Here is a 72089-nt window from a genome sequence, read left to right on the forward strand (position 1 = left end):
TGGAGAATGGACCATTTATTTTAAAGGAATAAATAAATGTACGAGTGACATATGAATATGCAAAAAATCTTAATAAAGTCAATGACTAAAATTTGTGCAAATAAGCTTTGATACATTTAAATACATTGCTATATGGGGAATCAATGTATTTAACATTTTCCAGGGTCCTTTGATCTCTGCAGGATGGTATGTTTGTATATCTATCTAATGAGCTATTTGGGTCGCTAGAAATGTTTGTATATGCATAAGCATATGTATGAATATATATGTATATTTATATGCATATACATATATATATATATACATTCACACATATCATAAATCAGCTCTGTAGACAGCCTCATATTTTTGTATACCTAATAATCAAGGTATTTACTTCATAATTCAGGCATTTTAAATAGTGAAATAGTATTTTCAATGTGTATTGCTACTGAAGATTGTACAACAGTCAAATTGACTTAATAAAGATGAAAATCTGGCACACAGCATATTCACAGTTCTTTCTTGTTTGAAGAGTCTGCTAGAAGCAACTCTATAATGAGAGGCTGGCTGCTCCTCAACCTTTCTCAAGTTTGTTTCAGAACTGTGGCTAGTGGTTTGCTTGTTTGTTTGTTGCCTTTTTCGTTTTGATTTTATATACGTGTAGACATTTTCTCTACAATCATCTAAATTTTGGAATGTTGTAAACAAATAATAACGGTACACTGGGAAACAGGTTCCCCTCCTAAGGCTTCATGTATTATGTTGGCCTCTTTTCCACATACATGTGGTCACGTTCCTAGCCCATGTAATTGCTTTCAAACAGAAATGAGATTTTGAGAGTACATAATATTGTGTCTAGACCTTGATAGTCAAACACAGAAAATTGTACTTCCGGGGTCCTAGTGACTCAGGGAGTCAATGATGTTGACAAACATCAGTTTGTTTGCAACTCAAACTTAAGGCAGGAATGTGTTGTCATCAGCTGCTTCTCTGGGTGGAGAAATAAGCAGAGAGGTGCTACCGAAAAAAGCATTGGCACCTCAGAATTTGAGGAAGCCTTGTAAGTCAAATCAGTCTCACAGTTAGCTCATTGTGTGAAGCTGAAAATGGTCCTCCCAGTTTTAAATTAGTAAGAAGACAGCAAGACTTCTATTTGTCAATCTCTTGTACTCCCCTGGATATTTCATGCTCCTCTCCTGTCATTATTTACAGTCAGATAAAGGTATATTAGTTTGGTGTCTTTGTTTCCAGTCTATTTCTCAAATGCTGCTGCTTGTGTATTTCTTTCTGGGCTGGGGTCTTTCAGACAACAGGGTCTTACTACCCTCATTCAATATGTGAGCCAACCCAGTTGTCTGCTGTCACTGCATTCTCATCTGTGACAAGATGATATCTATCTTCAAACAAGGGCATTAATTTTATTACACTATTCCCAAATTGACCTAATTATAGTGGGTATCAGCTGGCATTTATAAAAGCATATTTTTCTAAATATGCTTTGTATACCATATCATTTATTGCTCAGAACAAGCCTAGAAGGTAAAGATAGACAAAACTGAGGTACAAAGACACAAAGTATGTATTTGGCTAGAAGCAGAGTAATTCCAAGAAGCTTCTTCCTAAGGTGTACATTAAATGAAGGTGTCTGGTGGACTCCAGGGTAGGCCCCATGCCCAGGGGCAGTTAGCCAACACAAAACAGACTTTTTCTGTGAGAATTTTTCAATTTGTTTTGCTTTAGTGTGTATTTTTTGTCTTATTATTTTGTTTCTTTTTATTTTTTTGATAGGAAGAAAACATGAAGTCCGGTGACTAAGGAGGTGGGAAGGACCTGGGAAGTGTTGGGAGAAGGGAATGAATATGATCAAAATGTATTGCATGAAAAACATTTTATATAAAGATATACTGTAAACAAAAAGAGTTAAGAACTGTGTGTGGGACCTTGTTTGATGATCCGTGGATGAACTCACTTATTTTAATAGTTGTGGTTATTTTAATTGTATCAAAATCATTATTTAATGGTTATTTCTGTAACCAGATCTTAGAGGATAGAAGTGATTGTAGCTGGAGATATTTATCAGTGGTCCAGTATGTTCTCAGTAGGCATAACTATCTGGGTTTACTTCTCATCACCATATATAGAATAAGTCACTCAATGTGAATTGATTTATAACAGCATATTAAATAAATATGTATCACAAATGATACATAGATAAGGCAAAATTTATGACAAAGTAAATAACTAAAATATAAGATGACTCCTATAAGTTTAAGCACACAGATGCAAACAGAATCATTTCAAATTGGAGTAGTAGCCACAACAGGCAAATCTGCGCTTTTCTATGGTTAAGTGTATGCTGATTTAAAACAGACCCTGTAATTAGGCCTTATGCCCTGCCCTTATATATGCTCTTATAAAACATAATAATAATTTTAGGGCAGGTGTATGATCCCAGAATGTCACATATTTCAAAGGATTCTTTTCCAGTTAGTAGATTTAATTTTCTAATTCTCTAATAGTAGACCATTCATCTTTAGGGTTTTGTTATTTCAAGTCATTTACTGCCAATTAAATTATAGATTACAATAATGAGAAACATCTTGGGGACAGAAGTTGTGTAAGTGTGTGTGTATGTGTGTATATGAGTACACAAACCTTTGTAAGTACACATATTATAAATTTTGCTCCAAACCTAACAGAGTGTTGTTTAAACATAAATGGATCCATGGTTTCCTTTCTAGAGTTTTTCAAGGAAAATACTTTTTTTTCTAATGCACATGTCAGCTCCCATAGAGGATACTAGAACTCAGAAATGTCTCCATCAGGTACTTATTTTTCCACACTCAGCAAACATGGTTTCAGGAATTTCCTGCCATCATAAGAACATAAAAAAGCAACATAAGATTACACCTGGTTTCTAAGATGTGGATGTTTGTTCTGGCTAGCTCATGTGAAGTTCATGAAGAAACTGCATAACTTCTTTATAAATAATTTCTCTCTCTACAAGATTAGATAATTTTACTTTGGATTACTCAGAGAACACAATTAAACAGAAGAAATTTAATTAAAGTCTACTTTCTGTAGTTATTGGAATATGTGTTGCCTGTCCTCAACTTACGTATATATATTTGGTTAATTCTATCTTTTGATAATGCTCTTTGTTCTTGATTTTGTTTTTGAGACAGGACCTTATAGCCTGAAATTTATTAATTTATTAATGATCTCATAAATTGGGACTCTCTTGATTTGGTCTCCTGAGTACTAAGATTCCATGGATCACCATGCTTGGCTTTCTCATGCCTTTTGAACATCTTTCAGTGATGTTGGATATGGCATTATCTGTATTTAAATTTAAAGCATTTTATTTTCTGTGTGTACATGTGTGTGCATGCACACTCATGCACACACATGCATGTATGCTTGTGGAGGCCAGAAGTTGATGTTGCATGTCTTTCTCAATCTCCACCTTATTTTTAAAAATTTACATTTGTCCTTTGAAAAATTTATATATTTATACTATGTATTTTGGTCTTATCTAACTCCCACTGCCCTTCCCAAATTCCACTGGGACTAACCAACTCCATCTGGATTTAATGCCCTTTGTTGTTATTAGACTCCTAAATCAAATTAGTGAAGACCATATACACACAAGTATAAAGCCGCCTACTGAGGTGTGTGCAATCGACTAGTAGCCACATTCCCAAAAGAAGTGACTCTTCCTCCCTCCCTCAGCAGGTGTACACTGCCAGTAGCTCCTTAGGTGAGCATGGGGCCCCTGAAAGTCCCTAAAACCCCTCCCATCTATGGTGAAATTTTAACTGCTTGATCTTGTACAGGTTTTATGCAGGCAACCACAGCTGCTGTGAGTTGATATGTGTATCAACTGTGTCATACCCACAGGACAGCATTTCCTAGTTCTCTTCCCAATTCTCAGGGATATTCCCTGAGTCTTAGAAGAGAATCATTAACCCTAGTGCTAAGCTATAGATGCAACTTCCCTCTTCAATTTTGAGGCAGATTCTCTTAGTGAACCTAGAACTCGCTCATTTGGCTAATCTGGCTGGACAGTGAGATCCAGGGATCTAGTTGTGTCTGTCTGTATCTCTACCTACAAGTACTGGGATTATGAACGTACTTTGCTACACTTGGTTGTCTAGGAGAGTACTAGAGATCCAAATTCAGATCATCAGTCTTACACTTCAAACACTTGTGTTAACTAAGCCCCAGTTCCTACCATTATTTGAACATAGTTTTCTATATTTATTTATTTATTTATTTATTTATCTATTTAGTGTGTGTGTGTGTGTGTGTGTGTCTGTCTGTCTGTCTGTCTGCACATACACTGTCACAACTTATAACAGTTAATTCTCTCCTTCAGCCTTGTGGGACAACAATTGAAATTCAGTCATCAAGTTTGGTAGCTGGCAGCTTGACCAGTTGAGCCATCTTTCTAGCCTTAAATATGTACTACAAAAATTTTAAAAAAAGCATTTTGAAATTTATTCTCAGCTTTAGCTATTGAGAACTGCATTGCTTATTCTTATAATATTACAATTCCTTATAATTAACTGGATATTTTTTATCATTGCATTAGAAAAAGTTAGTATTGATTACCTCTTTCCATCCTCCAAAACGTTGAAAGATCAATGTGAAAGTTTTGAAGTATTGCAGGTCTATCTGGGAGGTCAGATTAAGGGGAGCAATGTGGGAAATGATACCAGTGATAAAATAACCTCTTGGATATGTTTGCCAAAGAATTCCTCAACTTCATAGAGTGAAGCACAGAATAGGAAATCATCTGCTCTAGTTTATGAGGCCTTACTGGCTCTTCTGTTCCCTCCACATACATTGAACCACAATTGGCAGAGACTATTGCTGCCAACTAAAGGCAATACTTTTTAATATGACTTCTTAAATCTTTGCTACACAGTATTTTACTAGGATTCTCAGCTAAACTGTTTCTTTTAATCCAAGATTGCTTTATTTTGATAAAGAATGATTTCTGTATTCAGTTGACCTCAGGCTTTCTTCTGTAGTGTGTTTGAATAATCACTACTGTTTTAAAGGTTGGATAGCTACTATGATAAAAGAGTGCATACACGAATAAGCAGCGTGACTTACATTTCTGAAAAAAGGCCTTTGTTGCAATAAAGATTTCACAAGAAATTGTCACTTGAGTGTATAATATTTGTGAAAAATGATATAAAATCACCAAGAGAACCAAAATTAATAAATTTGCAAGTAGTTCTTGCCTGTATATTAGCATTCACTAAGTGGAGACCTCAAACCAGTTCCCTGACTAGTTGCTTGAAATCAAATTAATCCATTGCATTGCCCATTTTTATACACTTGAAAGGGTCCTCACTACCACATTGTTAGGTCACTTTCTACTCAAGGGCTTTTTAAAATTCCCCAAAGAAAGCTAGATCCTGAGATAGTCACTAAACACCCGCAAATATATGCCACATTCTTTAATCCAATACCAATCCAGCTGGTATTGTCTACCTCTTTTTTTATTTTTGAAAAAAAAAAAGGAGATACTGAGATGTTGGCAACCTAGTCCCAGGGTAGAGACTCAGTTCAATAATTCAAATCTGTGAAAGGAAAGCAGAGCTGTTTCTTGGGGCATTAATTATACTTTACCAAGCCTTTAAAAAATAGAATAGTTATGTAGACTTCTTTCCTTAATTCAACAATTTTCTGAGAGGTCACTGAGAACTTTGTCTTTCCTACAGTATTTTTTGAGGGAAAATGTGTTTTAATAAGTAAAATTATTTCTCAAGAGCTTGAGGACTTGACACTGATAGACCAGAGCTGAAGATGCTCATCTCAGCCGGAACCTTTTGCATTAGTTCATATCCTCAGGAGTTTTGGACTGTCAGTGCTGAAGGGTTTGAAATTGGGAAATATATTACTCAAGTTTGCCCATTAAAATATTGGAGGAAAAAAGTCCCGAAGTTGCAGCTGGCGTGACATGCAGTATGTGACACAGGGAAAAATGCTATGAATTTCAGGGATTGTCTGAGCATAGAAACATGTGACATGACAAGTTAAGATAATGTTGTGTGTGTGAGAGGGGACAGCTGATTTAACTGAAAGAGAAAGGCATCTGGGCCTAAATTCCTCCTTCCCTGAACTCAGTGCTATTAATTCTTTGATGCTAAAAGTCAAATTTTCTCAGAAAGGAATCCTCTTCTGCCATTCTCTGTAGAATGAATAGACACCGAAAAGAGAGATGACATTAAATCATGTCTTTGTCCCTACCAACTACCTAAAGTGGGATGTTCACCCACAATAGGGCCTTCCTGTTTAAAGTTGAACAAACTTCAATGTTAGGTCATTGCAGTTTGCTATTTTGATGATTCATAGTCATTTTCCACTGAACAAATAATTCTAACATATTAATTATCATATTTTATATCACACATATAAAATGGTAACATTCAAGAGAAAATTGACAGCAGTTATTCTGTCTGACCAGAATTAAGTTGAATTCATAACAATAGTAATCCTAAATATACATATCAAGTAACTTTATTGTTTTTTTAATTCATTCCATTTTTGCCAATCTCATTGTTTCAGTTAAAACAAGCTCAGCTTCCTTCTGTGTACCAGCAAAGAATAAGGAGCTGTTCTTTGCCTTTCTCATACTGCCCTTCTATCCAGCTGCTTCCAGCCACCATCAATAACAAGCCTATGCAATTGAGTATGTGTTAACATTTCTTGAATTTGCCTTGGAAGGTCAAACAAAAAGTGGCAGAATAGACCACATTTCACACTACTCAGCCTTCTCAGCTTGTCCAAGCAGTTCCTTTTGCTTTGGTTTCACCTATACTTAAGATACATGTTTTATCTTTCTTGTATATCCCTACAAGAATTTTCAGAATTCTGTGACAACTCTACAGAACTTGCAGATATCCAATATCATTATTTTCATAAGAATCACAAATACATGGAGAAGCCAGATGGCTGTACCTCACCAAGAGTTCCCTTTGATTCCTATGGACTGACTTCCATCTCCCTCCATGATAAAGGCCACTGAATGGGGTAGGACATTTCAAAGGCCATGGTGATGCTTCATAGTGGCACTCACCATATAAATTATGTGCTATCTAGTGTTGTCAACATTCTGACTGATATGGTAAGAGGATGAAGTTTTAGAAAATCAATTTGACAGTATGTGGCAAAAAGTTTAAAATGTTCCAACGTCTTAATATTCACAATTCTACTTTTTGCAATTGTAGTAGTTTAAATGTAATTGGCTCCCATAAGCTCATAGGGAGTGATATTATTAGGAAGTATCCTTTGTTGGAGTAGGTATGACCTTGTTGGAGTAAGTATGCCAGTCTGTAAGTGGGCCTTGAGGTCTCATATATGCTCAAGCCCTGCCTGGTCTCTCAGACCACTTCCTGTTGCCTGCAGGTCAAAATGTAGGAATCTCAGCTCCTTCTTCAACACCGTATTTGCATTCATGCCAACATGTTACACCATGAAGAAAATGGACTAAATCTCTGAAAATATAAGCCACCCCAGTTGAGTGATTTTCTTTATAAAAGTTGCTGTGATCATACTGTCTCTTCACAGTAATAGAAACCCTAACTATGACAGCAATCCATCACATATTTGAGTGCATAATAATGAGCTTTTCATTTACAATAGGAGATAATTTTAATCTTAACTATTTAATTTAAATGGACTGTAGCACTGAGAATATATATATATATATATATATATATATATATATATATGTAGCACTTCATATATATCATCACAACGCAATAAAGACTAAAATGAAAAATTGAGAACTTATTCAATGACTCAGCATATTGTTCCCAACAAATTCCTAAACAAAATTTGGGAAAAAATACATATAGTAGCCTTGCATTTTTGGAAATAAAAATACAAATTTTATGCATGAAAGAATACTATCTAAATACACAGGACAGTATGAAAACTTTTACCTCTGGATGATAGGATTCGAGGTAGTTTATTTTGCTTTTTATTTTGGTTATGTATGGTGTATGATTGTAGGTTCCTGCTTGAAGTTTTACTCCCATTGGATCTGCATTACTTCTGTAATTATTGTTAAAATGTCAACATAAAATAAAGAAAGGTTTTGCTGAGATGTTCACAAAAACTATGCTCTAGAAAACTATCTAGACAGTTTCCATGTCAGTTTAGATTACATAAAGATAACATCAAAATGTGCTAGCATTGCTCCTCTTGATAGTACCTCCACTCTCATAATTTGTGGTGTGTTTTCAAATGAAGTTATGCTGTGGAAGTTGTTATTTTTATGGTTGTCAATGTCATTTTTATATACTCATTCATGAAGAATGATTTTTGGAGCTTAAATTGTTCTAATGCATGATACATAGATGTGTGGAAATACCAAAGGAATGTCTATTAAATATGGGCAACTTATGTGCTAATAAAACAACAAGGAATAAAGAAGCTGTCCCAATTTGTTATGTTTGCATCTTAGCTCTAGGCTATCAGGGGGAATTATGTAAACACATTTGAGTCTCTCTTTTCTTCATAATACCTATGAAATTTAAAATAGATCTCTGTAAATTGGTAACCTCATAGTTACCGTTTTTTACTTCTCTTCCTCACTATGTTGGTTTCATTTTATTTCATTTTATTTCTACTGTTCATTATTAAGTATAATGCTTTCTATGGTGGCTCTCATGGCTTTTTTTAACAGAGTCCTCTTGATTCAAGTTATTAAACAAGTAATATCCCCAAAAGTTAGAGTTCTAAGACCAATCTTCTTATGATATTCCTGAAACCCTTATAAATAATGTTTAATTGTATGTCTTTTATGGAATAATGAAAACATAAAAGATAGTATCAAAAACTTTGATCAAAAATTCTGGGACTTTGTGTGGCCCCTTGGATAGAATGGACAAATCATAGTTTATAATTCTAACCCTGTTAGGTCACATACTATAATAAACATTATTGATTTCAACCCTACTCCTTTCCTCCTTTGTCTTACACTGCTTCCTAGTACAGAGAATATGAAAAAGTTAACCATTCAGTCTTCAAAATACCCATTGTGGTTTGATGTGGCCATGAGTTTGGCACATCTCTAAGTAAGCTTTGCGGAAGATCATTTTCCCCCTTGATAAAACAAAAGGTTTTGCTGGTTTCAGTCCTTTGTGCTTACCACAGTTTCCTGTTTCTGGTGTAGTCTGTGAGAGTGATAAGCTGAACAGTGAATTAGCATGCATCAACGGGTAAATGGAAATGTGGAAGGAGCCTGGGCTCTTGACTACATCACTACATCTCTGATGTGATGCCAGCAAGGAAGCTTTCACAAGTGAAGTGTAGAATCATTATTCCACGCACAGAGTGCATTGTGAGTTAATTGAACAACTGCCATCAGGCTCTGTGTTGCTTGCCATTGTCTGAATGAGCCTAAGAGGCAATGTCACAAACTATTGTAAAAACTGGATAAAATAATGTATGTGCAATTGCTTTATAATTCTGCTGATGTCCCATCACTGAGAGAGGCAGTTCACAGTAGAGGACAAGGTGTTGAAGTTGGATTCCAACACACATGGACTCTGGTCAGCACAGATCTTGTCATAGAAAATGTGAGTATACTGGTCATATCATCTATAAGATAATTCATGTAAGACACGGGAAACTTTTGGCATAAGACTGCTGCAAATGAAGACACTTTCTTTACCTTGGGTCACATTATGCTGTTCCTTAAACCTATTAGACAGTGCAACATTTAAGATCCAGAAGGTATTTCAGAATTCATTAGTAAAAGCAGTAAGGATATTTATGTGACCTTACTAAGTGTGACAGAACTTGGCACTCTTTTCAGGGCATCATATATCCTGACTAACTTAACCACCACACACGTTAATGTAATAGATGTTATCACTCACTCCATTATACGTGTGAGGCCAAGGTAGTGGAGGGAGGTTAAGATATTAACACAGATCATATCCCTAACCCACTCGGCAACCAGGACACAAATGTGTCTAGACTGGTCAAATCCTGTACCCCAGACCTCTACATTAAGTCTTATAATGAGACGTATTAGCACAATGCATGGAAATGAAAAACTCTGAATTGAAACAGGCCCTGCTTGCAGGCCAGAATTATTCATAGAAAGAGAACAGGCCTATTTCCCACAGTTAGCTTTTGAGAAATACACCCCTGCCATTCCATCTAGGGAATAGCAAGGCATTTCAAGTCACAGGGAGCCCAAATGGCAGAAGGATCCCATTTCCCTTGCGGTTCATCACATTAGGCTTCTTTGTGCCTAATGAGATAAAGGCCTTTTGCCCAGCCCTCACTGGGCAGAAGTGCAAGCCCAAACTTTCTTCTTGGGCTTTTAAGTAAAGAGATAAACAACTCCCTAAATAGATGAAGGGGTACTAGAGGGAGCTAAAAGAAGCCCTGAAATTTGTCTAGATCATTTATTCTTCCAAGTGCAGACATGCAGTTACCTTTGGAAAAAAAAAAAAAAAGACTTCTTGGCATTTCAGCCTAATCTCCTAGGGAAGTAATAATATTTATTAATAATCTTTATTCCTATAAAAATGAAATTTCTTTATGGAGGTACTGGTGATATGAGACAAGTTCCCATTAGGATGCTCAGAAAATTCCCCAGAGTAAGCAGACTTCTGAGCTAGGCATAAATCTGTGTAAGGTTATAGGCGTGAAAGAAACCTGGGGCTTACTTTAAATGAAGGCTGAGTCTCATTCTCCTGTGCCTTGTCTTCAGAAGCTAGAAACTCAAAGTGTATTATTTCCATATTCTATTGCAGCTAAATTTCTGGATTTAAATGAGATCCTACCAATTAGATGAATTTCCCTGCCTTTGGGAAGGTGGAAGTAGGGAGGGGAGTAACCGTACAACCAGACCATTCCCACTGGCAGAGAGGTTGTGTGTTCCAGGTAAGCCAGAACCAGAGGTATTATACCTGGAGCCCTTGCTGCTGGTTCTGGGATCTCGTTCTGGGAAGGAGTGGCTCACCAGGTTTTCCTGTACCAACCTGGATTAGAACAAAGATTCAGACAGATGTAACGCCAAATAGAGTTCCCACTTTTTATATGGGAATGATTACACCCAAATATTTGTCTATGAAGACAGAAGATGTCTTTAAAGGCCTTGGACATTGCACTGCCATACACCCAGGCAAGTGGTGAGCAATTTACTAAGAGGCTTTATGGTGAGAATTTTTAGTAAGAAGATGGCTCTGACAGATGGTGCCAACTCTACAGACTCTTCAGGAATCAAGTTTTTAAATAAAAAAGGGACATAAACACATTCTAAAGAACTGGAAGGGCAACACAGACTGCCGACAAATCTTCAGAAGATGAGTGTGCCCAAGAGCAACAGCGGCACTGAATCTTGAGAAGACGAGTGTGCCCAAAAGCAACAGCGGTACAGAATCGACGCTGATCCATTTCAGCCAGCCTTAGGTCCCAAGGCAAATGAGAATGGTGTGTCTTCTGCAGAGTAAGGCTCTAATCCACTGTGAAATCTGTTGCCAAATCTCTTTCCCCGGGGTGACTTAAATAAAGGTATATTCCTTCCTCAAAAGATATCAAAGGCAAAGTAAAGTATGATACCATCAAAGCCCAACTTGGGAAACCACTGACTTTACTGAGCTTACTGTTAGGGAGGGGTGAGTGTTACTTACAGGAACATAGGGACTCCTAAATCGATCATACCATAATAGTGTTACAGCAGTAGGATGGGAATTACCCCACAGCTGCACAGTCCACTCTTCGGGTAGCTTTCCTCATTTACACAGTTTATTCTCCAGCATCTCCCTAGACCACAAGGCCATGAGCAATAAGGACAGAAATACATACAAATGGCTCAAATATCATTGAGGGTCTAATGTTCCTCCCCCTTCTATGAGGGAAGCCCAACACTCAGTAAGCATGGTCTTAAGAGTCTATTGTCAATAGCTACCATTGTTCTGGTGAAGATGATGATTGTTGGGCTTGGAGGATAGCACTATATAATAGACCCTGAGTGACAAGCCATCTGTCCCCTCTATGTGCTGTATAATTCACCTGCAACCCAAAAAGTGAAGGCAGGCACTGGAGAATTAGCAGACCCATATCTTTTAACCTAAAAGTGTAGAGGATCCTCTGAATGGCCTGTTTATGTCACCAGATTGAAGGAAGTTTCCCAGGAAAGTGTGAAGTGTCCATCTCGCCCCCCAACTTGCTTCATTTTGGGTAAATCTGAGAGTGCTGTGATTAGATGAAGAATGTGAAATATTGCTTTTCTTTCTCTGAGCGTAAAAAGAAGTATAAATACCTTTCTGGCTTCATTACAAAAATAAGTTTACTCTTACTACCTGGACTCTTAATTACGTACCAACACCATTCAAGAAATAGTCACTAGTGAATTGGGAAGTTTTCTTGGGGCTTAGGTATAATTAGTTTTTATCAGAACAGAATAGGAAGTTTACTTAGTAGGGGGCACAGTTTTTCACCTTTCTCTGTTAAGATACAATAACACCATTTTATAGATTTATTTTTGTTTCAATTTTGTTGAATATGAGCAATCTAAGATGGAACCAATGTATTCAGGTTTGTGTATACAGACAATAAGGTTTAATCAGCACTGAATTTCTAATAAATGTGTGACATGAGTTTTCTGGGTCACTGTGAGTCTTCAGCTCCTCACTGTATCCTTCTTGCATTCCCTTCTCACTTCCCTCCTCACCATACCCATCCTAATTAGTACAGGTATAAGATACTTATAATGGGCTATCATCAGTAGTTTGCAGTCTTGCCTGAGATGGCAAAACACTAGAACACATACTATGCCAGTCAGCATCACACTTATTTTGTTTTACTTCCTGCACAGCCTCCCAGGCTGGCAGAACCAATCCCTCTTTTTCCAAATGTATATTTTAAGATATCCTTTAATATACCTGCAAATACTCTTAAGATATCAATGGCATTCCAAATGGAAAGCAAATGATTCTATCAACCATTCAAATCCAAACTCACCCAATAGTGTTGCTAAAATATACGTTTGTCCCCCTTTTATTGTCTACACATTTTTGAGTGTTTGTTTATATGTGGTGGGTGTATTTGCATGTCACATGTGAGGGCACACGTGTGTGTGTAGAGGGGTACAAGTGCACATGTCTGTGAGTGAGTGTGTGTGTGTGTGTGTGTGTGTGTGTGTGTAGGAACTAAGGTTGACCCTGGGACTCTTCCTATATTAATCTCCACCTAATTTATTGAGGTAAAGTCTTGCAACTGAACACAGATTTCCTGATATGGGCTGCTTGCCCTAGGGACCTACTGTCTCTGCCTCCAAAGCTCTGGGACTACAGGGTGGCTGCTACTCCCACTCTCCATTTATATGGGATCTGGGGATCAGAGCTGTGGCCTTCACATTTGAGAAGCAAGTGCTTTCTCCACTGGGCAATCTCCCCAGACTTAGCATTTCTATTCTCAGTCACTTGATTTCCCTCGAATTGACTCTTGGTTTTTCACAGTGGGATGTGAGTGTCAGTTTACTCCCAGGACCTGATGTTAAAACCTGGTTCCCCTGTTGTGGGAAAGCGCCTTTTGTAGACGTGTCATTTTAAAAAAAGTAAATACTCAACTCTCAATGATGAGGGAAATGGTGCTGTTATGAATTTTCTTCTTGATACATTAGTAAGATTTTTGGCATTCCTACAAGTGTCAGGAAAATCTTGATGCTTATAGCTGATTCTTGTCTATGTGGATTCTATCCCCACTCTGAATTTCCTCAGTGATTAATTGACTCTTTTATTCATTATGTCAGTCAGTCTGCAAACAATGATGACCTCTTGGGTTCTATCCAGACAGCCTTCTAAGTACTTGAAACCTGGAGACATAATGAATCATACAGCTTCAGATCTCAGAGGACTCTTCAGTCTAATGGAATAAAGAAACACATGTGGGGGTCTTCAAAATGGTGTGCACAGTCACAGTTGATACTAAAGTATTGATTGGGGGAAGTCATATTCATATTCTTCTGCTAAAACATTAAGATAAATACTGTTTTAACTACAGTCAGTGCTGTTTTTGCATGGGGACAAACAAGTAGTGTCTTGCTAAGATGGCCCCATGTTACTATCTAAGTTTATCTTAAGGAAGAGGAAAGTGTCTACAGCATGGGAGGGTTTGAGAGATATGCTCTCACTTGTTTACTTTGGTTCAGTCTGTTTCTGTGCTGGGGCAGAGAAGCAACCAGAGTATGGGTTGAATCATATGAACTCATACTGACAATCTTAAGAGGCTTTCGAGGAACTTAAATTATAGAAGCACAATATTAAATTTGAACTTAGAAGTTCCTCTGATGGTCTAGAAGATCCTGTAGGATTTTGTGTTACTTACATTCCATTGTAATTCATGCATATTTTTTCATTTTATAAGTGTTTGTTTATTTTTACCTTCTCTTTTGTTTTTGGTTTTAGGCTAAGACCCCAAGAAGTCAGGGACATGTGTGCTTTTCTCCCCCACTCCACCTTTTTCATTTGTTTTCTTTGTTTGTTTGTAGCACTATCTGTGACCAAGAAGGGGATAAATCAATAGTTGGAGAATAAGTGAAAGGAGCCAAAAATAAGGCTTTTTGAGACATTAAAAAGTTAAAATATTCAGATTATTGATGGTGTTTTCAATATACTTATCTTTGAGGGAGTATAACAATGTGGGCTCACTGAAGCAAGCCAAAGAATTTAAATCATATCAGTCCTAAACATGAGTGTTAGTTTCCACTTACTACTAAGCATTTAGTGTTATAAAGGTGAAGGGATTGGTTGAATGGCTTGTGCAAATGCATAACTTTTAAGACTACAAATTGTCAAACTAGAAAAGGCAACAAAACAAGGAAAGTAATGGAGATGGTTGTTCTGAATGTACAATGGTCTTATGGATATCATCATTTTCAAGAAACCTTTGTGTTGTGGCCCATAAAAATGGGTTTGCTTCATCTCGCCTCAAGGTCAGAGAGTTCAAAACTGTCCTTAGTAAGTCTAAAGACCTAAAGGTCTAACACTTGGCTACTGCAGAATGCTTTACCCTTGGTAGCAGATGTCTTATCTAAATAACAACAGACTTTATCTCAGGTGTGTTTACTCTTGACCCTGAAGGCTGGATAACAGGTGTAGCTACCAAAGGCCTAGATGATTAAGGAAAGTAAGTGTCTTTGCTCCTGATATATGATAATAGAGGTCTTCTCCAATGCCTCCCCTTTTTGTTGGGTACTTAAAAAAATATTGAAGAATGAACTCAGTATTCATTGAATTGTCCTCCTGACTCTGTCCTGTGTATCTATCTTTACCTACCCTTTGTCAATCCACACTCCCCCTCTTAGGTATGAACCGGGTAAGTCTACTGGCTCCAACTGTAGCCCCACAAAGACAGCTTCCCACATATGGTACAGCAATGTGGGGCAACCACACCTTTGTTCACTCAAATAAGATTACTTTGAGCCATCCTATTGCTTTGAAAGAAAACGAAAAGTGTCATTCCCAGGTGTGTCTTACTGAAGTATCAACTGAATGAACAAAGGAAATGTGAGACAAAGGGATTATGTAGTGATTAATGCTACAGGAAAAATAATATTCTTTATTTTGTCATTATAGTAATTGTTGCAATTGACTGTTTGCTTTTCCTTTGCCTGTATGGAGTTTATTCCTGATACATTGGACATGTCATGAACCCAGGATCCATCTCCTTTGCTTGTGTATACATGGTATGCTATAGGTGCTTGTTCCTGCACATGGGATCATATTCCAAAATAAACTGACATAGGTGAAAGATTTTTCTATAAGTTTTTCTTCTATTGAAAATAACTTATTCTCACATATTATATCCTGATTACAGTTTCCCCTCCCTCCACTCCTCCCCTCCTCCCCTTTCATCTTCCTTTGCCTGTATGGAGTTTATTCCTGATACATTGGACATGTCATGAACCCAGGATCCATCTCCTTTGCCTGTGTATACATGGTGTGCTATAGGTGCTTTTTCCCTTTCTCAGTTCCCTCAGTATTTGGTCCCTTTCTGTCTCTCAATAGAAACAAATAGGCTTCTATGGAATAATGATAAAATAAAATAAGATATAACAAAACCTAACAACTGAAATTGGACAAAACAAACAGAAGCAAAAGAGCTCAAGAAAAAAAAAAAAACACAAGAAACAGAGAACCATTCATTCTCACACTCAGGAATCCCATTAAAACATTGAAAAGGAAGTCATAATATATACCCAAAGAAACTGAAGGGAAAAAAGAGAGAAGAAAAAATATAAATAAAATAAAATAAAAATAATGAGATAACATTTTTAAAAAAGCAAGAGTCCAGACATGAAAATGTGAGACAAGGAACTTCTCAAGACACCACTGAGTTTCTTTCCAAATGGTCATCTACTGGGAAAGTACTGCCTACCCTTAAGAGTAGTTTGGATACCCAGTGAGATTCCCTTGGAGGAAAAGGAATCTTCATTTGTAAGTAGTGATCAATTGGAGATAGCTTCTGGGTTAGAGATAGCACCTTGTGTCCAGTTCTCCTTTCAGCTCTGGGATCTTATCTGGCACAAGCCTATGCAGGCCTTGTATATGCTGCCTAGATCTCTGTAGGTTCATATGCATACTGGTCCTGTTGATGTAGAGGATCTTGTTTTCTTGTGTACCCCATCCTCTCTGACTCTTATGCTCTTTCTTCTTCCTCTTCCACGGGCTTGTCACGGCCTTGACGGAAGGGATTTTATGGATATCTTATTTAGGGCTGAGTGTTCCAAGGTCTCTCTCTCCATTCTGACCATAAGATCTCAGTATTTGGTCCCATCTCCTACATGAGAATGCATCTCTGATTATGGCTGATATGTGAATGTAGAGCAATACCATTAGGACTTATTTTATTGATATTATTTTTTTAAAGAACAGTAGTATTTAGTTTTACCATAGATCCATGGTTCCATCTTATGCAGCTTGTGCAGTGAGCCTTCATTCAAATCAGATATTGGTTGGTTGCTCTCACAAAACTTGTACCACTGTTGCAGGCAGGACACCATTGTCAATCAAAAGGTTTGTGGCTGGGTTGGTATTTATGGTTCTCCTTTGATAACATGCAGAGTACCTTCCTGTACCAAAGACACTAGCACACAGGTGCGAAGGTTAAACGTGTAGATACTAGCTCAACTTCTCCATTGTTCACTGAGTTGTGTTGGTGATGTCTTTAATACCAGGGTTTTGCCATCAGTTTGTGGAAAGCAACATATAGTCATGACAACAGCCTGGGTTATTTGGTGTTCCCACAGGACCCATTTGGATGACAATTTAATTAGATGTAACCTATTCCTGGCACTGGAAGCTTCATTTGGTAACAAAAGATACCCAGTTGGGGATCTGCCTCTCCCAATACTTAATCATTTCATTTGGTGTCTTTATAATAGTTCTATATGATGTTGGCTTTGAGATTAAGGAAATGTAACACTGTGAGTTTCATACTCTGCATCTGAAAAATGGAGATAAGTATCATACTCTGCTGTAATAAAATTAAATAAAAATAACGTTAAACATGTTTCTTAGTGCAATCACACTGTTACCTCTGAGTAAGGATTGATTGGGTACGCTAAAAGGAAATGAAGGTGGCTGAGATGGCTCAGCTATTAAGAGTACTTCCTATTCTTGTAGAAAGGACTTGAGTTCAAGTCCCAGCACCCAAAGCAGGTACCTTTCAACAGCTGTAACTCCAGGGCACCAGGATATGTCTCCATGTTCTGACCTTTGCATGCATCTGTATTCTTGTGCACAGGCACACATAGAAGCAGGGAAATAAAAATTAATAAACCTTTAAAAGTGGAAACTCTGAGTGTTTTAAAATATTTACATTTCAGACTCTTCAGAAATATACAGGCAACAGAGGACAATGGCCTCACATTTTACATTTTGGCTTGCCACTTTTATATTAGTGACGTTTCTAAGGACTGTTCATAAGAGATAAATTATCTCAGACTTCAGTTGGACAGAAGAGGGGGCTTCATAGAGATGGAGATCGATATATGGGAAGGACAGAGGCTTTAGTGCTGGGCCGATTTAATGGGTCTTGGAAAGAGTTGTATTAAAAGCTTTTAAGGGAAGCTCCCCGTTGCTGCTCTCTGTACTCTGTCGAGTAGTTTAATGAATGCTGCCATAAAGAGTGTTTCATCTCTGCATTATGAGCCCAGGTTTGACTGTTTGTTCTCTCAGAAGGATTCTAGCTGTCCTGGGATAACATTTTATGAAGGAAAGAAAAACTCATATGAAAATATGATTTTTATAATGAGTACTAATCTGAAGAAATTAACAGCAGTCACTGCTATTAAATCCCCAAATCAGAGATTTTGGACTGATTAAAAATATATGCCATTCAAACAACAGGATTTCATACCAGATTCTGCTGGCATAATTATCTTTATATCACTGTGACTCTTTGGGCTAAGTTATGAATTTGTCCTCTAGGATACTTGAAGGGGTTTGAAATGTCTTAATATAAAGCACTAGTAGAGCAATAGCCATTCTTCAAGGTCATTCATAAGTTTTAAATCTCAAAGTCTGTCCTGTACAATTATGTAAGTAGAATATATCATAGAATAGTGACTTGAAATTTTTTTATGGTATGAAGATAAGTGTACCACACATATCCTAATCCTAATATGATCTGCCTGACTTACAGAATGGAAAGATATCCTAAAGCTGAACAACAAAAGGCACTTCATTTAGGGCTAAACTTTCTGCCACAACAGATACATTATATATTTTTTCCTTAGGGATTTTTCTACCTTGTCTTCTTTTGTTTCCCAGATTATTTTATGACTATGTATTTGGAGTCAGTACTTTGGCAGACATCATTAGAGCCTATTTAGATACCCATTTAGAACAGAGCCTGGTAAGTTGGAAAGGAAGTTTAGTGTTGAGTGCATTGAAAATGTTCCACACTCTTCTCTCCTATGAGTTGTTTCAGAGAGCATAAACCCAAGAGTTATTAGCAGAGGCAATCCAGCTCAACTCTTTGGTGACAATGAAAATTATATTAACCCGCTTTTACTAATAGCCTACACAAATATAAACTTTAAGCATACAACAAAACATTTCACCCAATCTTCTTAATCTTTGATAAGATTGATTTCTGAAATATTTTATCTTCTAGAATGTTTCTATCATTGAGCACTTAAAGAAATTTTAACCATTTACTTTACTCATTATTAGATGTACAATATATATGTATATAAGTGTTCAGCTGCCTCAGAAGTTTAGAGAACCAATTTGGGGAGTTGGTTCTCACCTTCCATTTTTTTATATGACTTTGGTGAATTATATTCCAGTCATCAGATTTATGCAGCAAACATCCTGGTACATCTTCCTGGCCCATGAGAAATCCTTTTATATAATACAGTGACACATTTGATTACACTCTTAGGACTCAGCATCCAGTAGAAAGCTGGTCATAGCAGCATTACTTTTAAATTTTGTTTAATCATAGCTGGGGCTTATGTGTTCTTTGTTATAACTATTTTATTGAACATTCATTAGACATTTTGACTAAAAAGATGAGTAAAGGCCTGGTTATTCTGTCTAACTCACAATTTGTTTAGGATAGTCAGTAGTGTAGCATGAATATGACTAAAGACTTTCAGGAAATTGGTGTAGTGTCTACAACTCAGCTACAATAACAGCATGTGCCTTAAGAATAGCATTTTCAATATTTCTGTTCCCATTATACAACTAGCATTTCCACATTAAAATTCATGTTGGACAGGTTTTTTTATTAGTATTATTGTAAGCCTGTACTTTTTCACATGAAGTGTGTTTCACATATCTTTAACTCTGTCATGTAAACGTTTCCTCATGTCAGTGTTTATTCTTATATAATTTAATTTTTAATGGATAGCTGTTATCTCCATTATTTAGCTGTACAATAATTTATTTATTTGACCAACTTTTCCTAATTCGATATTTAAGGTTCACTATGTTAACATAAATATGATTCCCATGGAGATTATGTACAAAAATCTGATTATTTACTGAAAAACTCATAGGCCTGAGCTACTTGGCCACAAATGTAGTCAGATTTAAGCATCTGATACACTCATCATCAATTTTTTTTGAAATTGAAAATTAGAAAGGTGTCCAGGATCTTTACTCTTTGCTACTCCTTTTGATATTTTATAATTTACATAAATGAACAAATACTATTTTATGTTGTCTTTATTTTGTTAAAAATAATGAAGAGATTGAGTTTTGTTAGCCACGTCTACTGCTCTTACTCTAATGAAAACCACCTATTTTCTTGTTTAAATTTTACAATTCCACACTTTTAGCTTTTCTGTCTTTCATTATACTAGCTTAAACAGTTTGCTTTAAACCTATCACTTTTATATTCCAGATGAAATAAATAATTAAAAAAGCAGAACCCATCAACCATGTGACAAAGAGCACCTTCATTCATCTCAGAAGCGAAGAGAAAAAAAGTAGTGACCCCAGCCAAATGTGAAGGAAATTGTCCACACTGTAGTGTTGTCACCTGATTCAATAAATACTGAACCTGCCAGGGAAGGGTTACATATAAAAGGTTGTTCTTAAATTGGGCAGTTTTCTTGATGCTAGGTGACAAAAATACCTCCCTTGATGTCATGAGCTGTGCTTTTTTGGACCACTCGAGGAGCCCTAGGTCCCTTCCTGAGTAGTGGAGTGTAGATGAGGGAAAGGCTAGCTAAAAGAGTTAAGAATCAGAGACACAGAATATCTGTTAGGAGGGCAGATTGAGTTCATACTGAATGCTGCCTGTATCTCATTTATTTGTACACCATCTTATGTATTTAACCAAACAGTGAGGACAAAAAGCAGAAGACTTCCATTATCAAGTATAAGGGGCAAAGCATCATTACTTCCCTTAATCCTAAAGATACTCTGTAGCTGCAAAGACTACTTGGCCTTAAGGCACTTCATAGCTACAGGTATCACCTAGCCTTCAGGGTGAGAGTAAACCCTCCTGGGCCCAACCAAGTCTATTGTTATTTAGATAGGAGCCATTCACCACAGAGGCCAGGGCATCCTGTAGCTGTTAAACTAATATCTTAGAGACAATAGGAGCAAGTTGAGCTCTCAGCACTCCTAGCAAGATGAAATGGACTTCCAGACACACGGGTTCTGACACCCTGAGAAGTCCAAACTCAAGAACAAACCATTAATGAATTAAACTAGCCGACTCTAATTAATTTGATATGACTCAAAATATAAAAACATGGAAATTTGGTTTTGAACATTGAGAAAACTCTGGTGCCTGTGGGAATCAAATGCAAAGTTCTTTGGTAAGAAACTTCAAGAACCAAGACACATGTAATTTCTGCAATAGCAATATATTGTGCAAAAGATGAGCTTATGTAAAGGAATAGCAAACCTAAAATGGAAGAACTGCTATGAACAACAGTAGGCAAATGAAAAGTAACACCTGAAAAACTTGAGGCAGTAGAACAATATTATTAAATAGACATCAAGGTATTTAAAATTGTTCATATCAAATAAGCTATAGAAGTAAAAAGAAGATACAAAGGTGATTTACATACAGAAATGAAAACTGAAAAATTCAACAATACATATTAAAAGAACTAGAAAATATGGTTTAGAATAACTGAATAGATTCCTTAGCTACTCAAGTCCTTTTCTGAAGCCCTTGCTTGCTCCTATATATTGAATTATTTTGTATAGTATTTTCTAAGTTTCAGGTCTTGTATCAAAGTTATGGGTCAAATGTGAATTGTTTTGGGTCCAGCGTGACAAACAGGGATCCAAGTCAGTCATCTGCACATAAGCATTCACTTTCACCACCACTACTTGTTGTCTCTTTTTCCCCCAGTGGCCTTTTTTGCTACCCCTGTCAAGAATCAGATGGATGTAACTTCATGGGTTTATTTTTAAATCTATTTTGTTTATATTTGCATCTGTTTCATGCCAATGCCATTTTATTTTTGTCATACTGGTATTTTCATATAGTTTGAATTCAAGAATTGCCTTGCATATAGCATTGCTTCTTTTGATCAGTATTGCTTTGACTACTTGTGGTCCATTTTTATTCTCGTATAAATTTCAGAATGTTTTATTCTATTTTGATGAAGAATATCATTGAAATTTTTATGAGGATTGAAATGACTTTGTACATCACTTCTGATTCTACAGTCATTTTGGTGATATTCTGGTGAATCAAAACTAATAATAGGAATTGACAGATAGTTCTATATTTAATTGAAAAGGTTGTACACTGTGAATGTAGCAATCAACAGTAACACCTTGTAGAACAGAAGAAAATGATGTGTGATGCCCCTCTGTATGTTGTGAATATGTTTTATTAGCATTGGTTACTAAATAAGCTAATTTGGCCAATAGCCAGGCAGAATATAGCTAGACAGGAAATCCAAACACAGAGAAAAAGAGAAGGAAGGCAGAGTCAGAGAGATACCATGTAGCCACCAGAGGAGAAAGATGCCAGAGCATTACTGGTAAGCCATGGCCATGTGGCAATACATAGATTAATAGAAATTGGTTAATTTAATTGTGAGAGCTAGCTAGTAATATGCCTGAGCCATTAGCCAAGCAGTTACAATTAATATTAAGCCTCAAAGTGATTATTTTATAAGTGGCTGTGGGACCAGGCAGACTGCACAAAAGCATCCTGGTAAAAATGGTGTCTACCATCTGCATGGATCCACATAAACCCCCCCCCCAATAAAAAAAAAAAAAAAGCTTTGAAAGGGTTCTAAACACACATAAATGAAGCCCCACTGGTCTTCCTAGTTTTTCATTCTGGCCACAATGCAGAGACATCTGTGGACAGCTGCTTGAGAAGTGAAGCTTGCTGACAACTGCCGTAAGCTAAGCAGCATAGTGAGTCCCACAGTCTCTTAAAGGGGCCTCAATACAGAGATGCTTCTCCCAGCCAGTACCAGAACACAGCCGCTGGCCTAAGAGCATAACTGCATGCTATATAGTACGGCTTTCCATAGTTCGTGGATGGTGGTAAGTATGACTCTTTGGTACCCCTGCCATGTTGGAAAGCTGAGCAGGGTAGATTCAGCAGTCAAAGTGGCCACTCTGGTCCCAGCCACACCTGATTAGCACTTAAAAAAAATTCTGGTCAGAAAATGATAACAGATACACAGTAAGGACAGAGTCAGATTAAAAAAGGCCTTTAAACGGGTCATAGTGTATTCGATAAGTGTGTATGGGCTTGGGAGAGAGAGGACAGACAGTCATAGATAAAAATAAAAATAATTTCAGGATAATAAACTGAGGTCCTCAAAGGAGAAATAGATGTGGCCAAAGTTATAATGGGACATGTAAAGATGGAAAATATACAGAGAGTCTAGATTATGTATACTATGTGTTTTCTGTCTTTCTTTATTTTCTTGTGACTGTTAGTGAGCTAACTATGGTGAGACATTTGATTGTGGGGGCTGTTAAGCTAAACCAAAAAAAAAAAAAAGGTATCGACTTCAAAATTTTGGCCTAAAAACATGTTGTTTTCGAAAAGAGGTTCTACTTTTGTTTCCACAGAATATGAGAAGCTGTGGATTTCTTCCAGGCTAATATGATTTGATATTATATTGCTATTGCCCAGGTGATCCAACATCCAAAACAGTTTCAAGGAAACTGATGGAGATGATGCAGCCTCACAGAGGAATGCAGCCAAAATTTAACCATCATTCTAAATTTTCTCAGGATACCCATAGGACTACCAGGAAGTAGTCTAGAAAACTACTGTCAAATTCCCCAAATATTATTTGTGAAAGTTTGTTTTCATTTAAGGGGGATTGGTTATAAATGGTTAACGGTAATGTCCATCTCTTTCTAAAGAAGAAATGGGGATATAATACAGATAAAAAGGGGTAGATTCCTGAATTTACTTTAATCCATAAAACAGCTTTTAATCTCAAAATAATTTACATTGGTGTGGATTTTGGTTTATTGATACAAGTTTAAGGTCAATTTTGTTAGAATGTATGTATATTTCTACTCTTGTTTAAGGTGTTATGTTTATGCAGCCTATTTTAAAATGTATAGTTAAGAAATTAATAGTCATCTCTAATAATCAAACTTACATTCAAGTTAGCTTTTCTAGATAGGCAGAGATATATTTCAGATGCATAGGTAATCTTTAAGCACTTCAAAGACCTACAGAATATGGCATTTAAATGTTTTAAGAACTTAGACTTTTCTAGACAGTAAGACACATTTTCTCCTGGTAGCACCAATTACTTCCAGAGAATGATGGGCATCAAAGAGGCTGTTATAGAGTTTGCTTTCAATGTGGCAAGGCTAGCCATTTGGGAAAGAAACTGCTCTTGCCTTGTCTGCTTGACTGTATGCTTCATAAACTGAACATACACGACCCACAGGAAAGTGACTGTTGAATTTGCCAAAACAAGGTGGGACAGTCAGTCAGGTTCTTGCTTCATAGAAGAGTCTGTCAGACATTCTATAGGACACAGAGGAAAATGAGTGTCAAACTGCCAATAGAAGCAGGACAATTTCAAATTCCCTGCTTCACTGAGAAGCCTGCCAGATACTCTGTGCCTATAGACTGAAGATGGATTCCCCAGTGTTATAGAAGAATTTTGGGTGACTGACCAGGAAGCCAGATATCTCTGTCATTTCTAGAGTTTAGCAAGTTGCTTACAATGTGCTTCCTGTTTACTCAAGTAATATTGTATCCTTCTGGAGTATTTCATGGTGTTAAAGACTAGATAGTTATAATTATAGTTTTCCTTAATTATGATAAAAGATAAATTAGATATAAAATTTTAGATTCACAAAGACAGGACAGATGATATTTTCTTTAAATTTGCCAAATATAAATAGACTAAATATTATAACTATAATTCTTGCTTGATATCTGTTCAGTTATGTGTAATTTTACAATGTTAAAGTTAAAACCTTTCTTGCTAATTAGACAGCAAAAGGGGAAATGATGTGGAATGTTCCTCTGTATGCTATGAATTTACTTTTGCACCAATGGTTAATAAAGAATCTGATTTGGCCAATAGTTAGGCAGAATATAGCTAGGCAGGAAATCCAGAGAGAAAGAGAGAGAAGGAAGGTGGAGTCAGAGAGGAGCCATGTAGTTGCTGGGGGAGTAAGATGCCAGAGCATTACTGGTAAACCACCACTAATCTGGGTGGTGATACCCAGATTAGTAGAGAAGGGTTAATTTAATTGTAAGAGCTAGTTAGCAATATGCCTGATTCAAGCAATTATAATTAAAATTAAAATTAAGCATCAGAGCAGTTATTAGGGAACTGGAAGGTGGGAGAGAAACATCTAGTTACAAGAAAATCCTTGATTCTGTTCACCAAACAGATAATCAATATATAAAGAACATAAGAAGTAAACAATAAGAACATGAAATGATGCAATTTAAAAAATGGAAAAGAACCAGACAGAAAACAGCCAAATGAAGAAATACAAGGAATTAGCAAATAAATTTTAAAAAAGAGTTCAACTTCTTTTGCCATCAGTAAAATGAATTTAAAATTACATGGAGATTCCATTTTCTTCCAGTCAGAATGGATGTCATCAATTAAACAACAACAAATAATGTTGGCAAAGATTCAGTATGCAAAGGAATACTTACTCCTTGCTCATGGGAATGTAGATTGATGCAGCCACTATGAGAAACAATGTAGAGGTGCCTCAAATATCTAAACACGTCATGATCACATGAGCCAACTATAGTCTTCTGAGTATATTGACTTAGGAATCCTCGTCAGTATACAAAAATGACAGTTGCACATCCATATTTATTGTAGTAATATTCACAATAGCAGAGCTATGGAATAAGCCTACATGTTCATCAACCAGTAAATAAGTAAAAAAAAAAAATAAAAAAAATAAATGTGGTTTATATACACAATGGACCTTTACGTAGCCTTAAGGAATAAGACTATTTAATCTTGAGGAAAATAGGTAAAACTCAAGACATCGTTCTAAAGGAAATAAACCAGACTTATGAAGACAATTACCACATATTTGCACTTGCATACAGAGTCAAAGATTGGGGAAGATGTGCAGGTAAAAGAGGGGGGATATTAGTCATTCAGAAGGGGAATAAAGGAAAAAGCAATAGGCTAAAAAACGGTAATGCAAGATGAGAGGATCACCAGAGGACATCATAGTCATGTATAAAAGTGTTACATTGAAATCCATTAGTTTGAACAATTAAAAAATAAGACTAAAGTTGATCAAGTTCCAAAATAATAGTCATTTTAGTAAACCTTTAATCCTCTCCCTAGAACTAATTCATATATTATTTTAAAAGCAGATTACAGCTTCCCAGAGAGCAGAAGAGTAAGGATTAATCTAGAAGAGAATCCGTTGGGGGGAAAAGGGAACAAAAGAAAGAAAACACTTCATAAGGCAGTGCAAAAATAATGGATGGAGACTACATTCAAAGGTGCTGATATAAGTTCCAAACGAAGCAAAAGAAAGCATTCAAAATGGTCCAGAGTCTGCACATGTATCTCCAAGCTTCTGGATACAATGATGAATGCTCATTAGCAAAATAGTAATCAATATGCTGAAACAAAATAATAAGCTAGGTACACTAAAAGAGCAAAACTTTATCAGCAGTCAGTGAAATTAGAATGGCTTGTAAATGGCCAATGGTTAGGATGAAAATAGATTTTCAACTTCAAACACATAAAATTGAAGACAGTGTAATTACAACTTAAGAACACCAAGGAGATTAAAAAATCTGCTAACATAAAAGCCTAAAATTATATGAACTGTCCTCCTAGAACAACATGAAAGTGACATTTTCAGGAAAATAAAACACAAAATCTCAATCATATCTTATGCTAGAATTTTAATGTAATGGATTCCTGAAATTTGATATAGAGGAGAAGGTGAAATGCAAGAAGCTGTTTGGAAGAAGATTCAGATAAACTCATAGAAAAATCTAAAATCAGTATTGATACAACTAATAGTGATGATAAAGTTACATTAAATAAGCAAAATCAGGTTGCACCCAAATTATTGAAAGAAATATTTCAAAAGAAATATATGAAGACTTGAATGGCAGGCAGCTATGTAGAGAATTAACTTTTTTGACAGCCATACCAATTACATCTATTAAATATTTTTAATAAAATAAACCAAAATTGAAGTAGAATATCTGATGAGTACAATGAAGGAAATGAGATTAAAGAAATGTCATTGAGAAGAGAACTTTGGAAAATATTACAAATATCATGACAGCATATGACAAGCATCTGCATTAATATAAACAACCACAACTTACTAGTTAAAAGTGATTGACAAATTACATATGTGTGTCTACTCAGCTCTCCATTATTAATATCAAACTTAAAAGATGCTTGAAGGGTGGAAGGAAAGTAAAAAGATGTGAAAAGTTGCATAATACAAACACTGACTGAAGCAGAGAAGGCTCTTACTTTGTGCTCCAAACAAAAAGGAAAAGGGGACAAAATTTTTTAATGGTACTAGAGAAGTAGATTGCTGAGAAATGGATCCCTTCTGCAGAAAGACATAGCAGTTATTACCAGCTCAAAGACTGCTCACAAGACAGTCTCAAATACAGAAGATCAAAACTGACCTAATAACAATAAGGAGTTAAGAGCCACCAGACCAGATGCTTCAACTCATTCTCACTAAAGATAATTGAACACAAAAAAGCAGCAAGTCCAAGTCTGAAGATAATTTGCATAACACAATTAATAAGCCTGATCTAATGGGCATCCTTTCATGAATCAGAGAAGGCTCACTCTAGCTAAGCAATCAAGAAATGATCATAATAAATTTTATAGGCTTAAAATAAATCATTAAACCTATGAATATACAACAAATGGATATCCTTTAGGCCATATTCTTAGACCTTGTTCCACTAAAGCTGAAGTTATTAATCAAGAATTTACAGGCATATGCAGATATAAGGACCTGTGGTTTGCTAGTATTGGGCTGAATTTTTATATGCAATTTGGATAACAGTTGTCTGCACCTATTAATGCTACAAATTACACTTCTGTCTTTCATTTCACTACTGTTCAGAGGAAAAGAATTGACCAATATTGTTAATGGTACTTCTTTTGGGAACAGCAAATGATGAGCAAAAAAACCCTATTGCTCTTTGATAGAGAAATGTCTTATTAACCACAAATGTTATTGAACAATATTTCAAATGGATAAATTATATCTATATATGTCAATATAACACACAGAAAAACATTGTTGAAATGATAGTTACATAGCGTTTGATAGGTTAGTGTTATATTAAACAAAATGTTAAAGTTAACATAAGAGCTTTGAATATTCACACATATTGGGAAAAACAAAACTACACTGAAGGAGATAACACTCCAGTAGGTATGATGGCTCTTCAGGAGAAGAGGAAGTGTTAAGGACTATGTAAATTATAATTGTTATAATACCTAAACAAACAAACAAATTTTCATACTATCAAAAAAAATGAAACCTGAAAAGCTACAACAAATGTTAGTATTTTTAAAAAGTGAGTTCATGGGTATAATCTATATTTTAAAATACATGATATAGGAACTTGTATGTGTGTGTATTTGCAGTTTGTATGTGAATGTGTGTTTATTTTCAGGTATATGTGTGAAGGTCAGATGTTGACATTGGGTATCTTCCTCAGTCACTTGCCACCTTATGTTTTTGAGACAGTGTCTCACTCTGTTCCTTGACCTCACAAACTCAGCTAATTCAGCTTGTCAGTGGGTTCTGTTGATCCACATGTCGCCATCTCACCAGTTCCTATGTAGACATTGGAGATCTTGGCTTAGGTCCTCTGCACTGAGAACAGCTACTGACTGATACATCTCCCCAGTTGCTAATACAGGACTTTGAAGTAAATTAAAACATGCATTTGAAAGAATCCTGACACACCTTCAGTGTCAAATGTCACAAATTGTTTCTCAGCTAGTCTAGCTTTAACACACTTTCTTCTTTTGTATATTGGTTCTGATCTTTTATCTTTATGCTGTTCTTTTTAACTCTCAGAATCAATGTATATTCCATTTTCCTCCAATAAGTTTATTCTTTTGTCATTCAACTTAGGAAATTGTCTATAAATCATTTTTTCTAATTAACAAATTTAGCTATCTCAAAATCCTGTTTTAATTTGATTTCAGGTGCCCATTAGTTCTGACCCCAAATTTCTCAATCCTTCCATATTCTCTGGCTAGGAATGCATTTTTATGCATGATAATTCTGTTATCTCACTTGAGTTTACATTCACAATTTCTTATTCCTAATCAGTGTCTGGTTATTTTAAATCTGTTATCTTTGAAGGATGTCTCAATAATTTACAACACAGATTCTTATTATATTCTTGCTTCAGGTCTTTTTGAACTTGGTTGCTGTCAATTTTTCCCATTAATCTCTGTTTTCTTCCTGATGAAATCTAAAATCATGTCACTGAATTCCAAATCAAACACCTAGTCTGTGATAGAAATTTCATTGAATCTGTAAACTTAAAGTTAGGAAAATCCAGGAAATAACTTGACTTATTTAAATTTAAATTTTCAGACATACAATGTTTTTCTTAATTTCCTTAAGTCTTGAGTTTCTTCTAAACTATTTGCCTTTTCTATTGTTTTTCATCTCTTATTATATATTTTACCACTTATTAATATACATATATATGTAAGCTATTATTTGTTGATTAGTGTGTATGCTGACTATAACTAGTCATTGTGTTCCATTCTAGTACCCATTTGTTTTTCTAGAGAGATTGTAGCATCATTTGGAAATATAATTATCTGATGTTTTCTACCCCATTGCTTCACCTTAGCTCTATGCAATTTTACAAGAACGGTGTATTTGTAAAATTATGAGGGTTTATCCTTTTTGTATTATTGAGTACTATATATTCCTCAGCTACTAGCTGGAACTATGTAGCATTATTAGTTTCAATAATTGACATTTAATTCATACTTTGTAAAACATTTATGATCAAACAGAAGTAAAGAAATACAGGTATTCATAGATGTTTATTATATTTTAGTTTGAATTTTTGAGTTGTGACCAACTAACTATCTTGCCTCTATTCTCGATCCATGAACAGACCTCACAAATCTAAATGACTGGTGTGTTTAGCACTTGTTGCCCTAAGATTTCATTCTGTTTTCTTTTCTGTTTTAAGTTTTAGTATAAAAATGGCAAAATACAGACAGAAACTGTCCCACACATGAAGAAGTGCATATAGGTGGCCCTCACATTCTGGGTTTGCCTTTAGAATTGTATATGAAGATTGTTCTCTTGTACAATGACAAACAGTTAATCCAAAATCAAACATGCAATCCGAGCTCTTTCTGGCAGTGCTCGCCTGTGCTGCATTGCATGGGACTTCACTACAGCCTTAAACCTGATTTATGATTTCTTTATAAAAGAATTCATGATTTCTTTATAAAACCCTGTATTATCGGAGACATAGTTTTCAATTTTATATTACTTTAGACTCACCAATTTAAAGAAGCATGTTCGATATGCTAGAAACTAATATTCTCAGTGATGTCTTTCATTTACCCCCAAAGCATATAAGAATCATCTTTATAGATAAAAATTAGTAGTTTGTAGATATAATTATTTAAGCAACATGTTATTAATATGTATTATCTATGATATACTATGCTGGACACTTCTCAGAGCACAAGGATAAAATACTAAATTGTAGGGAGAAATACTGATTAGAGATACCCCTGATCTCGTCCACTTGGGCATGGTCAGAGGGTTTAAGAGGGAGGGAGGCCCACACAAGGCTCTCTGTCACCTGGCTGGGCTGACTGGGAAGCATTTTCTGGGTCCATTCTGCTCAGGTGCAAACCTGGTCACTGGCTCCCTTGTGTGAGTACTTTTCCCCAATAAACTACCATTTATCAACCTATTTCTGACTCCAGTTTTCAATCATCTGTATTTGGTGTCAGAAATGGGATACAAACCCACACCTCCAAAGGAGACTGCAGGCATGGTCAGCAGTACCTGTGACCAGGCTCAAGAGGGCGTGGTCAGTGGTACCTCTAATCAGGATTTCTCCCTACATTAAATAATTAAATGACAATAAAAATTCTTAAGCTTACTTTGGTTTACATACATTAAAAACCAGAAGATATTTTTTAAATCCCAACAGGTTTATTCAGATAATTTCCTATGGTTTCCTAAATGATCTGTTTCCTACATGTATGGTAACTTTGATTATCAAGATCCTGTTATTTATGCAAAAAAATCAGAAAATTTAGTTTCAACCATAGCATCAAATATCTAATATTTCCTTGAATGAATATATGGAAGGTTGTACAGCAAATTACATGTATCCTGTGAGGGAGTCAGATTCCTGATCTATGGCTGTGTCACTGCCTCTTTCCTATATAATAAAGCATGCTCGATTGGTCGATTCCTTGTTAATATCATCAAAGAGAGTGAGACTGCTGTAACAGACAGGATAGAGGATCTGGTATCTCCTGATTTCCTGATGTAATGTCTCCCAGGACAATTAGTGTGGATACCAGGACATTCTCTCTCTCTGTCTCTCTCTCTGACACACACACACACACACACACACACACACACACACACACACACACACCCCTTGCTCTTTGTTGCAGAGTATATTTCAAGTAAGATATTGAATTAGAATAATAAAATCAAGAATTATAAGCCATAATAGTAGTTATCATACATGACAACTCAATTTTGAGGATTTGGAAACTGAGGCTCAGAGAAAGTCAGTAATGCCCCTTGGGTGATGGTTGTATAGAGCCCAAGAAACTGAAATATCTCTCTGACTGACTGCCTGTCCAGTACTTTTTTCATCACGCCATACTGCAGAACTGTGGAAGCAAGCTGTCGGCTTTTAAAATTTAAATTATGGTTCAGGAAAAAAAATGGGGAAATAAATTTATTTTTTAGTTTTCGGGATCTCAGGTCTAACATTTTATATTCTGGTGAGAGCTATATAAAGGGGATGTAGGTAAATTTTCAAAGAAAGCTTCTGAGCCACTCAAAATTTTTGAACTCAGACTTTATCTCAGCCCTGACTCTCCCTAATGCTCCACAGTTGACTTGACAGATGCTTTAAATTTGTATCAAAAGTTTGGGGAGAGAGGGAAAGGAGAAACGGAGGGAGGGGAAACAGGAACAGGCCAGGAAGGAAGAAGAAGCAGCCTAGAATTGGAAGTCTTTCAGGAAAAGTATGTAACACACAATCTATCACTCCAGAAATAACTCACAGAAAGTCACCAAATGCATGGGGAGCTGTATTCATTTTTAAACTATATTTTCAAAATCTGTATTTTAATAATTCTGAATGAGAATTAATTTTTGTGTGATTTACTTTGGCATATTTGCCTTTTCTAAGGACACTTCCATTTAGTTTCACCCTCCCGATATTTATATGAGGATGCTGAATAAAAAATACAAGAGGATATCAGGTAGAAAAATGGAACATTAGCTACAAAAAGTGAATTCAAGAACACTATTGAGCAATGTGCAACACTTAGAAGAGCTTAAATAACTATGTACTGCACATTAGAACATTGCTAATAGAACAGATGCTAAGTGTTCTAAATGAAAATGAATGGTGGTGTCTTAGCTGTAACATGCCTGTCAACAGCATTTAACTAATCCACAATAGATACAGTTTTTTTTAATATACTGCAAAATATCATGTTTATAACATGGATATGCATACTGTTAAATGTCAACTAAAAAGTAAAGAGAAATAAGTAAAAATAAAACATATTTATGCCATGTGCCCCACATTTTACTTCTGTGCAGTCAGGCATATTTATTTTTTCAGTAAGAAGGATTAAAAAAGAAGGATATTTACATGTAGAACACTACTTGGAGGTTCTCTGATGTGTGCTGATGACACTTTCACTTAACACTCAAAAATGATAGAATTATGTCATAAAAAAATGTACCTGCCCATTGTAAATTTTCCAAATGATCTTGGAGGACTTTTTTTCCTGTCAGTTTTCATTTTAAATTCTAATAATTTTTACTTGTCTTGGGTTTGTCCACATACCTCAGAAGTGTGGTTCTACAATATTATTATAATGTAAAATTTAAAAGCAACAAACCAGCATTGACTTTTATAAATGAATCTTGGTCCCATCATGAGTTCTAGCAATACTCATTACTCAGTTTTCTCAGAAATCATTTTCAATGATGAAAATACATCTATTTTTTGATGTTTTCACTGAAATTGACAGTGTTTCCTCCATGTTTTCCCTTGTTTGGGTTCTATAGAATTTTAACTGAAGAAATGAGAGGTGGAAATTCGAGGCATTTTCGTAATGTTAGATAATTCTGCAGAAAGTCTCATAAGGACATATTTATTTGTCTTAAATGTTATGTCATTAGTGTAAATAGTATAATATTTGGTGAATTAATTAATGCTTAAATGTACATTTGTCTCTGGGTTTTTTCTTTCATTCTTCTGTTTGATTAAGTATTGGCATTAGATCCCAGGCTACAGTATAGTCATAGAAATAGAAACAAAGAGCAGGGAAAGAATGGATCTCGGACACACACACTCTACTACTTGAATTCCTGATTTTGGGTGAAAAGAAATGCAATTCTCTTTCTTTCTTTCTTTCTTTCTTTCTTTCTTTCTTTCTTTCTTTCTTTTTTTTTTCCGAGACAGGGTTTCTCTGTGTAGCTTTGGAGCCTATCCTGGCACTCTCTCTGGAGACCAGGCTGGCCTTGAACTCACAGAGATCCACCTGCCTCTGCCTCCCGAGTGCTGGGATTAAAGGCATGTACCACCAAAGCCTGGCACAATTCTCTTTCTTTAGAGTCACTTGTGTATGGGTGTGTGAACATCTAACTAAAGCAATGGACTGTCTGTATTTGAAAAGAGGTAAAAGTCAAATTTAACAGAAAAGTCTTGTGAGTATGAAGGTAAGCCTTTCTCTGCATCTATCAATTATCTATCACCTATCTCACATCCTTATCTCTGTATCTCTCTGCCATTTACTTTCTATCTCTATAGCTATGTATTTCTATATCTATCTGTCTATCATATAGCTCACTTCTGTATCTCTGTATTACCTGCTATCTATCTATCTATCTATCTATCTATCTATCTATCTATCTATCTATCTATCTATCCATCTGTCTATCTATCATATATATATATATATATATATATATATATATATATATATCATCTACCTCAAATTGAACCTAAAAGAGACTGGGTGAATTATCAGTTTCATATTTCAACACCATAGTGGATGGAAATCTTAAATAAGAGTCAGTGTTTTGCCAACAGTCAGGAATGGTTTGTTGAAACTGAACTTAGGAAAACACTGGGAGAAATGGAGCAAAAGGAATCTAACATGTAGCAGTAAGAATTATATTTTATTGTATTTATATATAAGAAATCTCTCTCTCCCTATTCCCCTCTCGCTTTTTCTCCTTCTCCCCCCTCTCCTCCTAAACAGCCCTTCAAGACATATGCTGTAGCTTTAATTGAAAAAAAGAAAAAGAAACAGATATAATATTCAAGTGACAAGCTTCAAGTCATTCATGTATAAGGGGCAAATTCAAATCCTGACCCTTGAGTTCAGAGTCATGCTCTTTCTATTCATATATGCTGAATGTGACAACCAGTGAAAGGAAGACATGGGGACTTTTCAACCAGTCTCCACTTTAAAAAGATAACACACTCAAATCATAATTAGCAATCTGGGCATAAATTATATGACTCAATTCATTACTGACATTTGTAGAGTTTTTAAGCCAAAAAGACCAAATTATATTTACTTTCTAACTACACCTAAAAAGATAAAAACAGCATACTAATAGAATGACATGATTTTTGATACATGTAAATGTTGTGTAATGTTTAAACATCATGATCTTTGCAAACATTTCCCTTCAGAATGTTAAAAACCCTTTAAAATGATTTCTTTGAAACACTTCATCATGGATTGGGCTCACCTCTGTCTGAGGGACTATTGACAGATAATTGTTACTTGGGGAGGACATGCCATTTTCTTTATGGGTGTAACCACTGAAAAGTTCTCCATCCTCTAATAGAAAACTGCCATCCGTTCTCAGGCAAGCAACTCCAATTGAACATAGTGGATCACAGACAAAACAAAGACATAAGAGTAGCAGGGGTTCTTATTGAAAAGTAGAATTTTGGTTGAAAAGGGAGAGGCAGGAAAAAAGGGAATATTCCTTATGTATGTACAGAGAAATCTCAAAGAACAAAAGACATGAAAAAAGTATTTCTTCTTTCTTTTGAAAATATACAACAAAATACTGTTTGTAGTCACCTTACTAATTATCAATAGCTTGTACCCAGAGATTCACTCATTTCATGCTTATTTCTTCTGCTCTTCCCACGCTCTAGTAACTATCACTCTCTCCTCTTCTGTGATAGCAACTTTTGTATATTCATAGTTGTGTGACATCATGTGATACTTGACTTTCTGAACAAGGAGGATATGTGTTATTTGACTGTGGAACATTTTACAGAAAAGAGTAAGGCTCTCACATGGTCAAACTAAACCCATGGTATCAGTTGTCAGCTGTTTGCACAACATATGAACAAATAAAAGGACTTTCAACAACCGCCCCATCTAACCAAAGCACTGTAATCAATACATTGAACTTGGCAAAATGTTACTAGATAGAGTAACTGAGCTCATGGATAGAAAAGTACAGTGCTTGGCATCTAGGAAATCACTGGCGAAAACACACAGAAAATAATAAAGTAATGTAAAAAAAATGGTAACACAAAGCTTATGGCTTCCAGAGTGGTAGGTGGATAATACCCAAACTATTGATGGACAGAATGATATAAATCAAACCACAATTTTCTTGTTGCACCCCAAGAATATTTCCAATTAGCATAGTGCTTAGCAAAGAATGTTATGATATGATGGGGGTGGGTCCAGTGTATAGGTGAATATGATTTTGTTCCTTCTGACATTTTACAGGCCTGATGTGTTGTGCATGCCTATAATCCCAGTGCTTGGAAAGTGGAGGGAAGTGGAGGCAGGTGGAGAATCAGGAGACCAAAATATACTGTGTTGTAACAAACTATCTTAAAGACACTTTCCCAAAAGATAACTTATACTTTGAACCAGAATAACTAACATCTTTGCAGAAAGTGCCTTTTGAGATGGAAACTGTATTGGGAGGAAAATATTTTTTCTTAAAAAGATTACCTGGCCAAACCAAAGGGTACATAAAACTTCTTTCCTCCTTGGATGTTTCATCATGCTCAAAGAGCAGATGTTGTGATCTTGGACATTAAAGCTGGTGACCTAGCCTTGCACACCACCTGCCTCTTGAACATGTCGCTTAGGGAAGGAATGGAGCAGGTGCAGAGACTAGAAATTAAACGAGCATGTGCTAATTGCCAAGGCCGTTGGAAGGCATGATTCTTATCTACTAGAAGAGGCTGGGCCATCACAGACTGATCAAGCCTGCTTAGTCTGTTCTTGCTTTAGGGACAATTAGAGTAAATCTTCAAAGATCTTGAACACAGCCAGCATTGTATAGCACAGGACAGGCAATTGTGCTATTTACAGATGTTCCTGAAACGCTACGCCAGATTTAGAGATAAATGACCATAATCATTATAGTCTTGTGTTTATTCTGGCCTCTTCATTATTAGTTCTGGATATGGCATATTTATCTCTTAAATTAAGAATGACTTGTTTCCATGTAGTGCCAATCACTCGAGAATTTCAACGTGCTTTAGGAGCGCTAGGCTGAGTTTACATCTAGCCCGGAACTCCTGCCAGAGCGCCTCTGATTCCCACCGGAGCTCTTCAGAATGTGCTACTATTTCCTTAATGGCACTTCTCGCTGGCATCGTCTCTGTTGGGATGACAAAGAATTCTACTGTGGTTTGTAAGAAAACGTGAATTTGAATTTGGAGCGCTAGCTCTTTAATCCCCCCGCCTTCCCCGAAGTGCAGAAGTGAAGAGTGTTATTGCATCCATTTTCTAGAACGAGTTTCAATGTGTTGCCATTGAAACCATCTCTGCAGAGGTGACTTGCAGGCCTTCGCCTGTCCTCCGCCATATGTTGCTTCCCTGATATAAATTGAAGTGGGAAGAGAACAGAGAGATTTGGATCCCAGAGCTTGTTTGCATGAAATTAAGCCACATTTGGTCCTTTAGGCATTTAAAATGGATGGCTTGATTTCTTTCTTTGTTTTTTTTTTTTCCTTGCAGAGTGTGGACATGCACACAAGACAGTTTGAAAATAATTGTTAGAATCCTAACCATCTAACTTACCGCCATAGAGTATGCTTGTTAAAACATCTTTTAATTTAGACATGCAAAGTAAACACGGAGACCTAACTAGGGAGAGGAAGGGGATAGGGAAAGTAGGAGGGAGGCGGGAGAAACTAGTCAGAGTGAATGACCACAATTCATTGTGTCTGTGTATAAAAGTGTCACAACGAAACCTGTTACTATGTATAACTAATATGTGCAAAACAACTACAAATATCTTTTAATCTGATTTCCTGAATACTTTTATGCTCTTGAGCATGTTTACACATGCAACCTCTCACTCATATTCAGATTGCTATTGAGTTATTATTATTATTTTCTATTTCAATTCATGGACAAATACTGTCATACAATATGTAAGATTTTGTACCAGAGCCTGCACTGGATTGATACAAGTAGAAAAATGAGGTTATTTATCTTGGCAATCAAAGTATCCTTTGATTCTTCAAGTTTGCCTCAAAATGTATCACAAATAAATAGAGTTATATGTCTCACAAAGTTTTTCATCTTTGAAAATATTTCCTAATGTAGCAACCCAATATAAATGTGGTTATACTTATGGATACACATGCAAAGGAAGAGAAGAGAGAGAGATTTCTAAAAGAGTATTCTTGGAACTTGAGATAATCAGCACCAAAAACCTGACATTTTTCCCCACTCTTTTCTTGTGTTAAAAACATACCACTTCTGTCAGTTATCACTGGATCTTTTTTCTTTTCAAACGCAGACTTATCCTGTTACCAAAATGGAAATGCCATTAAAGAAAACTTTAGAGTAGTTTTTCAAAAATCAACAGGAAGGATTTTTAAATGCCTATTCATCGATAATATCCCATCACTGGGATAGCATTTGAAAGAGCACAAAATTCTATTTGTTTGAGACTGCTGGACAGCTAATTGCTTTATGTGAATTATCAGGGGCTGGATTTCGTAAGCACCTAATTCTCAGATGCAGAATTTGATTAATTGATTCTGGATGATGGGCCATTGCTAGGGCTGACATTTAGACCAGACAAATGAAAGCTGGTGGGAAAAATTGTGTGCAAAAGCATTGGAAAATAAGAACTCCCAGGGTCAGAGGGCAAGAGGAAAAAGCTATTTGGCAGTTATCTTGTATTTCCCTTATAAATTTTTTACTAATGTTTGATGCATTTTAATCTCTGACTGTCTCATGGTAGGAAGTGTAAGTCAATGTGTAAGCTAATTGCAGTAGGCAAAAGTGGTATTTAATGCACTGGACACTTGCACTATCAAAGTACTGTATCTCTAATTAGTGTTTGTAACTGATGTGACAGCAGTTTATGGAGCACCAAAATAGTTCCCAATTTGTCAAGTGGCTCTGAAGCTCATGGCAGCTTTCTGATCATCTCCCTTGCCACAGCACCTGAAAGCGCCTTCAAAAGCTTCCTCTCATTGATCTTTAGTCAGATGCTGACTGAAAAGCAGACAACCCTGCCAGAAAGAAGATAGATAGGTTCTGTGCTCGCATGAAAAACACCGCACCCTTAATGAAAAAGGTTCCTGCATATAACTCATGTGTGTGAACAAACACATCCACAGAGGGGGGCTTCGATAGTGACTCCAGTCCTGCAAATTAACGGGAAATGCATTTGTTGCTGTTGTTGTTTTCATTCTTTACATGCGCAATTAGCCATTGGAAATGTCTGGGATGCACGAAGCAGGGTATTTGTTAGTCCTCCTTAGCTTCCTTTGTTGTCTCTTTAAGGTGGGATGCCTTAACACTAAGGTTATCATATTTACAAAGTCTGTGAGCTAACACAGCTGTTTACAATGAATATCATGCTCAGAAGCTGTTCTTGGAATAAATAAGGAACTATCTTTTATTAATTTTGGTCTTAAAGGAAACTGCATGGCAGATTCAAGTCTTAACAGTTTAGTTTGTGTGTGTGTGTGTGTGTGTGTGTGTGTGTGTGTGTGTGTGTGTGAGTGAGAGAGAGAGAGAGAGAGAGAGAGAGAGAGAGAGAGAGAGAGAGAGAGAGAATGTGTATAGCATGTGCATAGGTATCCATGAACATTTGTGTTCATATGTGGAGGCCAGAGATTGCCATTATGTATCTTCCTACCTTCCTCTGTTGATCCACAGCTTAGTTTTTGAGACAGGCTCACTGATTTGACATGATGATCTAGCTGTCCAGCAAGCTCTGGGTATCCTCCTGTCTCCTCCATCTCCCTATGCTAGGTTTACAGCCACATGCTACCCTATCCAACTTCTATGTGTGTGTTGAGATCCAAACTCAGGTCCTCATGCTTCTTTACTGTCTGAGCCATCTTCCCAGCCCTAGTCACAGCTTTGTGGTAATGAGCTGTCATTTTTCTCATGTACCCCCAAAAATGTCAATATTGCATTATAATTATATTCTAAATAATTTTAAGTATCTTATTCATTTTCCTTTTTTTCCTGCATGTATGTTTTTGTACCCTGTGCATGCCTGGTGCCCATGGAAGAGAGAAAAGGCATTGGTTTCCAGAGGACAGGAGTTGTAGAGTTCTGAACTGCTATGTGGGTGCCTGGAATTGGATCTGGGTCATCTGAACAAAGAATGAGTGCCCTTAACCACTGAGCCATCTCTCTAGCCTCCTGAATTAGTTTAGATAGCATGCAACATATCCTGAAGAAATTACTGACAATGAACATTTGTCAACTATGTTTTATTAATTTGTCAGTGTAGTAGAATGAATTACTAAAGATATCATAATCATCTCACCAGTGTGGGATCTCAACCTTAGACTTTGAAAAGAGGAAAACATTCTCAGGAGTTATGGAACACAGTTCATTGAAAATAGCAATCACACAATAATTAAAATCAGGATATATCATGACTAATAAGGCCACCCAGAAGCTGTTACCACCACTAGCCTCATTGTTTGGATGCTTTCATGTTTTACAAATGGATCCTTAGAATTGTGAGGTGTTTTTTCGTATCTACTAACTCGTAGATATTTCCAAGCACATTATAACTTGAGATCAATAAGGTGGGAAAACTGCAGACAATGTAGCTGGCCACAGGGAAGACGTTGAAATTTACCATGACAAAAAAGAAGAGTCATTTATCTTCCAAGTCTCCATTCTTGTTTTCTCCTTGTGTTTTGTTTATTGGACAATGCCTGTTTTCCTTATAAAAATCTGTAGTAGTATTTCCCTTAGCCTGTGTCTTCCTCAACCGAATTCCACGTGTCATCTATCCCCATTACTTTTGCAAGTTGTAGAATGTCATTTGACATTTCTCCTCTTGTCTACTACTATCAGTCCCCTGGGACACCAACCTGATTCCCACTATTTGCTGATTAAATACAGTAAGAACCTTAGTGAGAGACCCTTTGTCCCACTGTGTCTCCTTCAAACCTGTTCTCACAAAATGAATCCCACCATGGTATTCTCTCTCATTAAAAAAGCATAGGAGTGGATGGGGGTGAGTTGGGGGGAGGCTTGGAGGAGGAGAAGGAGGGACAGGAGGGGGTAACTGTGAATGGCATGTAAAATGAATGAATATATATATATATATATATATATATATATATATATATATGAATAGGAGATAAGTATATTGTTAAGTGGTTGCTGTGCAAGCAGGAGGAGTTGAGCCCCACAATCCATGTAAATAAAAATCCAAGGATTATGTCACATACTTATATGATCCTGGAACTGGATAAGCAGAGAGAAAAGGATCCTTGGGGATCTCTGGCTAGGTAATCTAATTGGTGGGCTTGAGGCCAAAAAGAGACTTTTCCTCAAAGAAGGTGGATAAGGTTCCTGAGAAAGACCCTGAATTTGACCTGTGTCCTCCACGTGCACATGCACACACATATGCACCCAAACATATGACCTCACACATGTTTGCAGAAAAACGTTTACAGATGTAGCTTCCGCAATATTATTCTCAGGATACCTTCATATTCTTTAAGATAACCCAAATGTGTTGTTGACAAGAATAAATATTTTGATAGTTTTCGCATCAAAAAACGATAGCACAATTGTAAAAATATTCATCTGTTTGTTCATTGAAAATAGGATTAGTAAGAAAATTGCATATTATGTTTTAAATAGCTTCTTATGAGAGAAAAGTTTCCCAAGCAGTGAAAAGAAATGTCTTTACATTTTTGGCTGGATTCTGACACAGTGCTGCTGTACACTGACTTTCAGTGAGGTTAGACTCTGAGAAGTGCATTGTAATTTTAAAATATTATTAGTCAGGATACATTTAATATAACTAATGTACCGAACACAATAACCCAACTCAGAGTGTTCTGTGCAATACTGGCTGTTTGCTTCTGAGCCAAAGACTGACTGGTCTCCGTAGCCCTTGCAGTTATCTGACATTGCAAGTGCTCTCTACCACATATCGACAGACCAGGAAATGTCACAATTCAAAATCCAAAGCTCACTTTCCACTGGCTACCTTTTTAAAAATTCTATCATAAAGTAAAATAATCAGAGTTAGATTCCTGAGCAGGTAAATGTGTTAACCAAAGTAAATTTTACAGCCTGAGTTTAAACATGAGCGCCTACATTAAATGTTAGGTACATTAAGAATATAGGAGATAGAGATAGAAGAATTGTATAGAAGCTTGCACCAGCTAGCCTGGTAAAAACAAAAGAAACCCCTGCCATAACAGCATGGAAGAATAGAACAGATTCCCAAAAGTTGCTCTTTGACTTCTCTAAATGTGTCTTGCATCCATGTATAGAAGCACACATACATATATGTATGCCTCTCTCTCACACACACATGCACACTCACACAAATAATAATAATAATGATAATAATAATACTTGTTAAAATTCACTAAGTCAAACCATTGTTGGGCAAGGATCACCTATTGTTGAGGACGCCCAACAGTGGGCAGTCTTGGGAAGCAAGCCAAGACTGAGAGATAAGAGGATTGAAGGAAAAAAATCTTTCAATAGCCCTTTTTTGGATAATTTTTGATACTTTGCTAAAACTTGGTAAATATTCCTTTTTTAAGTTCTTTTAAAAATTTTACTTATAATTTATGTATGAGTGCTCTGCAGGCCAGAAGAGGGCACCAGATCTTATTATAGATGGTTGTGAGCCACCATGTGGTTGCTGGGAATTGAACTCAGGATGCTCAGGAAGAGCAGCCAGTGTTCTTAACCCGAAACATCTCTCCAGCCCTGATAAACATTTCTCAAAGGCTTGTTGTTCTGTGGAATCTGAAAACAAAGCAATGAACTTTTTACAATCTGTTAGATCAAATGTCATTGGTGGAATAAATACTTTGAGTGGATCCTTTCCAGGAGTGATTTGGTGGCAGTTTGCATGAATTCATTCGAAAAGTTTGCGTTCACAGAGCTACACAGTGATTCCAAATGTTGACCCAGTTCACCATGCGCTAACAAAATACTACATTTCCTCACCTCACTAACACACATATGAGAAATCTTTCTGAAGAGGAAGCTGTCAAACTCATGAGAGTGGACATGTTTCCTAAAATTCACTTGAAATACCTAATTTTATCACTTGCTACAATCAGTACTCAGCTAGAAATGACAGGCTGTCTTGGTTAATTTTTTATATGTATAAAAATGTCTGCTGCATTCCAATTCTGAATAACTATAGTTTCTTCATGAAACTTTGTTTCAAGCATAAAATGTGTTCTTTGAATAGATAGGTAGGTCTGTCTGCAACTCAGATAACAGCAATGCTCTTCCTTGAAACAACTATAAACTTTGGCGTGTGCACCAGAGTAATTTCATTTTCCAATCCATACACTGTCAAAAGAATGTATTCAGATTTCACTTTTTAACAAAATTGATATTAATATTTAGCATAATTGATCACTTTTTAATCAGGGTATTTGTTATTATTTGTTCTTTGATACTCACCTCTCCACGTCTGATACACTTCCCATCCCTTGCAGTTACTACCTCCCTTCCACCAAATACCAATTCCACTTTTATATCTTCATGTTCGGCTTTTATTTATATAATAATCACTTCCAGGGCCTGGGATAATTACTGACCATTGATTTATTTGATGCCATGCAAGTACGTGGATGGTTCATTCTTCCCACTGTTGCTCCTACATGGTCAGTGTAAAGGATGACATAGCTTGCTCCAGAATAAACCATGAATTTTGTTGAAGCCTATTTTCAAACAAAATAAAATTCCATTCCCATGAAATCAGAATCATAAAATGTCCAAAAATGTCCATTTAAACATAAAATACCCTTCTTGGGGGATAAGTTTGTACTGTTACCAGACACATGCATGAACATATCCATGTGAGAAGACCTACATACCAGTCCATGCCAAAAGGGAAAGTCCATTATTTACAGGAGACATAAGCTCAATTTTCAACCTTGGCAGTTGTTTTTAATCCAATACATTACTATATTATTAGGACTGAACTGAGATATGATTTCTTTTCCTGGCTTTTCATCCAGCATGCATTTAGAAATGTCAGCTGTACATTCACTTTTCTCTGTGTGTCTACATCCTATGCAAAATATTACTTAACTTGTAAAGTGTTCTAGAGGACTCACAAAAAACACTGGCCTTAGCATTTATGGAACATTTTGAGAAGTAAAGATTTCAGCTTGTCTATATGTAATGTATTCAGTTCTTTTGCCTTTAACCTCTTAATGATTGGTCATAAAATGATGTAACATATGACTTTAAAATATTACTTTCTATTGTATAAGATGCTTTACATAAAATATTAAACAGCTATAAAGCTGAGTAAAAGACAACTTCATATCTCATCCCTGTTTTTTCCTCCCCCAATTCTTCCTCCCTTACCTCTCCCCACTCTCCTTGTATCTGTTTTGTTAGACAGTCTTGCTATGTAGGCCAGGTTGTCTTCAAACTCTGATTCTTCAGTCCTGTCTCTCCAGAGCAGGAATTTCAGGCATATGCCTTCACATCAGACACATTTCTTTTTGTATTTACAATTCATTCCTCGTGTGCGTGTGCGTGTGCGTGTGCGTGTGCTTGTGCTTGTGCGTGCGAGCGTGCATGCGTGCGTGCGTGCGTGCGTGCGTGCGTGTGTGTGTGTGTGTGTGTGTGTGTGTGTGTGTGTGTGTTATGAAGGTTGTCTTCTACAAGCTAGAGAAATCTTTTTTTAGCATTTCTCACTAGACTTAGATGATACAGTTACCAATTCAGGAAGCTAGATTATTTTATCTCTTCTTAAAAGTCAGCAATGAGTCCTAAAACATACTATAAATTAGGTCATTTTTCAATAAATTACTATCCCTCTATAAAACAATAACATTTTGTGGGGAAACAAATACCTTAGAAAAGCTTTAACATAATGTAAAACTAGACATAAAGATGCTATTTATTTTTGTTTCTATAAATAGCAAATAAAACTTCAGAATTATTTGTTCATAGGTAAGATCAAAAAAATTACAGCAGATATAACCAAAAATAACTAGAAAGAGGACAGTAGAAATACTGATAACATATTCAGTTCATTTTTAAAATGTAAGGAAGTCAGTTTGGAGGTTTGGTTAATCTATGGGGCCTCTGGAAGTGGATCAGTATTTAGGGTTAGGGTTAGGGTTAGGGTTAGGGTTAGGGTTAGGGTTAGGGTTAGGGTTAGGGTTAGGGTTAGGGAACATGAATGGACTTTGGGAGCCCACTGCACATAGAGGGATGCTCTCTCAGCCTAGACACACAGAGGAGGGCCTGGCATGGCCAGGTACATCTTTAGCCAGCTCCAGGAGGTGTGGTTAGGACAGACTTTGGGGATCTGCCATGGAAGGCCTCACCCTCCCTGAGGAGCAGAAAGGGAATGGGATAGGGAGTTGGTGGGTGGCAGGGGAGGAGGGGAGGGAGTGGGAATTGGGATTGACATATAAAACAAGCTTGTTTCTAATTTAAATAAAATTTTACTTAAAAATAAAAATAAAATAGTAAAAAAAATGCACATAGTTATACCTTAAGGCTCTGATATTAGAAAGTACAAAAGCTGGAGCTAGAGAGTTGGCTTAGCAGTTAAATGCACTTGCTGCTATTTCTAAGCACCCAGCCCAGGCTCCAAACCCATCTGTAACAACAGTTCCATGGGATCCACCTCCCTTTCAGGCCTCTGCAGTTACTGCATTCATGTAGTACACACATACACTTAGGCAATACATGTGAAATAAAATAAAACTTTAAAAATATTGAAAATGCAAGAATGTTCCTAGCCATTAGAGAAATAACATCACCATAGTTTGTGTAGCTACTGAAAACTTTTACTACAAACTATGAGGGCAGGAAATCTGGGAAAGGCAAGACTTCTCAACGGACATTCTGATGGAGGGGCAGGAATACTCAGGGATCCTCACACCACTTTTTATATACTAATGACTTAATAAAGTGTATTCTCTTAGGATTAATATTAACACAATATGTTAAACTAAACATATCCAGATTTTGCCTCTTAGGTAAGCCCCAGGCTGTGGTCCTGTCAACCCTCTTCCTAGAATCCTTTAGTCAAATTGCCTCCTCTTAGGGCATCATGCCCAGACTTCCTCTGTAGTTCTCTGTAGACTTCTGTATTTCCTTGGCCCATCTCCGTATTTGTGTAGCTTTCTCCAGATACTTTAGCTTTTTTGAAATCGCATCTTTAAAGTCCATGGAGGCCTGTGTTTGTGCTCACAATTATACCTGATTTATTATTTTCAGTTACCATCTGGGCTTTCCTTCTTCAGTGGTAGATAATGGCTCACTCCTGATTTACCCACCATTAACTACAGTTTGCACTACTAACAAATTTTTGATAAAACGGTAGTGTTTACGTGATTCTGATTATATAAATACTGTTCACCGAAGAGACAAGTCACATATTAACAATTTATTTCATATCCTTTTCATTTTTTTATGGTTGCTAAAACACCTTAATTTTTACATGTGTACTATACTAAAACATGTTTTTAAACACTTAAAATTTTAAAGATTTATTTACTAATGTATTTTATGGATAGGAGTGCCCTATTTGCATATAGCACCAGCATGACAGAAGAGGGCATCGGAGAGAAGAGGGCATTAGATCGGGCTACAGATGGCTGTGAGCCACTATGTAATTCCTGGGAACTGAACTAAGAGCCCCTGCAGAGCAGCCAGTGCTCTTAACTGCTGAGTCATCTCTCCACCCCAAACATTTAAATTTTGATTTATTATATATTTTCACTAAGATCATTTCTAACAAAATTTTCTGAAAATCCCTAACAGTTTTATTTTTCCCTTTCAAAAATTGTATACTTTGCTCAATCTGTATTTTTATTTTTTTTAAGTTTATTAGTGACCCTGCTGTCATCTATATCCTACTTTGAACTTCTGCTTCATGGGGTCCTTAGTTGTATATTCTTGGTGAGAGACAAATTTGTCAGATGCATGAGTATGCATGGTGCCCTCTAAGAAAAGGTATAGGGGAGATAAATATGTGAAGTGCTTGCATGTTAAAAACCATGTTAGTTCTAGGATGATTCTGTTGTTTACCTGGAAGTTTGGAGGAAAGATTATTAGAGATGCCTCATTCTGATGTGTAAGAGTTTCACAGATTCCTTGGTCAGCATGAGTTTTCCTATTTTTGATGTCTCCTGTCCCTAAGTTCTGACACCTTCCATTCATAGAATGCACTCTTTCTATTCTATGGACATATGATGGATGGGACAGATACTTAGCATGTATTAAGTAGCCATCTGTAATAGAGAGTGGAATAACATAGGACTCTCTGGTATAAAGGATGCCTAAGCCTTCCCATTCAAAAGTTGAACCTAAGTTCCAAGACTTTCAGAAAAAAATGAATAAATTCATCTGGTATTCCATCATCTTTCCTAAAAGATTCTTTAGCCTTAAAAATAATTTCAGGGATGGCAAGGTGTCTCGGTGGGTAAAGGAACTTGTCTTGAAATCTGATGACTTGAATTCAATCTCTAGGACAGGACCTATATGGTCAAAGGAAATAGTTGACTGGTTCCCATAAGTTGTTTTCTGTACTGGCCATCTGACTCTCTATTACAGATATGTTTCCTTCAATGTGTTGTTGTATGTTCATATATATGTAATCCATAAATATTCATTTATTTTAGCATAACTTCTGAGTTTTGGCATTACATCATCAGAAAAATCCATCATCTCGTGAGTAACCAATAACTCTCTAATTGTACTTAAGACTCAGTCATTAAGAGGAAATTCATGCCTGATGTTGTAAACTCAGACTGCTACACATTGTTAGAGATATCATGAACCCTAGAAAAGAACCTGCCAATGCCACTTTCTTAAACCAGCAAAATTTCTAACTGAATTCTGAATACTTATCCTTATAGCCACAGATAAGTGCTTTCACCTCTCATCAAAGATGCTTTTTTTTTTTTTTTGTAGTAGGTGGAGACCATTACAGCAAGTCATAACGGCTCAAAAGGCAAACAATACTTACTGTAGTGTATCCAAGCCCAACTGATAGATCTGCAGCAGAACTCCTAGACCTAGGGCTCAAGTAAATTCATAGAAGAGGGGGTGGAAATATTGTAAGTGCCAGAGCATCAGGATATCAGTTGCTAGATACTATGTTCTTATATATGACATGGGAACTATCCCATGAAGTCACAATAGTATGACCATGCAAGGCCTCACTCCTAGACAAAGAGGTACAAGCAACCCATAGTTGTTGAGAAAAGGAAAATCAGTCTTTTCCATAGAGGATCCCCCAATATGTTATCCAATGCCAAGCTGCAAGGAGTATGTGTGTGCATGAATGTGTGTGTGTGTGTGTGTGTGTGTGTGTGTGTGTGTGTGTGTGTATGCAACAATAATAATTAAAGAAGTAGTCATGAATTTTAGAGGTAGTTTGGGAGGTGTTGAAACAGGATATGGTATAGAAATGATGTAACTACGGTGATCATCTATAAAATTCTTTAAAACAAAACAAAATAAATAAGCAAATAAATAAATAATGACAAAAGACATTAACTCCGTAATTTCTGGTGTCAGATTGTAAGGATTTTCTTTTAAACTCTACAGAGAACAGGCCTGGTGCTACAATCCCAAAACATGAAACCAAATCTGTGTTTGGAGTTTACTAGCTTGGCAGTGCCTTAGAATGGAGGTAAGTGAACAGAATTAGCTCCAGTACTTTTTGAGGAAAACAATAAAAAGAGAATGCAGACAGCAAAAATAGCTCTTCAGGCTGAGCCAATGCTGCGTGGGGATGCTAAAGTGTCCAGAACTTGATTTCTGATTCAGTGAACAGATTTGAGGTGTGTGTGTGGTGTGTGTGTGTGTGTGTGTGTGTGTGTGTGTGTGTGTGTGTGTGTGTGTGTGTGTGTGTGTTTAAGAGAGAGAGAGAGTTTACAGAACATGCCCAACTCCTGATGCTGGTAGAGAAAATGTTATTGCTTCTCTTGAAAAGTGTAATCATTGATAACCATGAGAAGAATGATAATAACAAGAACACAGAGTACTTACCTTTCTGTACATGCTGTTTATATTACTTGACTTCCTCACAGTAACTCTAGGAGACAGCTATCATCATTCTACCCTCTTTTCTCCTCTTCTCTTCTCCTGCCTCCTTTTGTTCTGTCCTCTTTCCAACAGGTATGTACCATGCTGGCCCTGAAGTGACTATTCTTTTGGTGGAATTCTGCATAGGTGCTGAGACTATGAGTATGCACTATCACATGTAGGTGCTTCCTTCTTCTCCTTTCCTCCCTACCCACAGCCTGGATTAGAACCCGTTATGTAGCCCAGGCTGGCGTTGAACTTGCAACTCTCCTCCCGCCTCTGCTAGGATTACATGAATAAACCATCATGTCCAGCATCACCTGAGAGTTTTGATGACTGCTTGGACATCACATGTAGAGTAGGATTGCACTAAATTATATCTGAGTCCTGATTCATAGCCGTTGTGTCAGAGGTGAAAGACGTTGAATGTTCCATTTCTGATTATCATTTCTATGCAAGAACAAGGATGACTACCCCTCTCATTTAAAGCTCCCTGGTTCAGCAAAGAAATGCATTCAAAGTCATTCTATCAAAGAATTCCATGCTTTGCTGCTATGTCACTTTCCATTATCAAGACTGCTTTTCTTTCCCCCCAAAAGAGCCAGATTCAAGACATTGCGATATCTTCTAGCTCTTTTCTCCTTCTTCCTAAATTGTACTTTATCTTTACATCCATGTTCATAAGAACTATTTCCATTGATGTAACCAATGCCTGAATAGTCACCAAATACCATCAACATTTAAAAATAGCATGGGAGCTACTAAAATATTCTAATAAAGTGTGATATAGAATCCTTCTACCTCTAGTTATAACAGTGCACATCTACAATCCCAGAATTTGGGAAGTGGAGGAAGGACAGAAACTCCAGGGCAGACTGGGATACATGAGACAGTTTTAAAAAATATCTTCTAAATAATAATAATAATAATAATAATAATAATAATAATAATAATGGTCATGTTTACTTTTTATCAGTCAACATATCCAAAGAACGCTATTACATACAAGCATCTCATAAACTGTAACTATATGTTTTGTTCAAAAATAATAAGTAAATTCATCTATATAGAAAGCATGCATTTATCAAAAGGTAACTTTTTTCACTATGGTAATTCTATTATCACATCCTTGACAGTAAGGATGTTGGCTGGTGATATCATTCAGTAGTAAAGCACTTCTCTGTAGGCACATCCTTGGGTTCAATCCCTAGGACCACAAGAAAATAAAAAGCAACAACAGCTTCACAATAGTATTGAGTACCCATTTAGTTAATCAACATTTATACCCATTACCTTTTACTTGGCATCTTTCCAACAATTTACACACACACCTTGAAGTCTGCTCTTTCTGTGTGTCTGTGAAAACTCACCTTTCACCTTGCTTGGAAGACCCAGCCCAACACTTAGAGAAGACCACTTCGAGAACTTTGTTTTTGCTTTTGTGTATTAGTGCCTCCTTACTGGGACTTCCGTCAGATGTTTCCCTCCCAGGAGGATGAGGAGAAGTCCCCGCATCAAAGGGTCATTGTTTTAATACCTTCTCTGAGGAGATCCATTATAGGTTTCTTTGATGGCTGTCAGAACACAAAATCCTTGTAAGTATAAAGTAGGTAATCTAATATTTGTAAAAGAAGATTTTCATTGGATCTGTAGGCTAGGACTCCACTATCTACACAGAATCACAAAGAACAGATGAAGCCAAGAGTGGGAAGAGAATGGGGTAGATCTTTCATAGACACTTTTTGTACTTTTATCCTGTAGCTTCTAGAAAAGGAATTTTTATGCTCAATGGCCCCATTTTCTGAAACAGGCACCTATATTCTTGCTTTGAAAAGGCTGGATTATATGTCTTTGTTTTCCCCTAACAAATTCTATCAAGATTCTTGTTTTGTTCTCCTGCCCTATGCATGGGTTATTCTCATGGATATACCTGCACTCATTTACAATATCTGAGCATCTTACAAACATTTGTTTTCTATGCCCATAGATATTTGAATCACCTTCAGAGTCTAAGAAGTAACTCTGAACTGACTTACTCACAATAGGACATGCAACCACGGTCTCCAAATCTGGTTTTCTCCCTAATTGAATAAGCAAAAGAATGAATGGCAAGATTACAGGCTGCTTGTAAATTAAGACTTTGGATAAAGTAAGCTTCTGGCATTTGTAGCTGTGTGATTTGGAACAAATTTCTTAACCTATCAGAAACTCAGTTACCTCATTGCTAAATGACAGTTGATATGAAGATTAAATGTGCCAGTGAGGCTTAAGTGATGGATGTGCCTTGCCTACTGAAATGAATAAAAGAGAGAGAAAGTTATAATAATTTCAGCATGTTGGGGTCTATGAAAGTAGAAGAATTGTTAATTGTGTGACAGCTGGGAACTCAGGACCTCAATTTTGATCAAAATCACTCAAAATAAAAACCATTATACAGTGCTTTGTTTAGTGGCTGCTGCAAGGCTGGTATATTTCAAGCAATTGTCCTATTTACTTGGGCTTAAACTTCTAGTCCAGCCTAATTTTAAACTAAAATCATTAATGACTAAAAGCAAGATAGGTGAACATCAGTAATAACATGCCATCAATAAGAAGATTAAGATAAAACCGATAATAAAAGTGTCTCTGAAATCAATCAGAGACATGTTGATGGATGTTTTCTAATCTTGGAGTAACTCTGGGCAGCTTCAAATAATAGCTTCAGACAGACTTAGGCAATAGTGAAGAATAGCAGGGAAAGTGTTTCACGAGGTCCATGAAAGTCCCTTTCAAAGACACTTCTACACACATGGTGGCCCTTCCTGTGCTTCTGAGAGGTTTCTAGGACATTTTGAAACTTCCAACATCCTATCCACAGTCACCTTCTTCTAAGTCACCCTTTCCTCAGATAAAAAAAGCAAATAACATTTTTAAATTCCTTTCTAAAATCTCATGTCATGCTTGGATTTATCCTCACATGTTCCAAGGAACCCTCATCAGAATTTCTCTTCACCTCTGAGGAGCTTCCACTTTAATAAACATTACTTTGTGGCACTCTAGTTCTCATGGCTATTCTTAACCTTTGCTCCATATTCATAAAAATCCAAAGACTTTTGAAACAGGGACCAACTTCATTAGGAATTTAGTGTTCACAGGGATGAGGAAATTGAAGTCGCTGACTTTTATGGAGCTTTCTTTAGATTGTATAGTGGGTAGTAAGGTCAGGATTAAAATCTGAGCTATTTATTTTCCATTTGCTATACCTAGGGCAATTCTAACTCTAGGATACTTAATGGCTTCCAAGCAAGTGGCATGAGAAACCTGGTGCTCAACTTAGAAACAGCCTAAAAATTTCCTCTGTGCAGATGGATAGACCATAAGCCCAGCCCATCATCAGCAAAGACAAGAGAATACCTATCAATTCAGCCTAGAGATGTCCCTCAGAAGAGCCCACCTGTGGGATGAAGAACAGGGCACAGTAGCTGGACTTGTGGTAGGTGACAGATTTCACCATCATACTAGGTAAAATGCCATCATGATATCATAACCAACTCTGGGACATTAAAAAGATACCAGGGCTAGGCTTTTGCTCAGTATTGATCACTTTGATCACTATTGGCTGGAGTTTTAGAAACAAATCTATTCGGATCAACAAAAGATGATAGATTTTAGTTTGGAAGCCATGGTCCAATAATTCAGGTATATTAAGGCTCTGTACTGCCCCATGATGAAAATGCACTAACACAACTTGCAACCTACTGATCCTGATAATAGTAACTTCTGAAATGCTTTCAGAACCCATTTGTCAGGGCCTCCAGGAACTGAGGAGGCATGCATTAGACTCGGGCCCTTCCTTTGCTAACCTGGATAGAGGAAAATCGGGTAGAAATGAGGAAATCTCAGCTCCCTCTTTAAATTTACATTGCCTTCAACCTTAGTGCAAATGCATATAGCATTCTGAGATTTGTGAAGGGGGCACCCTGTTTTAGAAATACTTAATGCCTTAATCAGAGAGGTTTGACAAACAGGCTTGCACCATTCCTTCTGAGATCTTAGACACAGGATCCTGGGCTGTAGATTTCTTATCAAATTATTGACTAACACTATTAATTCTCATTATTTTCAGAAAGACATAGGTCATCTTTAACTGTGACTTTGTTTCTCTAAATTGCCATAACTTGTACCCTGAGGCCTGGAATACACACATTTCATGAACACTGGTTAGACTTGAAATTAGCTCTGTGAGGGATAATGCCCACAGTGTGCCATTTGCTCATGAACTCTGGGTCCAGAAGTAACACGGCTATTAGTCTAGTTATTTGGCCTAATGGCTTCGATGGGAAATTTATTAGACTATGACTGTTATATTTGTGATCAGTTTTAGCCAGTGAAGGACACAAAGACATCTTTCTCTTGATCCCATCAGTTCATATCCAAATGCCTCAGGCCCAAACTCTGTGGAAAACAAGGAATCACTAGGTCAAGGGTTGTTTTGCATACCATCTGAATTCTGTTATTTCACACCTCAGACAGTAAATGCATGAGATTTTTCATAGAAATACCTTTATTTCTCATTTTAAAAGGAAAAGGCACATTAGATAAACAGAACCCAAAATGCTTTTCCTCGGCATGACACCAGTAGGGACGTAATCTTCGTCTGTGGAGACTCCGGAAAATAGTTATACGTCAAGTCTATGAGGTCATTTAACTGTGACCATTTTCCTAAGTTATAGATACCAAGAACAGAGCTGTGTAACTGCTTGCCATCTGGTGACAATTTCTTCCTGAAATGCCTTCCATCCACCCATATTTTAATGTCTTTTTTTTCTTTCAATCATGTGTAATACCTCAGCCAAATATATTGGTTTATCAGTTATTTTCCCAGCTTCTCTAGGCGGCATTTGTTGTATGAATATTCATTCTTTCTTCCTTCTAGGCCTCCCTCTCACATTGATGACAGCTCCAGAGTTGCTGAAGCACTAGGTCTATGTTTTATAGGCAGCTCCGAGGCCTCCTGGACGTGTATCTCCTAAGTGAAGCCATCCGCCTTGTGTGAGACTCTGAAGGCTCAATCTACTGCTATCTCTATACAAGCAAATTGCAACAGCTACACCAGCCCAATCTGACTATAGAAATCTAATGACTATAATGCAAAAAGAAATAATGAAACACAAACACACACACACACACACACACACACACACACGTGCGTGTGTAGTATGTATATAAAAACCTGCATATACTCCTTAATTCATAAATGAATAAACTGTAACCACTGCAAATATGAATTTAAATCAAAGAAACCATTCTTTTTACACCCATGTATACAATTACTGCCTCTTATATTTGCAGGCACAGGGTCAAGGCACAATTGTAAAGATAATTTCAGCTTTTGGTTTCAGCTACCAGCCACCTGCTACCATTTCAGAGTGGAGCCACGAGCTGTGCGGTGGCCAATTGTGGCTGTGTGGTTCCATGGCAGGTTGTGGGGCTCTGGGTACATAATGAGGCACAAGCCGAAGCCTCAGCTTTCCAGTTTGCTGCTGAGTTGCCAGTCACTCATCAATCCTCTGGGTCTCGTTTTTTAAGGACAAGTGGATGAATTAAAGGAAACATTTAAATAGCTTCTTTCTTTAAAGAAATAACAGTCGCTAACACAGATAAGTGAAGTTGGCAGTATATTAGAATTGGCATTAAACACAACATTTCATTTTAAGGTTTGCACCTGACAAAGCTTTCATTTTATTTTTTTTCCAGCTTCAAGTATTTCAAATGGAAACCTCAGTCTATGTGTTTCCACATTAAAAAGTGTGATCTGTATTGATTCCCTCATCTGTGCTTTTATTCTATTAACATTTCTGGAACACCTATTGTATGTTTCCATTCCATCAGAGTAAATGCAGTAAGTTTTACAAGCCATTTCGGATTCAGGGCTTTTCAAACATGGATGAAGCCACTGAGACCCAACAGTCTTTTCCCCCTATTTTCTCAGAGATAGAGAGAATCAAAGTTACTCCAACCCTTCTTCGTCCTTCTCAGTAACCATGGCTTCCCCCCACTGTTTTAAATGGGTGTTTAAAAAAAACATTAGAAGTATAATATTAGGGTTGGCAATATGGCTAGTAAAAGGTTCTAAATTCAGCTGTATGAATGTGAGTCACCAGAAAGGAGGAAAATGCCAATTACCAAACAGAAGCTGTTGCTCATGCACAAGCCATGCTCCTAAATGTTTGTGTTTATTACAAAGAAATCCAAACATCTAATTTTAGTTTCTAGGGAAAAATAAAATGAGAACTTAACTTTAAAGTGGGTCAAATTTTCTGAGATGTAAGAGGGGAAAAATATTACACTTCCATGGAAATGCTTTTAAGACTTAAAGGGATTAAAACAAATCCATGCTGAAGTAGCATGTAAATGAACAAATGTGAATCAGAAAGATGTGTCTCACAGTGCTTGTATAGACTGCCTTAGTTTGATTTTCTTCTGGTATATATTGACCCACATTGCACTAGAATGGTAAAGGGGTAAATGAAAAGCTGGAGTGGAAATGTAAATTCAAGAATAGAAAACTATGGAATAATACCCGCTCGTGAGAGAGGGGAGGAAGGGAAGCTGGAAGGGTCTTCAGTGTCAAAAGGCTGGGTTGCCTGAGTCACTATACTAAAGGCCTCACCACGGTCTCCAAGGGAAGCAGACCTGCAAATTAGTTTTTCCTCATCAGTTCCAAAGCTTTCACTCTGGAAACAGCTTTGCCTGGTCTTTCTCTTCTCTGCCAACTTTTTCTCCACAACCTGGATCAAAATGCAACAAAGGGTTTATGTCTTTCACATAATTAGGACAGAAAAAAAAAACTGACCTCATTTGCCTCTTTCTGGTTGTGACTATTGATCTACTGAACTAAAAAGAAAGAAAAAAATCTGTGTGTCTGACAGAATACTACACACTTTTTTTTACATATGTTTCTACTGTGATAGAAATTGCCATTTGCCCAAGTACTTTTTATATAAATGCCCTCAAATTTCTAAGACGGTACAGTATGTTCCACCCACTTCTGTGACAGATGGAAGAGACATTTGGAATTGTAAAATGCCTGTATGAAGAGCAGAGTCTTCTAACGTTGTAGTTTTACCTCAAGATAATATAGTTTTCTCTACCCCAGGAAGATTCTGAAAAATAAATCAATTTTTATTGAGCTCCCCAATGTTTATGGCTCTCGTCCTTCTTTTATTTAAAAGTCTCCGTGCACTTTCAATGTCCTTTGGTCCCAAGGCACTTTATGTGGAGTGCTAATAATGTCTTCCTCGATGTGGCTTTAGAGACCTCATTTTGTCTCAAATCTGTCTTCAACCTTGTTATTCTCTTAACATAGCCAACACTTCTCACTGTCTGAAGATGTTTGCACTGGAGTCCCAGATTTACTCCAAACAAAACATGTCAAGATAAATTCACTGTGCTCTTGACTATTCATACCAGATACATCCTTACTGCCTTTGTCTTCTTATTATGCTAAATAATCAATGCCATGCATGTGCCTGATACATAAATGTTTATAATTTGTAAATAATTATACCTTGGTCACTTCTAGTACATCTTAATTATTACAGTCACATACATATCTATCATGTATGTATATATATACACTAGTTTGAATTCAAATTCTTTTCTCCTGGTTTATAATATCCAACCAATTTCCAAACCATGCATATATATTTTCTTGTATCATATTAGCACATGATCTCATACTTATAATTACCACTATAGTTAAGGCCCTTGCCATTTCATATCTGGACATATACAAAACCCCCAAAGTTGATCTTCCAAATCTTATTACACAGTAACGTTTTTTCAGATTATTCCAACATTAAGTTATCATCCATTACTATGACACTCCGAAATAATCAACAGTCTTCCCTTCTTTAAAGGAAAAATTCAAATGCCTTGTCAGCTTATAAAATCTAGCTCCTTCCTTTTCTACCTATTCACCAAGAGTTCTTAATGCCCAACTGCAATAGACAGTCCCTTAGGAGAGTGGAAAAAGCATTTATGTGGTAACTAAAGACTGTAGAATATAATAGTTACTCCATTTTAAAATTGTTTTGTAATCATTATCAAATAGTGTAACCTCTTCGATACTCACACTTATTTCATAATATGAGGGATGGGAACAGAAACAATGAGTATGGTGGATGACACTTTTCCAGTTTCAATGGCTCTGTGTCACCAACTCTAGAGTTGTGCCCATCATGTCAATATTTACAGGATGGCTTGCAAATTTTACAGTATACAACCTGCTACCCCCCCACACACACACTGGAATTTATTTCCTTGGTTCGTCTCCCATTTGAATAATGGTCTTTCCCAAGGTCTGTCTAATTTACCTGTGTGGGAGGATTTCCAGGTTACTTCACCATATTCGATACCACTTACCTTTATCATCACTGATTTTCAATCCCTGTGTCTAGTACAACAGATGATGTTCAACATATTTTTCACTGTATATAATTTCTCACTGTATATAGTTTCTTACCATTGATAGTCTGGCCACTTCTTAGTTCTTTGTGGCCACCACTTTTGAAGATAGTTCTATTTTGATTACCATAGATGATGATCTATGGAGAACCCAGATGATTATGGGTAAATACATAAAACTCTCAGTAAACGTCTCAATCACCAAGGCTACTTGTGTTCAGTCCCAATGACTTTGACCATAGTTTTGCCATACCATAACCCTCTATCTAGTTTTATTGTCTTTATTCCCTTTTAGTTGGGATTGAATTCTCCATAGTCAACAGAAATCCAGTAAGGCTGACATTTACTATTTTGTACCAAGGAAGCCTTTTGGAGTTTCTTTGTGGCTCAGACTGCTGCTTCTGAGCAGTATTTCTTGCCTTGTATGTGTGAAATGGGAGGAAGCATCACAGTCACCATCCTTCTTAGGCTATAGTGTTCTATTATTCCCATTGGTGGCATTGCTTAAAGCACATCATACTAGGCATCCTAGTTAATCAACTAGGACAAGAAAAATAAACAAAAGACACATATTGGAAATTAAACAATAAAATAATCTTTGCACTATAAGATATGATAATCTATATACACGAATTCAAAGTAAACTTGACTATAATCTCTAGGACATATTATACAAAATGAGTTCAAAAAATACAATCACGTTCCCACCTTCCAGCAAAGAGAAATGGAATTTGAGAATACAAGTGCAATGCTATTTCTATTAGCTCTCTAAAATGCAAATGCTTAGACCTCAATAGGACAATGTATGTCAAGATGTGTATCAGAAACACACCAGTCAGGTGGAATTGAAACCCAATAAATTTTCCATGAATGGATGAGCATCCCCATGTCCATAGAATGTGACAGTTCCTTGTAGCTTCATCTGTAGATTCAATGTAAAAATTTTTGGAAACTTATTTTGTGTATACTAAAATAATTGACTCTCAAGCTTAAGTAGAGTGACTAGAGACTCAGTTGTCAGCACAATATTGAAGGGAGGATAGATTGGAAGGAGGATACTACTGATATCAAAGGGTGCTTTAAAGACACTGCAATCAAAACAGGGTGAAAGTGCACGCACACACACACACACACACACACACACACACACACACACACACAATACTCTCATAAATGAGGACCCAAACTGGGAAGCAGCTGTGATGACGTCCTTCCATGTGTGAATGAATAAACTGGGGCACATTAGACAGAAAAAGAAGAAAAACAAAAACAAGCTGTGAAATCATGAAAAGCAATAGTGGAAACTTCAATGCATGTTGCTAAGTGAAAGAAGCCAATCTAAAATTCGTACCCAAAGTATGATTCCAAATCCACAGTGGAGATTGATAGGCCTCTACAATGGCAATCACATTTTATTCTGTACTTTCTCCAAATCATAGAATAGACAACACCGAGTGTTAACTCTAATGTAAAGTGTGGAAATGAAGAAATTATAATGGCTAACTGTATTTTCAACATTTGTAACAAATTTGGGCAGGTTGTGCCTGAGTCGGGCAGAGAATGTGCAGGAAACTTTTACATCTTTCTCTTAATCTGCTGTGAATCTAATACTTCTTCTAGAAATATTTTAATTTTTTATATGTATACTGTGTTTAGGAGATTGTATGTGTATGTGAGTGTAGATGCCCACTGAGACAAGTAGGGTGTGCGATCCCTTGGAACTGAAGTTACAGGTAATTGTGAACCATCTGATATGGGACCTGAGACTCTGACTGGGGTTCTTTGGAAGAGCAGTAATTGCTGAGTCATCTCTCCACCCCCATAACTTCTTTTTAAAAAGTGTTCTGGAATATGAAAAAATGTCCATTTGTCCTTTGCTGTCACAGAAAATTTGGAAAAATGTGAAAAAATCATAACTTTGCACTCTGAGTAAAGCCACACTCAAATGCTGATTTTTTTTTCATTCTTACTTCTCTTTTATTTCTTACACACTTCTAGTAACCAGGAGAAACATGTTTTGCTCCAGTTTTTTTTTTTAATTCAGCATTATGTCATTAGTAGTTTATTCATTTCAACATTTTTATAAAAATTATAATTTTAATATAACATAATTTACAATATGATATGACATATACCTCTAAAATAGTTCATGTATCTATTACAATTGTGACTAAATTATTTTCTTCTTGGTGAACTCAATCTGACTACTTGGCTTAAACTCATTCAGTTTAAGGGTATCGTATTCATTTAGGATTTCATATGTTGCCAATTCCTAATTCCTTGTACTGAGAGATACTCCAAGAACAAAATGATAAATAGGAAAGGGAATAGTTTTTGTAATGAGCAGGGACGGACACACCATAGGTGGATTCAAATTTGTAACTGCAATGTAGAGTAACATTACCAATGAAAAAAACAATGGCAGTATGAGAGTAAACATCTGGGAAATTAAAGGGATCATTTTACTCCCTGAGCTAGGGCCCACCTAAAATCCAAGCTAGCCTCGAAATTGTTATCCCTCCACCTCAGCCTTCTGAGTTGCCAGGATCACAGATATCCTATCAAGCCCCCATTAGAACAAACACTTCTTGAAAGGAAAAAAATCATTTAACTGACATTTTTCTAGGTGGAAGAGCACTTCTCTAGCATGTGTGAGACCCTAGATTCAATTCTTAGTTACAAATACATACTTGGAGCTAAAGAAACTAAAATAACAGATGCTTCAGAAAATTTCATACCGGTTACATAGAATTTTGGGTGATTAAGCCTGAAATAGAATTAAAGAATTAAGTAGAAGAAAAATGATGGCTATGTGCTCAACAAAGGAAAAAGAAGCTAAGATGAGCCCAAGTCATTCATGTGCTACCATGGTATTTTATCTTGTGGGTCTTGAGAAGATGTCACAGATTTTATGGGCAGCAGAGGTCTGTGCTGTTTTTTTCTGTCTTAGCATTGGTGGTAACTTCCTTGACGGAATGAAGGTAGAGCCACTAGACTAAATACAATGAGGAAAAGATAGTGACACTGCCTAGAAAATGGAAATAGAAAGGGGAAAGTTAAAGGTATGCTTGCAGGCAGAACTGGCAGAAGTATGACAAACTTCAATGTAGGGATGAAGACCATGGTGATTCACAAATGGTTCATATGCAAGCTGTGGTGGCTTTGTAATGTGACAACCTGGCAATGTAGGATAATATTTTCTGTAATTGAACTTCTTGTGTTTTTGTTAAAGCGGGCCACAGAAAGACTATTGAGAGCTTGGAAGGCAAAAGGGAAGCAACAGCCATTTTGTGATTCACGCATATTGTCACTGTGGTGATATTTTGTTTGTGATGGAACAAATAAGGCTTCCCTGGAGATCAGAGTATGGAGCAATCCACACTTGTTAGCCATAGATACCAGGCAGTGGTGGCACACAGTTTAATCCCAGCAACTCAGGAGGCAGAGTTGGCCAGATCTCTGTGAGTTTAAGGTCACCCTGGGTTATATGAGACTGATCCAGTCCAAAAGAGAAAGAGAGCCAGGTGGTGGTGGCTCACACCTGTATTCCCAGTACTTGGGAGTCAGATGCCTTCAATGCTGGCACTAGAGAGAATTATAAGGCAGTAGGAGACAGGAGCTCATTGCATTCAGTCTGAGCATTCAGTCTGAGGATTCATAGAGACAGGATCTTGACTTCTTCTGTTGGAGGATTTTGTAGAAATAAGAACTCTAGAGGCTGTTCTTTACTTCTCTGAGCTTGCAGCCCTTACCCCAATATCTAACTCCATGTTTTTATTGCTAAGACCAATTAGAATTAGTGCTACAGTCACTAATTAGCTAATGCACTTTGCTTGGCATGCATGAGGTAGCCCTGGAAGGTTCAGATCTCTGCAAATGCTAAACTAACTCTACACCATTAAGATGAAGGACAAGGAACTCTGTTCTAAGGAACTCCACCTTCTGCCAAGGGGTGTGGTGTGTGTGTGTGTGTGTGTGTGTGTGTGTTTGTCTCTCTCTGTGTATGTGTCTCTCTGTGCTTGTCTACCTTTCTGTCTTTGTGTGTGTTTCTCTCTCTCTCTCTCTCTCTCTCTCTCTCTCTCTCTGTGTGTGTGTGTGTGTGTATATGTGTGTCTGCCTCTATCTCTCTATCTGTCTCTGTATCTCTCAGTGTGTGTGGTTTCTCTGAGTGTGTGGGTCTGCCTCTGTCTCTCTCTGTTGTATGTGTGAATGTGTCTCTCTGTGTGTTGTGTATATATGTATCTGTCTCATTTCTTTTTGTGTGTGTCTGTGTATGTGTTGTATGTGTATGAATGCATATCTTTCTCTGTGTGTGGTGTGTAGTAGTGTGTATGTTGCGTGTGTTTATAAACAACATCCTTGTTCTTGTTTCAAAAGCAGTATGATTTGCTACTGAAATATTTCTTGGAGTCAGCATGAATAAATGTAGTTTTGTTTGTAGGAAATAAAACATGCAAAGAAGTCCCCTACATCAGTACCTTTCTAAAGATGTTAAGAACAAAATGGGTTCCTTCTGAAAGTGCCAGAAGAGTAAGGACAAGTTCATGGGCTTTCTATAGCCCTAGGAGCAGCCCTGTGCTCAAAACTTGAATAACACTGAGCAAAGTTCTAAGAATGAGAGTAAGAGAAGGAAAGAAGAAAAAAATGAAGCAAGAAGTCATCAATGCAGGGAGGAAGGAAAGTATGATGGGAAATTGTTTTAGTAAAAAATGGTCACATTTAAAAAAAATCAGTAATTCCAAAATATTCAATGGACATGGCTTTCTCTTTCTCTCTCTTCCTCCCTCCTGCCCTTCCTTCCCCACCCACCCTCCCTCCCTTTTCTTTTTCTTTCTTTTTCCTTCCTTGATGCCCTCTTTTCTTTCGTCTTCACCGTTAATTCCTTTCTTTCATTTTATTTCTCTTTGAGGATGAGGTGGTAAGAGAAGAGCATTCCAGAAATTTCAAAGACCAACATTTTCAATTAATCAACTACTACAATTTAATTCCCATTAGCTACACAGGCAGAATTTTTTGCATCTGGTATATAAATAGATGACTAAAGTAAAACAGAATTTCCTAAATTATCATTTTGATGAACTGTATGAAATGTCAAGTATTTTAAAAGGTAGCCTTGATGGGGAGAAAATAGCTGTGTATTTCAAACAAATGTTCTTCCTGTCATCAACATATTAGTCAATATATTGGTAAGATTAATGTAACTGAGGTTAGAAGCAGACCAAATTTTCATTTGATTGCACTTTTCCTTCAGGAAACACATGTATGCCCATGTCCATGTTTCTATCACATGTTGTAGCATTTCTATCTTGTCGTCCCAGAGGTACAGGGACCACATTTAGCCATTATAAATACCCTGTCTGAGAATGGCAAAAATTAAGGTTAGTTATGAAATAGTGTTCTTCATATGGCTCTTTCAAACATTCTTTGTGATAATTATCCCTCTCTTGCCCTACTCCTTTGTCTGCCCAATGCTGCCATCCCTCCCTCTACTTAAACTTCTCTCTCCCTATCCCTCCTTTCCTCCTCATATCCATCAGTGTTCTACTATTCTCCTTTACTTAAGGCCTTTCCACTTCTCCCCACCCACAGAAAATCCTAGTTTCCTGGATCCCATAGGGAGGTCCATCACTCTCTGATAGATGGCCCTATAACCAGAAGTAGGTGGGCAACACATATTTGAGTCAATATGTTATTAAAATTTAAAATAGCACACAAAGTTTAGGAGATAGGAAGGGGGTAGACCTGGAAGGAGTTAAGAGATATACTTGGGATAAATATGATCAAAATTACATTTGATGAAACTCTCAAAGAATTAATAAACATTTTCCTGCTTAACATGAAGGTTGGTCTTTTCATAGTCAAAAGTTCCACCAAACCATTGCTTTAATATAAGTAGTTCTAGCATCTAATGTAAACTCTTGATGCATTAATGTGATGACATTTTACCATTTTTATTGCATGCATTACTATTAGGTAAAATAGGAATCAAAAGTAGGTTATACTATTGGCTTTAGTCCATTCATGTAAATACTACTTAAGATGTATGCAAAGCTAAGTACTGCTGAGTTCAAACATAAACACAGTTTCTCCTGGTTTTCCTTTTAACACTCACGTTATGGGAATTGACTGGATAGTTCTGAGCTACCTATATACTCTTGAGGTCCAATTAACTCATTTTCAATATACCAATAGAATTTTAAAATTAAGCAATTTAAAATTTGTTGTGGAAGGATTCTGGGAGGCTGAAATAATCATTCTACCAAGAGAGCTCTGCCACTTCTCTTGCTTCTTCAGGTATAGAAATGTTTATATATGGATGTATGGTAGTTTCTCTAAAGAAGTGTGAACAATGGTGAGCAGAAGCCTGCTTATACTGGTTATTCCTAGGACAAATGTGATTTAGCTGCCAGAATAACTATCATTAACAAGTCAATTATATAAACTACAAATTAAATTGCAAAGATAACAGTTTCTCAAAATATCGTATCCTGCTTATTTCAGTACAGTTTACTCTCAAGCATGCTCTCAAAGCTATGTCTGTGTCTGTGTTTTCATGGCAAAGATACTTCATAAAAGAGTTCTTGTCTTCACCTCCATCATGCTGGTAAGTAGCAGTCTGTGATAATGGGAATAATGACAAACAATATAAATCACTCTTTTGTTTTCTTAGAAATCTGCCTGATAAGCCAGGCGTTGGTGGCACATGTCTTTAATCCCAGCACTCAGGAGGCAGAGGCAGGTGGATAAATGTGAATTTGAGGCCAGCCTGGTCTCCAGAGCGAGTTCCAGGATAGGCGCCATGCTACACAGAGAAACCCTGTCTCGAAAAACCAAAAAAAAAAAAAAATCTGCCTGATAAAAAATTTCTAGAACATGCCCAGTTGATACTTACAGAAGATAAGCAGTAGGCCTCCTAGGTGTATGTGTTGAGGCTTCCATACACAGAACAGAGCTATTCAGACCTTCTTCCTATCCAAGGCATAATCAAATTGGAAAGAGGATGAGACTGCTACTTTGAATGAAGAGGCAGGAAAGAAAGTTCTAGAAAGGCAAATGGCTGTAAGAGAGACAGGAATCAGAAGCTGAAGCCTGAATATTAAGGAAGCCATGTCAAGATCCAAGGAATACAACCACACATTGGCACAAAAGGGAAATTGACTTGGCAGTGGCAAACTAAACAAGGAGAAAATATGGAACACCAAGGCTAAAGAGTGGATGACTGTAGTAATTAAAAGAGGAGCTCTGAGAAGCCTGGGTAGGCAACCTGGCAAGGCCCGGGACAGAGGGATTATGTGTTTCACTAAGAGTGATAGGGATGAATACAGCACAACCTTAATCATTTTACAACTGACTGGCATGTGTCTAAGAAAGAGGAATCTAAATGTTTCTAATAAAATGGAATTCTCAAAAAGCTCATTTGGGGATGAGACCAAGAGGTTGAAAAATGAATGAGTTCTGAATGAGTGCAGACAAATCTTAAGACAAGGGAGAGAAACCAAAATGACCAAGCAAAGCACAGAGCGATTTCACTGCGATGGCTTTTTCCCTTTATGTTTGAGAGTCTAGATAAGGAGCTTTGTGATTGGGAGGGGGAAGCAATGGAGCTTTAATTGCCTATTAGCTGGCTCTTCCCGATTATAGCCTTCTCCCTCTCTCTGTCTCAGATCCTCTGACTTGGCCAAGGCTGGGTTGGCCTATGCTAAATTGGTTTTGATCAGCTGAAATCACAGGAATTTAAGCTGGAAAGTTTAGTTAAAGCCAAAAATCTCCCTAAGATTCACTCAAAAGGATGAAGGTTTTAATCAGAACAATACAAACTATGAAGAATATCAGCTCAGAGAGTGAATCTTAAAAAATAACAACTAAAAATGTTTACTACACAAGGGCTAAAATGTCTAGAATGCCTTAGCTTTTATCTCATTGGGATCTCCCATGTCAAATTAGCAAAATGATTTGGGCACTAAAGCAGTGACAGACAAGATGTTCAGATGGTACAAATTCCCTGGGTGAACTCTGTAAGAGAATTCGGTTTTTCTTTGTCTTTTGTAATCCTCAGAAGACAATCATGATTATTTACTAATCTATCTACTTGTATCTGGGTGACCTTTGTGCAGACATAGCTGCAATAAGGTGGGATGCTGCATGCTCTATGGCATGGGTACTGCCTCCCATCAGGACATGAACGGAGTCTGTGGATATGCAGTACCATTGTTGTTGTTGTTGTTGTTGTTTTCATGAGGGCATATTTCCTGGTGAATGTGTATTTGGTGAGGGTGGGGGTTGTGCTAAAAATCTGGTTCTGACAGTATAGTGCTTGTCTTGAACGACCTGAGTTTTCTTCTTATGAAGTATCAGAAAGGGGGAAAGCAAAACCAAACAGAAAACAAACAAACAAACATTTCCTAAACAAACCCATCCTTTCCCCTGTCATACAGCATGGAAGACCCAAGATGCCTGCCAGTCCTCAGAAGGCCTTTCTCAAATGTCCTGCAAATTGAAAATCCCTGGATAGAGGGATACAGTAAGGCTGGGCAAACAACAACAACAACAACAAAAAAAAAACAAAAAACTGTCTGTCTGTAATGAGGACTACTTCTACACATTAGTTGCTTACACAGAAAGGGACCTGTACCTCCGGGGTAGTACTGTGGCTGGCTAATATCTATGACCATAATCTGTGGAATAGCATTTGGCTCATCCATTTCAGCAGAGGCTTCAAGATCTGGAATGTCAGGTCTTCCATATCCTGGAAGAGCTGAAAATGGTGGAAAATGCCAAGATGGAGGTCCTAAGATGATGTCTAAAGGATAGAGATTTGGACAGAATCTTAAGAATTGTGATAGTTGCTGACAAGAAACATTCAATCAAAGGATCCTGGGTCAATATATTATCTCATTAACAAAATAAAATAAACACACATATCCCTGGCATGTTCCTATAATCCAAGGGGTGAGGAGACAGGGACAGACAGACCTCTGGGGTTTGCTGGCAAGTTAGATGAGTTTTATTGTTTAGCTCTAAGCCAATGAAAACCCCTATCTCAAGCCATATGATTTTTGTTGGTGGTGTGTATATGATTTAAAGGCTACTCTGTACTGAACAGCAATCAGGAGGCTCATTCCTGGAAGAGGTTAATTCTCCTCTCAGGGGTCATTAGTTGTCTGTAGAATTCTTTGTCTAGGCATGGGACCCTGTAAAATGTCCCCCTTCAAGTTAACATGTCCATTGATAGTGCCATTCTTTGTGCATTGTTTATGCAGCCATTTCTAGGAGAACCATTTTACAGCAAACTTAATTGGCTTACCACTGCAGAGTGGTTAGTCTTAAAACCATACACAGATGAACAATTGAATTCAGCAGTTTGTGTTAAACGTGTGTGTGTGTGTGTGTGTGTGTGTGTGTGTGTGTGTGTGTGTGTTTATAACAATCATAAATAAAAAGAAGCTGTCAACTTAAGAGTAAGGGAGAGGACATGGGAAAAGTTTGAGTAAGGGTATGGGGTTGAAGAGAGGAAAGGGGCCTATTCTTTTTCAGATCACCACAACAGTGAAGTAAACTCCAAACTGATTTTGATTAGGTATCGTTATGAATTTGCCTCCCAATTTCTGCTTAAATTCAGAAGTTTGAAGAGGAGAATGTTGTATATTAGCATCAATTTCTTCATATTGTGTGCACAGCAGTGGTGACTTCATACAGGTTTTACCTGTAAGACCCTCATAAAAACCGCTCTGATCTCTAGAAACCTAAAATCAACAGATAGAACATTCAGTTATCAAAAGTGGATTGGATATATTCTTGATTCAACCATCTAAGCCCAACATGGACAAAGTCTGAAATATAAGTACATTGGATTTTAATGCCAAGTTTTTAGGAAGATGTTTCATTTTCCATATTTATTGAAGTGGACTACTTTAAAAACAGCAGATAGACTTTAATGCCCTGTAGGATGTATGAAGTTTATGCACCTCACCTTGAGATTCCTGCCATTTATAGTAACTTAAAATGTTATTATTATAGACCTTTAGACTAATGAGGTAAGACAATTACATCTAAGCAATGTACTGATGATGCCCTGGTCATGTTTTAGCCCTTTTCTCCCTCTTGCCTTCCTTCTTCCCTTCCTATTTTCCCTCCCCATCAGAACATCTTGTGATGTGGTCATTCATTTTACATACTTTTCCTGCCAGTATTCAGTTATTAAAAGAAATGAATTGTTTACAAGTAAATGGCTTGAGTCTCCTGAGTCAGATGTTCACTTCTGACTTAATCTGCCATGGCTATGAGGTTAGGCGGTCCACAAATGGTTGTTTAATCCAGCACATAAGCAAGAACTCAAATTCTTAGAGACGAAATAATTCCAAAAGTTGCCTTCATGTTCCATCCTGTTACATCATTTGTCAGCACAATCTTACAGTATCTGTAGAAATAAAAATAAGAGCAGGAAACTCAAGGGAGTTTTGACAAAAGCATAAGGGACTGGAAAGATGGCTCGGCTGCTAATGGACTAAGTTTAAATGCCCAGGGCGCATATAAAAACCCAATTGTAGGGGCTGGAGAGATGGCTCAGAGGTTAAGAGCACTGACTGCTCTTCCAGAGGTCCTGAGTTCAATTCCCAGCAACCACATGGTGGCTCACAACCATCCGTTATGAGATCTGGTACCTTCTTCTGATGTGCAGATATATTTGGAAGCAGAATGTTGCATTCATAATAAAATCTTAAAAAGAAACCCAATTGTAATGGTGTTTGCTCAGAAACATAATGTTAGGGATGCAGAGACAGGAAGCTCATGAGGGTTTACTGGCCAGCCAAACTAGCCAATTAGTGAACTCCAGGTTCATAGAAACTCTGTCTCAACAATGAGATGAAGAGCAATCAAAGAAAACATCTGATGTCAACTTCTTGCTTCCAAATATATGTGTGCACACATGGTGTGTGTGTGTGTGTGTGTGTGTGTGTGTGTGTGTGTGTGTGTGTGTGTGTTATGATTCAGAATTGTATGTCTTTCTGTGTATATTTTTCAGCTGTATTTTTCATTTCACTCTCTTTAAGACTGTTTTCACTACATAGCAATGAGTTCTCTGACTTTATAAAGGATGATTTTACTTTTTAATCTTTCGCCCCTGACTGGATAGGCATTTATTTCTGTGGTAATGTGAGGATTATAATTTGGATTCTTCTCTCTCTTCGCTGGCATTCACAAAGTCTACATCCCCCGCTGGCATGATTTCCCTGACTTCAGTTTCACTAGATAACTAGAACCCATTCCCCCCTTGATTAGCCCTGGTCCACAAACCACCCCCCCATTTCCCTCTCTTTCACCTTTTCCTTTTATCTTCCCAAATCCATTTTTTTCCTCTAAACAATTCTGAGTTTCTTTTGTAGTTACACAACTGTTGTGAATATTAATGGTATTCTTCAAGGGACATTATTTATGGCAGGAATTGTGAGTCTTTGATCAATGTTTTTGCTTAAATAAAAAACCTCATGCATGTGGGTAGATTATATTTCTCTTATCTTACATTGAGCCTGTGTAGCTCATTTCCATCTTCCCTTATATTATGGAGTTGGAGGCCATTGCAGACTTTTAAGTTGTTCTTTTTTAAAAGCATCTTCCCTCTTATTATGTGATCTCTCTAATGCTCTCTCTGTGTATGGTGATGTCTGTCCTGGTTGGAAATTCTTTTGCTACACTCCCTAAAGGCAGCAAGTGATTCAGAAGGGAGTGTGTAATTTGTTTTGTACCGTGGAATTCCTGCCATGCCTATATGTATTTAGACCACAGGCAAACCAATAAAGTTGTCATAGAAACAAAGCATTTCATGAATAAATCAATCCATAACAAACTTGTAAACTTCAAACAACCCACTGTGCTTTAACAACACATCCGTTACATACACAAAATGATCATGTTTATAATGAGCAATGCACAATATTATTCTTTCTCATGTATTTGGTCCTGCTTGCCATCGTATAAATATTCCTTAATGTATTTTTATGCAGCCTGTGGATTCCTACTGAGTTAGAATGAAATAAGTAACTCCAGCTGGCATGATAATGCTGGAAAAACAGACTTTTAAAAATGTACCTCCTGGTGAACCCTAGTTCAAACAGTGTGCTTGGAATACCTGCTCAGAAGACCAAAGGGCATTGAAATGATACCCAAAAAATTCTCTCCATTTTCGGCCACTCCAGTGTTCTTTTTCCACTTTCCAGTTTTCTTGTTTGATGTTTAGTTCCTGTTCTGCATTCAGTGAGCATCTTCGGGGAATTTGCTTGACTGGAAGTAGGGTGGGGTGAGAGACTTGAAAAGTGACCCCGAGTGTTTTTAAAAGATTTGACCAGAAACTGCCATGGCTGGATCAGACAGAGGGGATGCTTTGAGGAGGAAAAGAGAGTACAATTGTATCCTTTTGCAGACAGTGGGAAAAAAAATCAAGAAAGAGGCAGACCTAGAGAAGGAGGTCAGTGTGAGACATGTCTTCTGGGGCTTGTTCTAGCTCTTAGAACAAAAGAATTTTCTTACTTTCCTGCTCTGTGAAATTTTGTCTGACTATATTCGGGTGTGGTCCTGCCTAGCAAACAGGTTGTATTACATCTCTTGTGTCTTAGTGGGGTTTTTATTGCTGTGAAGAAACACCATGACCACGGCAACTCAAATAAAGGAAACATTTAATTGAGGGTGGCTGGAGTACCGTTTCAGAGGGTTAGTCCATTACCATCATGAAAGGGAGCATGGCAGTGTACAGGCAGATATGGTGCTGGAGCTGAAACTGCTATATCTTGCAGGTAGCAGGAAGTCTTCTGAGACACATGACAATCTAACTATAACCACCCCTGTCCAAATCAAATCAAAAAGCAGATCACACACTTCCAATATATAATGGCACAGGGTATACATTACCATTCAAAAACCACCATAATTTCATTGATGTATGTTTTCACAAATTTGAAACTTAGGTGGAATTTTGCTCTGAGGTCACCACTCCCTATTTTCTATTTCTTAACCGGTACCTCCTTGAACATAGCATTTAGCTCCATTCCACTTCCTGGTGCTCTTTTTCTCCTCAAAGTTTACATTTCATAAGTTGCCCTGTCCAACTTTCTCCTTTCCTTATAAATCTTCATTAGAGTTACCATTAATATCCACACAACAGAGTCTACACTAGGTTGCTTTGAGAGTTCTTCTGCCAGTGCAGACTCTTAGGACAAGGGCCAAAGGCAGCCATTCTCTTTACCAAAATACACAAGAACAATTCCTATGCAACACACGGAAAATTCTTTTCTGAAACCTCTTGAGCCAGCTCCTGACATTTCAAATCATTATCAGTACCAGTGTCTTCCATGCTTCTACCAGTATGTCCCATTAAGCAGTGCTTAAAGCATGTTACTGCTTTCCTAACCCAAAGTCCCAAAGCCGATTATACTCCAAACAAAAACATGGTCAGGTCTACCACAGTAATACCCCATTCTGTGGTACCAACTTCTGTCTTAGTTAGGCTTTATATTGCTGTGAAGATTCATGACCATGGCAACTCATATAAAGAAAACATTTAATTGGGGTGGCTCCCTTATAGCTTCAGAGTTCAGCCCATTTATGAAAACGATGGGGAGCATGGTGGTATGTAGGCAGATGTGCCGTTGGAGCAGAGACTGCTATGTCTTGCAGGCAACAGGAAGTTGACTGTCACACTGAGGGAAGCTTAAATAAAAGACCTCAAAGCCCACCCCCACAGTGACACACTTCCTCCCACAAGGCCTCACCTCCTAATAATACCACTCCCTTTGGGGGGCATTTTTCTTTCAATCTATAATGCCCTTCTTCCATTCCTCATGGATTTGCTAACAAAGCTGGGTCTTCATTTGTCATCCATTAGACATCTCCCAACTACCAGTTCCATTATTCATATAATAAAATATAGATGTAAAGTTTATTTACCTAAATTATCATATTGAGTCTAATTTTTACCATGTTTGAAATAATACTAAGCTATTTAGCCACTGTCCATTATGAAAAAAACAGTTCCATTCAGTTTACAACTTTAATCCTGTGTTTAACTCCAAACTCTTCTTTCCATGGAAAGAATGGAGAGGCTAGATTTGGTTAAGCCTCTAGCATTTTTCTATCATTCTGGGGTTTTGTATGGACTCCTGGGATATTCTTTTCTGGGCACTTTCAAGTCTGGGCAAGGAGGATGGACACAGAAGGCTGAGATTTTCTTAAGGTTCTGGGAAGCCACCAATGAGACACATAAGGGATGAAATTGCTCTTTTACCTTTCAAATGTTTAACTTGTATGTGTATGTGCATGTGTGTGTATATGTATGTGAGGCCCTATCATGTTTGATATTGGCAGACATTGAATAATATTTACATCTAGTTAAATATGTCTGTCTCCTTAATGGTTATTATTTTTTCATTGTGAAAATATTCAATATCCACCCTTTCTTCTAGGTTTTTTCCCAGTATGTAATCATCATCTGTTTTCACCCTATTGTAAAATCCATACCTTTTCTTTTTTAAATTTTTTATAATTGTAATTAGACCAATTTTAAATTAAAAACAAGCTTCTTTTACATGTCAATCCCAGTTCCCTCTCCCTCCCCTCCTCCCTTGCCCCCAACCCATCCCCTATCCAAACCTCTTTCTGCTCCACAGGGAAGGTGAGGCCTTCCATGGGAGATCCACAAAGTCTGTCATATCATTTGGAGCAGGGCCTAGGCCCTCTCCCATGTCTCTAGGCTGAGAGAGTAACCCTGTATGTGGAGTGGGCTCCCAAAGTCCATTCATGTATTAGGGATAAATACTGATCCACTACCAGAGGCCCCATAGATTGTCCAGACCTCCAAATTGACATCCTCATTTAGGGGGTCTGCATCAGT

This window comes from Cricetulus griseus (assembly GCF_003668045.3).
Source record: "Cricetulus griseus strain 17A/GY chromosome 1 unlocalized genomic scaffold, alternate assembly CriGri-PICRH-1.0 chr1_0, whole genome shotgun sequence".
NCBI classification, from domain to species: domain Eukaryota; kingdom Metazoa; phylum Chordata; class Mammalia; order Rodentia; family Cricetidae; genus Cricetulus; species Cricetulus griseus.